The following is a 72089-nucleotide window of genomic DNA, read 5'->3' as shown; positions in this document are numbered from 1 at the left end:
CATCCCTTTTTTCCTGCATCAAGAGTATAGAGGATTCTTGGAGAACATGATGCCTCAATCCACCATTTTGTTCACACACAAAAAATCTTCTGGCATGAATTCAGTGATGTTTCCAACTGGAACTAGGTGGTCCCTCAGTGGTAACACTGGTCAAAGATCAGGTATGCCTGATACACAAGCTGGTAACAGAAAAAGCAGCTCAGACTACAGTAGCACATGAATGTTTTATTCAAGTCTTCAGTGGGCACATTTATGCTGTGCAGTGTAACATGTAGATGTGCGAGTCAGCTCTCAGCTGGCAGTGTTTTGCCATGCCTTCTGAGGTGCTAGAAGCAACCTCACTGTGCAGGTTAATTTAGTCTGCTTCTCAGCCACGCAGAGCTCCACGTTACTACAGCTAGGCTGCTTCCAGCTCATTTAGTGCTTGCCCAGGGATCTTGGGGATTTCTACCCATTATGGTATGTAGGGCAAACATACCTTCTGCTGCAACACTCTAATGTGAATGCTGTTTCGCAGTACATGTATGGTCACTCAAAACAGGCTGGCTGAAAGCCTTAAAATATCACAAAGCAATCTTTGAAGCAATCAGAGATGATTTTAGACTGCAGTAATATTCTCAAAGACTCTACAGTAACACTTGTCTTTGTTCAGAATAACAGCCTGCAGTTACTGAATCCTCCGTAAATTACTCCGTACTAGCAGTATTACTGTAATACTTATTTTCACAAGGTATAAACAGTACTTGCTTCTATGTAATGTATCAAGACGGTGGAAACGCAGGTCTCTAATAGATTTCTGTCTTCCAACTATAAGCCTCTCCAGGCAGGTGCACTACAAGGTAAGATTACTTCAGCAAAGCATGGGTGAAATCCAAACCCCAGGTTTGTACTCTAGCCTTTAAAATTGAAAGTTTACCTCAATAAAACCACTGTTTAAGGATTAAGTTGAAACTGAAACTCAGGAAACTGAAGCAAATTCAACTGTGAAAAGTATGCAATTTTTCCCACTGACTCCGACCTGTGTTCAGCTTACATACCACTTCTTGGGAAGGACCCAAGAGAACCCCATAAGGCATTTGCAAGCAATGTTTCAATGTAAGCAACATGCTTGCTAGGTTCAAGTAACACATCTCAAGAACATCTTGAATGGCACGTCAAACCTACTATGCAAACAATTATAAATGGTAACAGTCAACAAACAGATGAAATAAAACTGCTCAGGCAACTTCAGGGAAGAGGCCAGTGCCTCTGTTATAAACAATGGGACAGAAAAGTGGGATAGTGGGACACCTGGGAGGTGCAAAGGCTGCAAGTCCCGATCGTTCTGCTGGCAGAGGATCAGCCAGTATCACCCTGTGTGAGACACTTGGTTTCATCACAATTTTCACATTTTCTGCTTCTCCTAAAGCCCTTGACAGCACATGATTAAACAAGAATCTCTCCATCCATCTTCCACGTGGTTGCAAATAAAACCTGGAAATCTGACTTGATTGTCTCTGAAGTATCGTTAAGATCAGAGACAAATAAATGAAAACACACGCACACAAATTTTAGTTACTCCTTTTAAATACTTCTTGAGCAGTTAGTTTGCATGGTTTCACACAGCTCTGGCTGCATGAAGAGTTTGAAGCTCTAGCAATAACAGACGTTTCTCATCAGTATAATGTACTCTGAGGCACCTTGCGTGTCTCAAGTGATACAAGCCATCTGAAGCATCAGTAAAATTATGTTTTGTTCATCTTCTGATGGAGGAGGAGGAAAAAAAGTTGCTTGCCAAACATTTGAGATGGGTGCAGAATGAATCTCGCAGAAGACTTCTATGTAGACCTAGTCAGAAGGACAAGAAGGATGCTGGATCCAGAATCACTAACCTGGCAAATCTCCAGGTAAAGATTAGCCAATATAATTTGGTTTGGCTGTGAAAATTTTGCTCAGCTCTTAATTATATACCATTTATAAAGGTCTTTGCATAGTTTCAATGTAAATACAGTCAATAAATATTTTTTAGAATAGTATTCTGATGCTGAACCAAAATATGACAAGAAAACATAGTTGTGAAAGGTCACAGAGACTGAAAACCCAGTGGACATACACCTTGATGAATAACCAGATGATCTGGTCTAACTTTTGATTTTTCTCCCAGGGCATTTCTCCCAGGATTTTCCCCCACCTGCTTAATGAAATGGAATTTATGCCTTTCTAGCAAGTCTTACTAAATTGCATTGCCTGTTTCATGTAGGATGAATACAATAGAATGCAGAGATTCAGTTTCTGCTAAACCCAATCATGGGGACTGTTTTCTTGTACATAACCAATAATAAAGAATAAGCAACAGGAATAGATACTGTTAGTATCAATATTAACAAGCTATAATAAGCAGAAAACCAGAAGAACAGTGAGGAATATAGGTGGAATGAACTGAAAGTGATAGTACTTAAGGAAGGTATCTGTGCATTGCAGACAACATCACGACAAAATTAATTAAAGATAATTAATAACATGAGTACAGTCTTGGATACATTATACATTCACCCCATTTTATCATCACAGAATCTTGTTTCTTTGTATCTTACAAAAGAAAAACATTTCAGGATTAGGGAATGTCGTTTAGTTAACAGGCACTGAGAAATAATACTTTTTTTTTTTTTTTTTTTTTAAGAGATTAGCAAGGTGATCTTATGTAACATCTTTGTTTCACTTTGTTTTTTCTTTCCGGTGATAAATTCTTGTTGTATACACCTGCTGTGTACTCTTCATATATATAGTGCCATATTTAATACTGCCTCTCAGAAAGAAGGGAGAAAAATTAAAGCTAACTTGGTTCATTTCCTATTCTTGTGTAACGCAACATTATTCTGCTTCATAGCAATACATAGTGACAAAATCTGTGCTCATCTTATTTATTGAAAACCACTGAAATAGATTTCTGGTGGGCAGAAAATGGCAACAAATGGTAAAGCCGAAAAACAAAAAATAAATTGAAGAGAAAATATTAGACAATGCTAATGAACTCTAAGACACTTTCACCACACAAATCTTATAATAAATGGTACAATTTTACCTTTTTCACAGACTGCTAATCTTATTTCTTTTAACATATGCTGACATACTTAGTCAGCTTCTTGAAGTAAAATTTATTGTATACAGCAGGAGGAATCAATGATCTTAAATTAAAAAAGCACCATTTGATAGTTTTACCTTAATTTTCAGCATATTGTATATACATTCAACTCTTTTTTTTAAAAAAACCAAAGGAGGATGAAGAGGTAGAAGGGAAAAATTCCTCTTTAAATCTCTTCAAGATTTAAAAATCAAATTCTAGTACAGTAATAAACTTGACTATATACAGCATTGTTCATCAGACAGTCAGAAAGCTCCCCAGAAAAACAGACCCCTCTCACAGACAAGAAAAAGGCTAAGAATGGCAGAAAACAGAGATGATCTAAGAGAATAATTTTATTTATCATCCACCAGATGTGTAACGGTATTAATTTTATATACCAGAGGGTCTATTTTCACCGGAACACCTAATCTGACACTGCACAACTACTACATTTGTGCTTTCAGTTAAGCACCTATACATACCCAAACAGCCAGCTGGGAGAAGTTTGCTCATTTAGATGTATACAGCTACTTCATCTACAGGTTTGAAAAGCATGGACTAGACTTCCACAGGAGCACGGGGATATAATAATAATAATAAAAAGTTTAGTGAAATGGTCAGAATCACCTCAGACTCAGCTAACTCACACTATTCTGTAAACTCCAGTGAATCATTACTTGCACTACCACATGTTTAAATACGCTTGCAAATCTGGTCCAAGTAATGCTTGAAGTCAAAACCACATCAAAGCACAGCTAGGTCCCTGAAAGTCTGGTTCCCCTGAAGGTTTTGAGGACATTGCCATTTTCTTCCCGGGGTCAAAATTCTACCTGGATCTCCCGGTCCACTCCTCTGAACATCACAAATGCTTACTAATAATTTTCCTATCATTTTTGACTTGTTCATAAGGTCAACTTTCTGAATGTCACACACTGTCACAGCACCTACCAAATTCTTCTGGGACAGCTTGGAAGCTCTTTCCAAGTATAAAGCATACATTTTTGGTTCTTGTCATCACAGGATTTATCCCAATCTATTGTGAGAGTTATCCCCACAGAAATATCTAACAGATTTCCATTATCATACAAGTTAAAGATGAAATAAGCACCCTGCTTCTACTTCATTTTGGTACTCTTCAATCACAGCTAGCAAAATTGTCACTTCTAATAGTTGAGCCAAAATAAAATTCATAATGTCATCATATTGGATCTGCAATATTTTCACGTTAATTTGCAGGTTTCTCATTCATTCTTATGCCATGCTTTGAGTACGCTTGGATCCAAAACCATTTTCCCGAGATACATTCTAAATATTCACAATCTAAATGCTGCAGAGGAATCTGTAATTTATAGTAAGACAAACTTTTGCTTAGCTTTGTAATTCTCTCCATATTAAATCACCTTTATTAGATACCCTTACTGTGAGTGCTTTACCAGAATGGCCATTGCTTGAAAATATGGCTTCGGTCATATTAAAAGGTAGCAAGTCTCCTACTCCTATTTGCAGTGATCCCTTAACATAGGGGGAACAATACAGATAGATTGGGCAGACTTAAAAGGACAGATTAAAATCAATATGAAGATGTCATCAAGTATAGTAGCACACCAAAGCGAGCGTCAGCTGCAAAAGATGTGACTAGTGGTGAACTACAACTATGAAGAACAAACACTAGCTTCATTTTAATCTGATTGTTTTCAGCATAAACTCTTGCTGTCCTTCACGTGCTTGGAAAAAAATAACAAGTACAACTTCTGCTACTAGATAAGATCTTAGCTTTTGGGTAGCTTTACTTCAAATTATTTCTCTCTATAAAATGAGTAAGCTTTTCTAAATTCAACATTTAGTGACTAAAAGGTCCAAAGTAATCAAGAAGATTGATCTTCTGATGTGCTGCCAACCACGTTCGGAATGGCCTGTGTCTTAACAGCAGGTTTTAAGATTTTATACATATACATGCATACATTATTTTTAAAGATTATATTTATATATATAAGAAGCTTCCATTATTCATAGGACAGAGACTGCTTTGACATACCTCGTTATTTTGTTAGTTAACCATATTAAAATTTTTGTGCAAAATTTAATTGTTTCTAAAAGATTTAGAAGATTGCAAGTCTTGGGCAAAGAGACACAGCTTTTAGTTTTAATAAATGATTGACACACTAAATCACAGTAAGTCAGTAAATATCTAATTTCAAGCAGTTTTGCAGATCTCTGAATGTTAATGTATAAATTCAACATTTTTTGTTGAATTAAGTAACGACATTAGCTTCATGAAAGATGTTTTTAAAAGGTGCGTGCATCTTTTCAGATAGAAAGCCACCAAATTCTGCAGTACTAAATTGATGGAAATGCTCATCTTTTGACTATGTCTTTAGAAGAAAGTTTTCATCAGAATTCCTCTTCCTTCCCCCCTCCCCCAAAAAACCCCAAACCCAAAACAACAACAAAAAACATTAAGTCCTTGTACCGGAGGAAACTCAGTAAAGTCATGTACTCCATTATCCAGCCCCTGGAAGGGCCAAACCCATTCCGTTCTGATAGATGTGACTAACTTTCACATACACACCTTCAGTGCTCTGAAGGTAACAAGCTCGTAGACAACCTGTTCAAGTGCTTCACCATCCTTTACCCTGGAAAAGTTTTTCCTAGTTTAAATAATCCTCACTTCAAAGATTTTCGTATCTATTACCCTAGACACCATGGTACACAGATTTTTCCTTTTCTCTTTGCAGAAACCTCTCGAGTATTAAAAAAACCATGGTTAACCAATGATCAATTTCCCAATGATCATTTTCAGAGACTGTATCTGTCTAAAAGTTATTCAACTGATAAAATGATCTAAAGTTAAGGATGACTAATGAGAGAGACAGCTGACAACATGCTCACTCCACACAGTGTTTAGGACAGGCAGCTTCATCTGCCTCATAGCCTGGTTGTCACTTTATGGAAAAAATGTCACAACTTACAAAGACAATAAAAATAATAATAATTAAAAAAAAATCAGTTGGAGACTTGGAAGCATCTTGCAGAAAGCAGAGAAACACAGCAGACTGCCTCATAATGCTTTTAAGTACTCAGGGTAAGATACTGGAGTGAATTTTCATATCTGTGCTTTTGTTGTAGAGTGCCGGCATCTTATCAGAGCTTAGCATCCAAAAATGAATGATCCTTTGGAGCCCCAGACATAGCCCAGATCTTTGTTGGGAGACAAGCAGGCAGGCAATCAGAAAGTGGCATGCTGGAAACATACTTCCATACTGCTCATGGAAGCATAGGTATTTTTACCTGTCTGATGCAATTCAAAAGTCTGGCTACAAGAGCTCCAGATGGCTGATGGAAGAGAACAACATTCCCATGGGAGATTTGTTCATGCATCTGTAGGAGAGACCTGCAGATCCCACTGGCACCATCCCAAAGTACAACAGATATCCGGACAAGTCCGGCAACCTGCAACCTATCTCGCAGCACAGAGGGAGGTACCAAAAGTGGACACGGTCTGTATGAGCTTGCAAAGTTACGTCAAATGTCTGCTGAGCAATATAACAAACAGGATGTCTCAGAGAAGTCTCAGGTAGGATAATACTGACAACATCAATTTTGGCACAGAGTGAGCAATCATCACTTGCTCTCCCACGCACTACAGTTGCAACAAGTGGCAGCAATGGACATCAGTAAAGTCAAGTGTAAAGCTGGTAGCCAATGGATCAGTACAGTTTTGCATCTAATGGCCGCTGAGGAAACGAAAGTTACCAGGCAAGGCTTAAGGAAAGGAAACCTTAAAAAAAAAAAAAAGGGTAAAACAAGGTGGTACAGTACTTACAAGACAATATCTAATGGCTAATGACTACCTCACTTTTAGAATGGCTGGTATTTTTTGTTTTAAGTTACACGTATTTTTGAATGACAAATTTGAAACAAACTCTTGAGGCAATGAAGTTTTTCAGTTTCCACCTAAAAGCCATTTCTGAATAGACGCACTGCTGGTTGGTGTTGCCCTTCACATGAGTCACGCTGTAGATGTATAAGACCCTAAAAAGAGGCAATGAACATGGCTGCTTAGCAAATGTTTACTGCTACTCAATAGGTATTGTCCCTTAGCAATCTCAGAGCACACACAAGTATTGTTAATGTCAAAAGACAAAAAGTAGCACTGGACACAGATAAGCTGCTACCAGTTTTTCTAATTGATGACTGGATGCAATCAAGAATCCAACTGGCAATCTGAATACGGAGACTTTATTGTTTCTAGTTAAACAATCCCAGTTCATTCAATCTTTCCTCTTTTCTCGTACTCTAATCATACCATCTCTCTCCTTTCAACTCTCTGTCCAGGGACCAGGCTTCCTCTGAGGTACTGTGCCCAACACTGGGTACTCCAACAAATCCCTCCTAGAATTTTTTTACCATAATTAATTAGGAAGCACACAGACTCCAGTAATTACCATTCATTCAGAAGTCATGGGGAGGACTATAATAAAAAAAAAAAAAAACCCAATCCAAAAGAAAACAAGAAAACCAAAAAAACAAAACAGGCATGATTGTTAGCTTTAGTACTAGACCTGCATTAAGCCCTGTCTCAACTTCTTGAAGACACCTAGAGAAGCTACGTTCCTTCGGGCTCTTTGAAAACTCAGCAGTAGATATTAATTTAAGAATTCTGGCAAGTTCACATAATAAAAAAAAAAAAAAACCCAATCCAAAAGAAAACAAGAAAACCAAAAAAACAAAACAGGCATGATTGTTAGCTTTAGTACTAGACCTGCATTAAGCCCTGTCTCAACTTCTTGAAGACACCTAGAGAAGCTACGTTCCTTCGGGCTCTTTGAAAACTCAGCAGTAGATATTAATTTAAGAATTCTGGCAAGTTCACTGTACTTTAAATGATTCCCCCCCCCCTCCCCCCAAACACAAGCGGTAATTAAAAATACCGATTTCCGGTATGACCTATAATCAGGAATTCAGATGTGCAGGCTCTGTCAGAAGTAACAAAACACGCATGCTGTGACAGCTAAGATACCAGCACATGCTGGGCCAGTGGACAGAAGTGATCTCAAGAGGCCAGCATCCCAGTTTATGCAACTTGGCTGGGAATATTTTGCTTAAAGAATAAGCCATTACAAGTTTGAAAGGAGACTGGAAAACATTTTTGCTACATAGTTTCCAGTTTACACGATTTTGAAACACTTTTCCTTTCTAAATTTAGTCTAACCGATTTGAAATTATTATAAAAATAAGGATGCCCAAAAAATAGGAACACAATTCTTTAGGGGCTGCAAAACACACTTAATTTTAGCTTAGTGCCAGACTGCTGCTTTTAGCTGTTTCAGATAGAAAACAAACTAGGGACCAAAGCACTTTTCCACACAATCCTTATTATCATGTTTAGGTCACTGAAATAAGTGAGATAACTCTCACTTGCATGACATTTACTACCTAAAATTCTCAATCCAGCTTCAGCCTGGATTAAAAAGATGCAAGGAATTAAGGAAGAATGAAAACACATGAGCTTTTCGAGACAGATCTACATGTAGTCCCATCTAAACAAAGATGTGATTAGCAAGGTCCAACTATGACATCAATACTATGACCTACAAATACTTACAAAGGGTTAACTACACATATTACAGCTAGTTTCACTTAGGAATTACTCTTTGTCTTGCGGGGGCTATTCTGCTTATGCTGGTATTTATGAGATTGATGTTGTTAAAATAAATTGAAATGGGGCCTTAATCCATGATTTTTGAAAGACGCAACAAAGGAAACCTCTACTAAGCAAAGAAACACATACAATACACTGATTTTCTGAACTTGCAATACATACTTTTGTTCTATGTTTACCATTTTATAGGGAGAGAACACTATTGTTTAACTATTAAACATAATGAAAATGAAATAAATTTTGTCAATTTGAAATTGTGATCTCTCTGGTCATTGAAACACTGTAGTAAGATGACAGACAGGCAACCAACAACATAAAATTAGTTGATCTACAACTTCCTCTTGATTGCCAAGGCTTATTATATATAACTTGTAGACACTACTCCTTCCTGCCCGAGGCTTAAAGCATGCCTTTTTTTTTTTTTAAATGGTATCTAGACAGCTAAAGAATGCAGCTACCGTTAAAAGGAATCTTCAATGACATCAGCATGCTTCAATTAATAGAACTAGCTGGCTAATACTTGCCAGTGCTTGTGCCTATATTTAGATTTATTTTACAGCTGCAGTAAAATTAATGAGTTAACACATATTGAGATTGTTTCTAGGATTCAGACCCAACTACTGAGGAGAAACAGAACCTCTTGACCAAATTCCTTTTCCTGTTAGCTTAAATCTGGCCACATCCCAAAACTTTTTGTGATTTAAATAACTTACACTCAGCCAGTCAAAATGTTCCTGTACCCTACATACAAACTCTTTCACAAGAATTTCAATGGGAGCTTAAAGTACATTACTACTGTCTCTGACAGTGGCATGCATTTTAGAGTAAGCACAATACAAAACTGAAAATCACAATAGAAGACAACCACACTCATTTACTAATGTAACCAAGAACTCTATATAGTCATCTTTTTTTCTTAAGCTTAATGAATTTGCACAAATTAAGATTCATATGATCACTTCACTTCAGTTTAATTACTCTCCCAAGAGAATATCACATGCATAACCAGTGACAGCTATAGTCCCCGATTCACAGTTCAAACACTTACGTAAGATCATCTCTTTACTTCTGTGAGAGAAGAGGAAAGCCCGCATTACAGATAGTAAAATTATATGGTGCAGGGAAGGTGACAAATCTAGGTTTACCAACCCTTGAATTACGCTGAATGGTTTTTAACTTGAACTTCTTCTGGAACACTGCCAAGGATCTAGTATCAAGGGATACTTTAGAGCAACATATTCTGCATGCAAAAGTGCCAAGAGAGTATGCTAGAGAAATTAAATCATTCTGTTCCACTATTCAGCACTCATGGAAGCCTGAGCAGAGGCTGGTAATTAGCTAATTTGCATGGACTCTGTGCAGAACAGTATTTAAAAGAATTCCAGCAGAATAATCTTTAAGGGGCAAGACAGTCTGGCCCAACTGGCTAGCTAGCTTGCATATCTTGTCATCCCTCTGTCTGAGGCAAGACAAGCCATTTTTAGCTGTACAAGGATGGGCGGGTAGATTTCTGAAAATAGCTACATCTGCAGTTTTACAGTTAAATACGTAATTTCCTCACAAAGAGTCTAATCAGACGCCCATTTAAGAAGACTGCAAAAGCTGGATCAAGAGAAGCAATGAATCCAACCCTCATTCCAATTTCCCTGTAGGAAAATAGGCATTGTTCTTGGGTTTATCCAACTATCTTTGTGATTGTGACCAGGAAAAGTACCAGGGCAGTGAAAGCTGTACTCAGGAGGAGAACTTCAGGTGCTATGAAGCAGCACACAGGCTCTATGGATGCTGTGATAGTCCTTGGAAATACCACAGACTTCTCTTTATCTATTAAGGAACACTACCCCCTAGCCCAGTAATTCAGAATTATCAGGTACCAAGTACTGCTTGTTCATGACAATCTCATTTTCAGGGACGATTTACATTTCAACAGCAAACAGCATCTCCTGCAGGCAGAGCTGGAAGAAAGCAATCACCAGTGTGTATGCAGACCTGGGCCTGGGCCTCGGCAGCAGAGCTTCTAGCTTGCAGTGCTGGCGACCAGGCTTCACACCAAATTAGAGGCCTGGTAAAATCTGATCCTCGCTTCTCCATCACTCAACACAGTGCAAGTCTCCCAGACAGTGTTTTAACTACAAAGTCCTGGGTACTGTTGGGGTTTGGTAGGCACTGTGCTGGCTCACCTCAGAACAGATCTGCCCCCCAAAAGTTTTGCATTCAAAAGGATAGCGCATTTTAACACCCCTCCTCCCTTCTCCCCACTACCCACGACCACTTTGCTCGACTTTGCTATCATAACCACCAACTGGAAAAGAAGAAAGCAACCCTGCAACCCAAGGGACCTCTTACAGCTTATTTGTTGCTTTGATATTTTCTTTCAAAAGAAATAGGAGGTTGAAGCCAAAGCATCTCTTCAGTCCATGTTCTTTCAGAATGAGTATTTTGGAGTAATTTCCTACAGGTGGTAAATTATATCTCTACAGATTTTCAGATGGCGCAGGTGAGGGTTTTATTCTGAAATACAACAATTACCTTTCCTGTATATGATGTTTTATCTTCCCAAACTCTAATTCTCCAGTTTCAGGCCATCTCCTTCTGAGGTTTGCAATGGTAGAATCGTAAGTCAAGCATGAGACCTTAGCTACAACGAACCATATTTTACACAGAGAAGGCAAACAGTTGTAACTGCACGTACCTCTGTTTTTATACTACTAATGATCTGCACATGGCTCTTCAATCACTGTGGTATACTATCTGTCTATAAGCTGATCAATTCTGTATATGCAACATGCATTTGAGAAGTAATACTCTTTCTGATGATACAGCTTCATATCCTGCTTACGAAAAACCAGCCCGAAAGCTGTTTTCAAAGTTATACAAATATTACATCTGATCTACTACGCAAACATCTATTTTGGAATCTTGACACCAAGGAACTAACTTTTAATGCTTCCATAACATTTGCAAGTTGGAAAAAAAAAGAAAGAAATGTTCTGCGTCAACAGGACCCTCCTCTTCATGGAAATTAAATGCCAAAAATAAATATGGAATTCCCTTAAGTGGCCCTGCTGTTTTCTTCACTGTTTTCCCATAGACTTCAAAAAAAAGAGACTTCTACACATGGATTTAAAAAAAAAAAAAAAAACTTACATTGCAGAAGGAAAAAAAAAGCTATATATTTCTACCAGTTTTTAAGGTTTCAAATTATCTGCATGAGGTACACTGATAAAGCTAGTACAGCACTTTAAATGAGATGAAGTTTACAGCTATTACCCAGTAACTTTAACTGAGAATAGCTAAAAAGAAAACAGACAAGCTTTGGACACGGAAGCCATATTTTTAGGACTGAAACAGAAATAGCAAAGTTGAAGCTAAATGCAGGTTACATTTGAGGGTTTTTTTGCCCTTGATCTTCTGCTGATCTTTCTGACAACATTTGCAGCCACACCTCACAGTCCTTAGGATGAAGGTGGCGATTCTCTAGAGCAACAATAACAGAGGTACAGAAGAATGTACTGGCTTAAATGCTGGGACTCTTCTATGATAAATCACAATTCGAACTTGACAGAAGCTCATTTTCACTCATTATTATCAAACATCACCAGGTAAGGCAGCTCTCCTCTCCTATCCCCAAGCTCTGTATGTATACACCCCTGGTGCCCTCTCTGCACCTTCCACACACACCCCAAAACATCTCCCTCTTCTGCTTGTTCTCTCCTCTGTTCAGACATCCCCCAGCTCTTCACAGACTCCCTGTTTTGCTGAATTGCTTGAGTTCCTCGCCTGTTATTCAAGCCACTTTGCCTCCTTTCCAAACTCTCACACCCATCTCATTTCTTCTTCTCCTTTATCATCATACTTTCTTCACCCCTTGTCTCCTTTCTCCAAATACAAGTTTGCTCATGTCCTTCAAATTCCGACTCCACCACTTATTCCAATTTCTGCCCCCTCCCCCCCATCTTTGACTGTTCGTGAGCCATGTAAAACTTGTTTATGAGGCAGGGAGGCTCCTCTCACAGGCAATGCCTACCAAGGTTCAGTTCAAACCCTGGTTCAATTTCCAATTTGATTGCAGGTCCTGTGCCACCCCAGGCAACCCCGCTTATGCTGCAGTTCTACAGCAGGAATATAGAGTTAACACTTTCCTACCTCAATATTAGCGCTATGAGGATAAAGAAAGAGAGGAAGAGGCCGTAGCATGCTCACTAATTCAAAATCTTTGGAGAATTTAGGTGTAAAACTCTGAGTATACAAGGAACAGTCTTTTAAAGTCTAAAACTTTGTCAAACTTGGATGGTTTTCTATGCAGGATGGACATCACTGACTCAATATCACTTTGACCACCTTATTGAGTACAAACTGTAAGAGCCAGAGACTGTTCATTCTGCGTACCTTCAAGGCTCTTAACATGGAACAAATTATAAAAGGTAACTTTCTTACTAACTTCAGGGTTTTTTTCCCATGCAGAAGCAAAACACTCATTTTTATTAACTGAAGAACATACAAACACAGCAGGGGGTTTTATGCTACTACATCAAAACACAAATCAAACAATACTTAATTAAAAATGCTTATTTCTTAAGAGTATGTAAAGAACTGGTAACTTTTTAGGTTTTGGTATTCTTCATGATGTAGGCAATATGCAAATCTTGGCCTAAGTGAATTACTTGATCGTAAAAGTGAAAACTCCTGCAGCAAACAAACAGTATTATGGTGGCATAGCAAAGTTGATTTAAAAAAAAAAATAATCAGACGATGGGATGGCTGAAGAGCGTGGGAAAAATGTTTGTGTGTTGGCTGCACCTGCAAAACTCTGCATGCAGACATTCATGCTGAGGGTAAACAAGTAGTCAGCCATGCAGCTATTTACAGAGCGTGCACTTACAAACATCCACTTCCACGTATAAATGCTGGACTTGAAGGCCACAACATTCATGCCTCTAAAGTGAAAAACTGAAATTATGGGCCTCATACTGCAGACTGTCCATGTGAGACATCCGACACTAGGTCCTAGCTCTTATTCCTACATAACTAGAGCCCCTCCTTATTCCTGCCAACCAAGATCTGACATGGCTACACTTTAAGGCAGATGGTCTGATGTTCCTTTTTAAGTTTGTGCTTTATGCATCTGCCTTTCCAGTACCAGTTTTGTGAGGTTACTGTACAGAATAAACTCCCTCTTGCTTCTTGGGGGAAAGGGAAAAGTTTTTAAAAACAACGACAACAAGCATTGAAGGATTTGCTAAGTGTGGCCTAGGCAGAGGGTTCCCCCTGTTCTCTGCTTTTTCTGTCCAAGATCAGTTGTTCCCAACAGGTGTGGTGCCTCCCACTAGCGAACAGTCCACCAGTAGAGGTGGGGAGGTCAGTACCTACAAAAGGCTCCATCATTGCCACAGCTGCTGGCACCACGGGCAAAGAGAAAAGAAAAGGTGACAGGTCAGGAGAAGATAAGGAGGTGGAAACAGACATGTGACTGTTCTTTTTTACAGCAAAATATCAAAAAAACAGCAATATTAAAAAAAGATGCTATGCTCTGCTGCAAGCTTAGTGATTCTTATCTCTGTCAGGCCGATACTTTATATTTGGTTAAGTAAACTATGTATTTGGTCAAGTAAACTCAGCATACCAAAACATTGCCAAACATGGTATGCTAGTAACAGAACCGAGTCAAAAGGTATTGTTTGAAGGGAGAAATTTAGATGGGTGGGAGGGTACTTGCACGTAAAACATCAATAAATTACGCAACCATCTGCATGACTCGGTAGATGTGAAAAATTATTCTCCTGAAGGAATATGCTTAAAAACATATGGAACAATATTCTTTCTCCATGACTTGCCTTCACTCTGCACTTCCTCTGTCCATTTAACAAACACAAAGGTGCTTCAACACTGTTACAGATTACAGAACATTTCATTAAACCTTTCTCTCTCACAGGAAATAACAAGACTGCAGCCTGTAGCTGTTTCACCCAGGCTTCACTTCCCACACTGAGATAACTCCAGCCATCCAAGTACGAAACTCGCTAACCCGCTAAGCCCAGACCTGCAAAAAGACTTTATTGCTTCATAGGACATAATCTCATAACAGATTTTTCCCCTTCTTTTAAGTCAAGTAATACACAAAAGCTTCAGCCCTCCAGGTAGTGGTCAGACACTTATAACTGCATTATAACTAACCTATAACTGTAAAACAGTCATATAGCATACGTTTCTATTGAACATACAGGGACAGACTTAAGGCTTCAAAAGACTTTCACTCCTTTTTAGGCTCATGAGTGAAGTGCATGAATTTTCAAGTGCTCCGCATCCAGTGAGAACAAACAGTCCTGTTAGTATCACTTGTATAGCAATTGGCCATTTCTCAGAGGACATTATCAAAAGCTGTTCCAGCTTTGTTCTTTTCAACAGCACTGCTGCCTAATGGCACCAAACATTTCCTGCAAAATAAAGATAGGCTTACTTAGCTTTTCAAAATAATCAGTTTGAAAAAATGGGGCAGAGAACATGTGGAATGTATTAACTTGTCCTGATTTTCAGGAGGAACTGTCAGTTGGTTTGTATGAGAGTAGGCCATTCTCTCTCTGTGTTAGCTTTGCATTTCAGGAATTCAGAAACTGGCGTGGGGGAAAAAAATAATTCCTTTTCTGCTGAACTCAGACATAAAAGGATCTGAGGTCAGAGGTGCTTTGCCACTTTGCTTTTAAAAAATAAATTCTCTGAAATATGAGTACATTTTGTTAATTTGTGCAAGTCAGAAAAGCAAGTTTACATAGTCTGCTGCTTCCCTCTACACAAAAGATGTTTCTGTTAGAATTACAGTTAAGAAACAAGAGCCAAGTATGGTGACTGAAGCACAGTAGAAGCTCCAGAAAAGACTGTTCTCTGCTTAATAATCTTCTGAGAAAAACAGGCAAAGCAGAGACTTGACATTGTTTACAATCATTACTGTTATTCTGACTGCTCTTCAGTACGCGTGCATGTACGAATGAGCACCTTTCTATAGGCAGTGTTATAGAAGCAACAAGTGGCTTAGTAATAAAACTGAATTCTACTTAAGCATAAAATCTTAAGACTTTTTCCCCCATTTTCCTTATTTTGAACAAGCCTTTCTTTTCTCCCCATTTTCTGCTCAAACCTGAAAAATTGGCCAAATTTAAGTACTGCTTCTTGACTTTTATTTTGGTAAACTTAACTTTACAAGAATCCCTCAAATAATGCGCAGCAAAACCGCAGTTGTGGAACTGAAAAAAAAACGCACCTAGGCAATAATAGGGAACCAGAACTGCTTGCATAGCCTGCTTCCCACTCAGGAACTGCTAAAAAGCTACAACATTTCAGTGGGGTCGAGGCACCTTCAGATCTCCCAATCCCTCCCTTTTCAAAAACCCCATGCAAAAATGCTACGCTTTCGCTACTGATTCTAACACATTCAGTTCCTTGGTCAGTAATCTCTCCACAGTGGAGTGGCATTTTACTCTTTGTAAAAATGCAAGCAATGGTAACAGTTTTCAAATTCTTAAAGGTCAAATTTTAGCTTTAAATTATGCCTCTGTTAAACTTTTGTATTTTTAACTTTTATATTTTTATTTTTTTATATTTTCTCACTTTGCCACTTCTCTCTCTTACGCCTACTATCCTTCGTGGCAGCTCCTAAGTTTCAGAAAACTCAGCAGAGCTGTAACTCACTCGAATTTTGATGCTCATGCATTGCAAATATACTCACAGGGAAACCTGGGCATCACCCTTAAGACAAGGCAATTCAGTGCAGACAGAAAATGCCAGAGTTTAATAAGGTAATATGAGAATACACAAAATATGCAAGTAAAGAGAACAGCAATCAAAGCTAAAACAGATGGCATATGAGATGGTACTGAAATCATCACTTACAGCACTGAGGTAAAACTGCAGGAAAACCACCACACTGCAAAAGCATTACTTCAGCTCATGTTGAGCACAAATCAAAAGCAAATTGCAATCCACTGAGAAAATGTGCTTCAGTATTCTATGAATTTACAAAAATACAAAGACTTCACTTCTCCACTACAACATTATAGCCTTGTTTTCTAGCAAACTGCACTCAGATGTTGCTCCTCCGACATCATTAATCTCCATGGAAACCTTACAATGACTGTTGGCCTGAAATAGGTTCTGTCATCCCAGATCAACTCAAAAGTAGTCCAGCAAAAGATCTTATATCTCACATTTTTTGGCTGTACGTTTTTACCAGTGAGCACAGCTGAAGAGTTACAATTCCTGCGGCCGCTATGAAATAGAGCTTTCATTCCTAAAAATCAGAACATACATAAAGGTGAACGATTTTTCCAGTTGAGGCTAAGATACAGAGATTCAAAGATTACCTACTTCTAGGGTAAGATGTAGACTTCAAAAAAAACCCCAAAAGATGTGTCTGTATTGAATGTTAGAAGATTATTAAAGCTAGGAGTCTAGGCTCCTAAAAATCCGCTTTATCTCTGCACAGCATTATCCCCTTACAAGAAGGAAGCAGGGCAAAGCAAAGAGACCTTTCTAAAGGTATTTATTAAAAATTTACTTTTGGGGCTCATCAGGGAAATGCCCATTTTAAGTGGAGTGCAACCAGATGGATCGTGTTCAGTTTTTCTTTCTTTCTCCATACCAACACAGTCACTCTCTGTGACTAACACCCCAGCACAGGGTCAAGGCAGTTATTCACGGATGTTTTACCTAGCAAACAGATCCTTTGCAAATGAGTTTCGTGCCAAGTTAAACTGACAGACAGACACAGAGATATACTAAATGTCAGGAAAGCCGTTTTCTTGGCAAGAAGCCACGTAAACAAATTGTTTCTACAAGGACAATACACTGCCTGGGTATATACAAATGCATACTATGTTTTTTTTTAGATATATATACACACACACAAAAAAATAATTAGATTTCTTATAGACAAAAATCTGTAAAAAGGAGATTTGAGACTTGCATAGTCACAAGTGTCATGCTGCACTAAAACTTGCTTTCTTGAATGTAATTCAGTCATTGTTATGAATTTCCAGGGAAAATTAACATAAGTTGCCATATAAATTTTTCTGAGACACATGCAAGGAAAAGGCCAGACAGACAGGCAAAAGAAAACAAGGAAAAAAATTTAAAATAGTGTATAAGGATTTGTACTTTTTTCATTCATTTTCAGCAGTCCTAAAAGGAGTTACCTCCACTTACAGCTGCAGTACTTAGAACAAATGCATACTATGTTTTTTTTTAGATATATATACACACACACAAAAAAATAATTAGATTTCTTATAGACAAAAATCTGTAAAAAGGAGATTTGAGACTTGCATAGTCACAAGTGTCATGCTGCACTAAAACTTGCTTTCTTGAATGTAATTCAGTCATTGTTATGAATTTCCAGGGAAAATTAACATAAGTTGCCATATAAATTTTTCTGAGACACATGCAAGGAAAAGGCCAGACAGACAGGCAAAAGAAAACAAGGAAAAAAATTTAAAATAGTGTATAAGGATTTGTACTTTTTTCATTCATTTTCAGCAGTCCTAAAAGGAGTTACCTCCACTTACAGCTGCAAGTACTTCGACATTTCCAGGAAAAAAAAAACCCAAACAAAAAACAACCTTACTTCCTTAGGTCTGACCTTCCCAACTTTAACTCTTACAAGTCATTCCCTGATCACAGTTTGTTTCTTTTCTGGGTAGAAAACTTCTTTTGCAGTGTACGTGTCCACTTTCAAACCCAATGACATCCTGGGGCTCTCTGTATGGCTGGTTTTTTTTTAGATACCATGGTAATATGGTAAAACAGAAACATCTTAATATCGGGTTGTTAACAGGCTCGCTAACTTGAGTAACACTGCTGACTGCTAATAACCTCCAAGGTACACTGTCAAGTCCGGGGTTTTTGGTTTGATTGCTTGTTTTATCTCAGCAGCATGTAGATGTGCACTACGCAGAACTGGCTGAACTTGGTAGATGACATTGATACCTTTAACATCTACGTTGAATTTACGAGTTCATTTGTTAATGAGTAAGCTGCTAAGTGAAACACTAGAGACCCACAGCATCTGTGTAGAGAAGTCCACATCAATTCATAAGGAGATACAAACATGCCCCTGAATGGGAGTTTGCTGTATTTTATAGGAAACCAATCTGAGAGATCACAGGCCTTGACTCTATGTCTTTGAATGGTAGGATATAGTCTTTGCTAGCACTGGTCTCTGGACAAGCCTCAGTTAATCATCAACAAGCCCTCTGCATGCTTCGTAAGTGTCAGGCCCTTTGCATACCTACTCTTTTATGAGAGAAAGGGAAAAGAGGATGGGAGGTGTACATCTGATGAATAAGATGCTGGACTGGGACCTTCAGCCAGCAACTGAGGTGTTCAAAGCCACACACTCTAATTTTGTCCCTTCTCCAACTAACGAGCAGAAATAACAAGGCAGCTGCATGGTGGCATCCTCACTACTGAAGTGCTGGGGAAAGAGGAGTGAATTCATCAAAACCTAAAGACTGAACGATGCCAGTTTTACAAGCATGCATCTTTAGGGGGCACAACAGGCTCTCACCTTTTTCTCACTGTGGAGGAAACACACACACTCCCCTGTCTTTGTGCTTACTCCTGATTACAGGGATAGAGTCAACAGGATGGCAACAAACAGAGCTTGTCTAACATGAGAAGAGAGGAAAGCGAATGCTAGACAGCAAATGTCTCTTGCTCCCTCTGGGAGTTCCTTGTACTTTGGTGTATGCTGTGCCTTACACTTGCTAACAATGTAATGTCACCTGTGCAGTTTTGATTTTTGCCTGGAAAAGAAGAGAAGCAACAAAACACTGGATTTTAACTCTTAAAGAAGTATCCGTCCAATAACACAATGATCATACAAGGCCCAATCAAAGATTCTACCAATGGCGGCCATGAGGTGATACCTAGGGGAGCGTACCTGATGAGACCAAGCATGTAACTACACTTTTCTCAGAATATTCTTCTGCAGTTTGGTGCTCAGAAACTTTGAGCCATAAGCAGTATTTTTGTGTTAAACTGTTTTCTTGATGAGTTTTCATTTCATGAGTTTGTATAATCAACTTATTAAATTCCTAAGAACAAGCTCTAAATAACACAAAACCAAGCTAACAGATATATAATCTAATCTGCTAATTCTGACTAAAATTCCACCTTTGGAACCCAGGCACGGATGTCCAAGGAGAGACAGCAGTGGGATTGCTGCCTACGCCTATCTCTATCTTTTCCTCCAGGCCTCCCTTCGTTTTTGTGATGGCCTCAAAACTATGGAACCACAGTGCAACATGAGAATACAAAACCTTTCAACCAGAAGAATGACTCAGTAAATTAGGTTAGAACTAGAGCAATAAATTGCTGCTTGTGGGTTTTTTCCCCCCTAATTCTGCAAGTCTGGCCCACCTCCTTTTCTGTGGCTCCTACCTCTGAGAGTAAGAAGTTATGAAGCCTTAATAACCCTGCTGCTAGCATGAAGGAGAAATTGCTTGGTTCCTTCTCCCAAAGAGGCTTTTATGAAACGTTTAGACTTCACCAGCTCAGCAAACAGAATACAAAACTGCCTGTAGCAGAGAACATCAAGGTATGACATACTTGAAAAAACAGAAAGAAAGGGCAAGTAATTTTTTTTGTAGCAACTGATGTTAAATTTCACAAAGGGGGTACTCAACGTGTCCTGGTTGCTTTTGTTACTCATCCTCCCCACAATAAAACGTCTCATTCTGGTCTTATAATAATTAACTGTAACAGACAGAAGCAGCAGGGAGAAAAAAGAAAAGAAAAGGAAAAAAATCCACAAAAGACAACTGAACTTCCTAGCATTTATGAAGGAAATTGAGGACCAAAAGAGGTAACATCTGACAGAAAGGTGACATACCTATCTTTGCGAGGCAAAAGCTCTGGCTGTATCAGCAGCCTGACATTGCTAGGCAACTCACACTGAAGCACCAAGGGTGTACCAAACAAGGAGTTTGTGAACTGCTGTAAAGTCACTGTGTCATTTTATTATACAAGAAGCACCAGACACAGCAACAGCTGAAATGTTTTAAACAAACTCTGTGTTTTTTAAAAATTGCTTATGGAATATGAACTTTCATTCCCAGTATTTCCAGCAAGCTGCTGTGCTAAACAGATCTCATCCACTGTGCAATCTTGTGTACTTAACTAAAATAAAAGAAAGTTCTCTAATGCCTGTTATTTCAAGGACCTCATGTACAGGTTTTTACTTTCAGGATTGCTGCAAAAAACCTATTTGACTCCGAGAAAGGTTCAAACAGGCTTCCAAGCTACACATAAACTATTCAAAGCCAGCAAGGCCATCATAAGGCTTAATTAGAGAACGCAAACACAGTTGATTAAGATGAGCCTTCATGGGTCACAGAATCTCGTTAGAGGTTTAGCACTAGACTTCGATGCTGAACTCTGTTTTGGTTTTAAATAAATACTTATTTATACTTCTTAAAGAGCACTTTAATTTAAAAGTAAGTCCAAATGTAACCTAATCACTTCTGGTATTTTAAAGTTTAGATAATTAGAGACACATTTTCATTTAGGATAGACACACACACACACGCATCCATATGCACCAACCAACCACTGCAGCTCAGTAACAATACAAATGCTGTGTGAACTCCAGGACAGCCTGGATATTGTTGTTCTACCACAGCCAAATACTTCATTATCCACTTGATTTCTGAACAGCATGTATTCTCTTTGGCCCCATATGAATGCCAAAAAAGACTTCTGTTGCTGTTTGTCAGTTGCCATGCTATTGTCAGCTATTTCACCCATTGGGAATACAACATCCACCCACAATTTCTCAAGTTTGTATTAGTAAGCTCTGCCTAGCTCTAGCTGTATTTCCAGGAAAACGGTAACATTTTTCAACTGTTCTAATCACTGATTTAAGCTTTAATAGTAACAAACAGATTCAGTTTAGGCATTATCAGTAACACTTGAATCACGTGCAATGGCAAAGGGGAAAACCAAAACAGAGCAATACTCTGGTATATCCATGGAGAATATGTAGCTGGGAATATGAGATGAGAGAATGCCGAGTTGTTTGGCCTGGAGCTGAACCTATTTTATGGGTGAAAAAGGTAATTCCAGGTAATGCATGTACCAGGTAGTACTCCCTTTTTCCCTCACTGCTGGGTATGCGTAGGCTTTTCTGCACAGTACTGATTGCAGAGAAAAAGACTGAAACATTCTCCATTGCCCACTACGAGATTCACTTGGGTGATCCAGAGCCCTGGTGACACTGGTCCAGCAGATGAGAGCATTGAAGCAGATTGGCTACTCCGTAGTGGCTGTTACGCAGTTTATCACTGAACCTCATCCTAATCCCTCCAGGAAGATTTAACAGATTTATTAGAGACCATAGCAATGGGCTCCCATAACACACAGATATGCATTAAGGAGCAAAGCATTCAGGTGCACCACAAGGAATTGTCTGGAGGAATAGTTACTTTCCTTTGGACTTGAAATCTTGCATTTTCTGGATGAAAAAAAAGTAATTCTAACTGTAGGCCACTGATCCAATATTTCTTATTAGTCTGCAGGCTTTGCACCTCAGCAGTTTCATCTGTTGCCAGTGTTTCATGACACTCATCCATGGCAACAGAGTTCAAAATTCAATCATAAAGATGTCTCCCATTTAGCGAGAGCAAGAACTAGATGGAACATTTGGCTGATCTTTTTGTTGGCTTGGTTTTGTCATGACAATTACTGAGGTTAGTTTGAACCAGGCAAGAGCTAGGCAAGTGCAAAAGCTATGTTACAGTTTTGCTAAGCTGCAATCTGAGAGTGCTTCTGGAATCCTAATAGCTGCCTAGGCAGCCCTGCTGTACAGAAGTGTGTTTCTACCTGCTACTTCATGAAGTTCTTCACAAGCTGGTCATCTACATGTCATGACCCCGACTATCCCCTCACCAACTGAGCAGGCTCTCATTGTGGAAATAATGCTACTAATAGCTATCTCAGAATTTACCAGTCACCAGTTATCCAGTGGCAACAACCTGTGCCCCACATGCTACAGTCGCTCCCCACTGTTCCCCAAGCTGCCTCCTCAATTAATAAAGCTGTCTCTTTTGGGTCTTGGCTATCTTAAGCTATTAGATCAGGTTACAAAGACTTCAGTGACACTACCAGCTCCCTGACCTTCCTTCCAACATCAGCAAGTTGTTCGTGTCTCTGTAATACACATGCTACTCCAGCAGCGATTACACCACAACACAAAAAAGTGTGTGTGTGTGTGTGTGTGTGTATTTTCCTTTGTTCTTCAAGAACAAAATTGTCTCCTGATGAGGTTCATGGTCTGACATCTCCACAGAAACCAGCAAAAGATGGTGGCAGGCTGAGATTTTAAAATATTATAAGCCAATATTGCTGTGAAACATGTAAGACCTAGAAATTACACGCCAAAGTAACAGCCTCTTTGTTCTCTGATACTCTTAATCAGTTTCATTTTACTAATTACAGGATAATATATGTGAAGCCAGTTCATATACCTATATATATATACACACACACACACACACACACAACTGATTCACAGTCAATACAATAGTGGGCCAAAAGTTTAAACTGATATATTGAGAGAGGGAGAGCATCTATTAGCACCATATTTGCAAATTCTACTCAAACTAGAAATTACAGTTACAAGCAAGCCACTTATAAAGCAGTTCTGGACTGGATGGATAAACAGTGGTCTAACTAGACTGATGTGCTGGGAAACTCTTCCTTCTGTGAAGCAATAAAACAAGACGATCAGTATAAAACCTGGTGTTATCTGCTAGATCTCACTATTGGCAAAAACACCCCTCCCATAGTCCACAAAAGTACACTATCAAGACAAACACTTCAGAACAGGATTTGGTTATGTCACTGTTAAATCTTTCATGGGAAATGTTTTGCTATATAACCTTGCGTAGAAAAAGGTAAGTCGTGCCTGGTAGTGTTGGAAGCTCTGGATGAAGCATGCCATTCCCCACTGCACCATGCCAGGACAGTTTTTAACATTCATAAAAGCGTCCTGAATGATTAATAATCATCACAAAGGAGCAGCTGAACAGTGCTGCCACATTTATATCTTCCCAGAATAAACGCTAGCTGATTTTAATTGTTTGTGTTTCATGTCTTCCTTAGATGAGCAACATAAAGTTGGGAAGATTTCACTTCAGAATGAGTAACAGACAAGCTCTAGTAACACAGGACTAGCAACACAGGAGTAGAGCATTAGTATTACAAAAATACGAGGACAATGATCCTCCTGCACATCCATTCCTAAGGTTTCTAAGCATCCTGCCTGCCACGTGGCCAGATTTCACCCACAAGTGATTGCAACTAAAATGTTTATTTAGCAAGGGCATGTTAGTATCATCTGTATTTCCACAACACCTCAGAGCTGCAGTCATAGGCCACACGCTATTTTGTCTGGCATTGTACCAAAACAGAACCAAAAAGTTATCCTGTGTCCCAAACAGCTCATGGGAAAAGTTGCCAGAGATACACATAGCTGAAGTGGAGAGGTATGAGGGGCCTTGGAAATAACAAGATTCTACACAAGAGTCGCAAAACAGTGGTTTGTTTATAGAAAAGAGTCTTTATACGAGGAACTGAAGAAAGATAACAAGGCAGCTTGTCAGATGTTATGGTGGCATCTTTTGCTGCAAGAGGCCACAAAAATTAGAGTATAAAGGTCTTGAGTTGAGAATGGAAAAAATGAACAACGAAGGCTTGGGTCCTGGACTGATCAGGGGTGAGAGTACATTTCTTATTACTGAGAGAAACAGAGCAGAGGTGACAGCCATTGGGAATCATGGTGAAGAGCCTTGAAAGTACAAAAGGGCAGCTGATGTTTGATGTACAAGAAGCCAGGAGAAGGAGAAGCAAACAGGGCAATGACACCATCAAAGGAGCAGGCTAAAAACTGTGGAATCATTTCAAATTGGTATGAGTGAAGTAAGGCTGCATTTATCAAGGCAAGTTTGTTACAGTAACAGGAATGTGACATAGTAAGAATCTGGAGAAACAATTAGATGTGTGCACAGTTAAGAAGCTTTTTCCAACAGATGTTAAGCATCTGTCATGCAATCCCCTCATGCAACAGTCTTCAGTCTGTGACCCAAAGAGATCTGAGTAACACCTAAAATTGTCAGTCAGAGAAGTGTCATGTTGGTGCTCACAGCACCTGAAGTAAATCAGGGGCAAGAGGGAAGCAGCAGAGGAATTTGGGGGAGACCGAAGCGGACAAAGCAGGTACTGAACAGCAAGAGTGCATGAAAGGTGAAAACAGCTTTTAGCTCTGTGTGTGAGTTTAAGAGAAAACTGAAGAGGGAGACTGAATATAACCAAGTGCACCAACAGTAGATGGAGCTGTGAGATAAGAGAAAAAACTAACCTTTAAGGGGACTAGTTAAAATAGCAATTCTGAAGATGAAGGCATAAAACCCTACTTTCATGTTAAGTCATGAAACAATCCACAAGAGATGAGCTTGATAGGAGTATGACAGCCATACCATGTTAGCAGAAGGAGCTGAAATGACCTGTCACTTCTTTTTTCTGCCCTTAGATAAGCAAACATTGCCCATGCCTAATGCAGGTTAAATCCCAGCCAGCTTGCTGTCAACCGAGTGCCAAGATCAGCCAAGCACTAGGCGAACACAAACTCCACCTGATTTAACAACCCTATCGAGGGGTCGTTCACATTCTTCATGCTCTGCAGTCTACACTACATGCTAATACCATTTGAAATTTTTCACAGAAGCACAGATGATAATCTTGTACTATTTTCTGAGTTCTCTTAAAAATGAAGGAATTACTCATGAGAAGTCTGTTGATCTCTGGAAAGGAATATGTAATACTTTGAAGTAAGGGCTAATGAACACTAATGATATATCAAGAGATCTGCAGAGACAACTGGTATCACTATCACCATAAGGAAGTCTATAAATGGACTGCACCAACACAGGCTCTACTTCATACCCAGATTTAAAACAAAGCTGGACAACTCTAACAACTCCAGATGGAACTATGAATTTTACTTGAAACTTTTCTGTAAACAGGAAAAAAAAAAAAAAACAAAACAAAACACCCTGGTCCTGCATAAAATGGATTCCTGTATTAGGCAACATACAGTGAGCCTGTCAAGCGCAAGAACAGCTTTATTTGTCAGGGATCTAACAACTGTTCCTAGGACAGATTTTGACACCTGATTCTTCTGTGAACATTCTCCAAAAGAAGCAAGTTCATGCTTACATGAAACTAAGGCACAAAAATGGAATTGCTTCTAGCCTTGTTCACTGAAGAAGGATCCCAGTAATGCTCCTGTGAGAAGCAACAAAAGAGAAGTTTTATATAATCTTTAATCCCTATTCCCATGAGGAAACCCCCACCCTCCCCCAACTTTACAAGTAATCTCCAGTCAGCCTTTTTCACAGAAAGAACTGCAACCACCATCGCTGCAAATCTTTTTGAAGGACAGAACACACAAATGATCAATCGGCATTAGCAGAGCTATTTTTCAGAGACCTGGAAGACAGCCTGTGTCCAAAAGCTTGTTTGCTGGTCTCATCAGTTAGCCTGATAAAAGATCTCATCTGCTCCTACAAATCTTGCTTCTCTCAAGGTAAAAAAGAAACAAGTATTTTATATATAAGCACCTGATTGGCAATATTTACTAACAATTCACAAGAGGTGGCACTGAGACCTAACTATATCACATGGTGCTAACTGCAGTCTGGGGCCTACTTAAACAAGCTATCAAATAGACCGTCAAATCTGAATTATGTGCATAGCTACAGGATAATAAATTAAAGTATATGATTAATTTTATCAACAATAACAGACTTGAAGTACAGGGTAAGTTTCAGTTTGTAACTACATAAATGGGTCCCCAATCACACAGCTGGCCTGCTGTACATCAAGCAATTCATTCCTCTTATTTTTGTGAAGCTGAGCTTTAAATCACGTTGTGTCATTTATAAATCACCATACTGAAACCTGCTGATTATACTATGCATGCCAGTACTCAACTAAGTAATTTCCAGACCCAGTGGAAACCACAGAACTGTTCTTGGGCCCTTCAGACTACTGACACACATGCTAATTATTTGCTACTTAATAGTAATGTACAGCTAGATGTAAGTTACAACATGGTAGGGTTGGTTAAGCCCTTTGTTATTTAAAACACTTTCACATGTTATCTTTTTTCAAATCAGCATCACAGCAAAGGCACAAGTGGCACTAACAATCTAGTCCAACACACAAGAAAACTGCCACTGCCAGACACTGTTCCTTGCTGCTACCAGCGTAGAGTCTGAATAACTGAGGGAATCAGACAAGACAGAATCCAATCTCACTTCAACCTGAGCATGGATTGCCGCCCCAGCTACCAACCACACTGACAAGCAGTAAATAAATCGCTTTTCACCATTGCTGTAACAGGGACAACAGACATACACAGACCCTTGCTTCACTTCTACTTGTCTACCTAAAACTGAAGCCACAAAAAAACCCAAATCCACGATGAGCAAATGCACAGCTGCTGCTGAGATGTCCTGCTTCCCACCGCAGAGCCTCTGCATCTCTCTATACTCAGTGAACCTTGCTCCTGAAGACTTGATCAATAAAGAGACAGCAACAAAGGGGTCAGACACTCAGCTAACAAGCAATTCAAATGTGAACGGCACTGCTAGTACATGACCAGGAAAAGCAACCCAGAAAGGGAGGGAATAGCAAACATTTTCTATTTGTTTCTAAAAACTCAAACATTCAATTGCTGTAAGAGAACACAATAAAAAATAATGGAGCAATGTTTAGATCTAACAACTGCCAAAGCCAACAATACAAAAATCTTTCTGTTCCCCAGTGTAGCTAGTCAGCTGTACAGTATGCTAAAAGTTGAAATATTTTATTGTTGCTGAAGCAAAAAAATTTGTGAGTGGAAGCACTGCAGCAGAATTCCAGGCAGAGCAGTAATTTCTGCCATAATACAAGGACTGCTAGACCATTTGGAAGATTAATAAGGCGGCCAGCATTCACCACAACACCGCTGGACGAGGATACGGGAAGGAGGGAGAGGGAAACGGCAGTGCTGTTTTCTTTTCTTGAAGAAAAGTGGTCTCAGTTTTTATGACAGCAAAGTACTTCTGGCTAGATCAAGTTGATCAAATCTGCCTAATTTTGGCACCTAGTAGAAGCCATGTTCTTAGAGAAATTCCTAAGAACTCTGTAGCAAGCAAGTAGGGAAAGTGGGGGGGTTTGTCCATCCAAGTTCAAACACCTGCATTAGGCAGATGTGAGCTTCTTCTGAAGGCCCTCCAAGACATATACATGAATTACACAAGGAACACAGGAATTACACAAGGAACACTGGTACTTATTTTAGGGAGACTGCTTCACCAGGTGCAATCTAAGCTGACCAGTACAATTTCCCAGCGGCAAAGACATTTTATAAGGTTCCCACCACCTTTTGTGAGTAACTAAGTAAATTGGCAGTTTGCTGCTATCCTACTTGCATGGTCGCATCTGTGCAGCTGTTTGTGAGACTCTAAAATTATTTTAGGAAGAAAAAAAACCCAACCAAACCCTACCTCTTTCTTTCTTTCTTTTTTCTTATTTTCTATACTCAGTTCACTGATGAGGGTTAAGGTTTGGGTTGACAAACAGATATATGAGCACAGCTGAGGGAATAGTAAATTACAGTTGAATAAGGAGAAAAAGCAAATTGAGTTGGGACAGGGAACTGCTAAAAAAGCTTTATACCCAGGGCTATACAACATGGGCCAGCATCCTCACATTTCTATTTCATGCAGGCCAGACACACTCATCATTTTCTTCAGCACTGCCTTATGTGTGCTTTAATTGCAGCATGCTAACAGCAGTTGGCATTTTACAAAATGCTGGAACTAGGGATTAATGTTTTAAAGGATTTAAAAGGCTGTGATTTCAAGCTGCTTTACAATTGTAAGGAACATTGACTTTACAGAGGGTCATAACAGGAGCAGTAAAAGTCATGTCCAAATGGATGTGGGGAAAGAAAGAGATGATGAGATTTTAAGAATCAGCATACAATAATGTGCCACATCTAGAGCAATACATGGAAAATGGAGAACTAAAAACTCTTAACTATTTGCTGGACTTGGCCCTTGCTACTTCTCTTTTGACTCAGGCGTCTTTCTGTTAGTTCTGGTGTACATACGTATTGCAGCCAATGACCTGTCCACCGTTATATCCCTAGCGTGAAATCCTAGATTCACATTTGTCAATGGGGATACTTGCACCGACGCCAATAAACTATAGCAGAGGTTCTACAACTGGGGTATAAGAAATTACTTCTAAAGGGTACAGAGAGATGGCTCTTCCTGAATAGAGGAAAAGCTCTGCTTTTAGCTTGGTCTCCTGTCACACTGATTTTAGCTGCAGCTGCAGGGTATCTGCCTGTATGCAGCCTTCTCACCTGAACACAGTAAGCACCTGTATGTACGCAGTTGTTACTGTGAGTTCCAGCAAAGTCACTTGCCCAACCGTCTGCTACCAGTATTATCTGAGCAAACCCAGTTTGAAGATCACCGCTTCACTGAAGGAATTTAAATTGCATAAACCCACAGCAGTTAGAGATGCTTATGTCTTTCTCCTACAGCTACTTTGTGCAGAGACTGGCACAACACTAATCCTGTGGGCCCAAGGCCGCACCCCTCTATTCCACGGAAGATCCTTGGATTCTGGGGATGTTCTTGCATATGTCTTTGGCATCAAAATCCCTCACATCCCTCTTTGCAAAGCCTCAAGTTTTAAATCTATATGCCTACTCAAAGTATCCAGCAGCAAGTTTGTTCTGTAGCCTTAAGTATTAGGAGCTCATGGGAACTCATTCTGCCTTGAAAGACAAGAGTTGTATCCAGCAACAAGTTTGTTCTGTAGCCTTAAGTATTAGGAGCTCATGGGAACTCATTCTGCCTTGAAATGACAAGAGTTACACATCACTCCTCTTTCCTGCAGCACTGTACTCAATCTTTTATATTATTTTCTCCCTTCACTTCAGAACATTTAAAATGTAAAATAAGGAAGATCTCCAAAATCACAAGGCCATTTTAAGAAAAATATCAACACATACCCATACCCCAATTACAAAGATTTGCAGAATGGTCAAACAGAAGCTCACAGTCGCCACAGAAAGTAAGCAAGCACCTTCTGTAAGACAGGCTGTGGCAGGAACAGAGAGAAGAAGTTAAGAAGCTACCTTGATCACAGCAGTAACTGCCTCATTCAGCTTGATGAAACCCATTGTTAGTTACTAGAGGCATCACAGATTCCTTCGCCAATGACTCAGGAGTGATACAAAACTGCCACTGCCACACTGAAATCCATTGTGCCAAAACAATCAGCCAACATTGGGGGATTAAAGCAGGACTATGCATTCCCTTCTCCACGCCCAGGTGCCAGTAGTGAGGTCCTCAGAACTTCTCCATGCTTCCCAAGCACAGCGGGGTTCAAGGGACGTCCTTCCCAGAGCACCAGGCAAAGAGAGGTGGTAAAGCAGCAAAACAGGTGGGGATTTCTTGCAAATGGACCCAAATTTTGTGCTCAGAGGTAGAAAAATATACACATGGAATAGAAATTAAGTGCTAAGCCCTAGCTAGTCTGCAACCAGTGAAAATAAAACAATTGTAAAAATGTATTTATACTTGCTGATGATCTGGGTGCTCTGAGTAGCACAATTCTGTGAAGGACTGCAAAGAAAAAAATTAAGCAGAAATACCAAGTGATGATTCCCTAAACTTTCACTTTGTGTTCTTAAGAATTAAACCTGAAAACAGAAAAAGGTGGCCCCAGTGTAGCTGCAAAATAATTTATGAAGTTTTTTTAGATGGTGGCAGTTTGACAGTACAAAAAGATTGTGACAACATAATAAAGTCACAGCAAAATAATATAATCTCAATAAAATAAGCAGCATATTTTACATTAATATTTCTGTCTATTGCATTTCCTTTTGCTTCATAACTCAGAATAAAACAGATTTTCTCCTACATATCCTTCTTTCACTGCTGATTTGAATGAAAAAGAGAATACAGCAACTCTCATTATAACTTGCTTGGAGAATAATAAAGTATTCTGGAGAGTTATAAGTATCCATTCTCGGCTCATGGTAATGGAAATAGAGAATCTGTCATGACTTCTATATATACACTACTTAGTGTTATTTCTTATTTTGCTAAGGAAATAAAGGAAGACTTTCTTACAGAAGAAACACTGAAAGAAATGCTATTCCTTCTTATGTGTAAAATAAAGAAGTGACAGAGTAAGTATTCCATTGGAAAAATAAGAATAGTATCTTCAATTTTTCTATTAACTCTTTGCTTTTGGTTTGTCTCCAAGTGATTAAGTTAAATGACTACGTTAATTTCATTTACACAGGACAGATTTGAGTTATTTTTGACCAGAAAAATTTCAGCAATGGTATGTCTTTAAACCTTCAGTTTTAGGTCCACTTTCATATTTACATAATGCTATTTATTTAAACCTTAAACCTTCAGTTTTAGGTCCACTTTCATATTTACATAATATTCATTTCTAGATACTGGCTGGGGGGGGGAGGGGAAAAAAATGGTTTAAAAAAAAAAAAAAAAAAAAAATCAGTGACAAAAGTTGTTTAAAAAAAAAAAAACACACACAATAACCACCACAAATTAGGTTAATATTTATAATGCCTGAATAGAAACTCTTACTAGAACACTGCCTTTGCTCTTGTTAGCGTATGCATTTTACAAATTATGCTGATTTCTTCAGTACAGGACAGCAACTCTGCAACCGCTTGTTCAACAGAGACTCAATTGTACTGAACTCAAATGATCTGAAACATGAACTAATTGTCAAAGCCTCACCTCAATGCAGTCATATCCCGAGTTTTATTCCCCAGTAGCACCTAACTAACGTTTCACGGTAAGGCCATACGCTGACTTCCTTGTCAGCGTACTGACAAGTGAACAAGGTACCTTCCGTAATTAGTAGTCCATATGAGACCTAGTTTCCCAGGGCAAGTGACATGTACCCCAACAATGCCATCTACGATCAGCTATCTAGTATATCATGCTGTGGAGTTACCTGCAAGTAAGCTGTAATACAGATATTCTCAAGTAATTTAAGTTTATTCAGTAAATGCTCACAAAGGTACAGCAACATTCTCTAAACCAAGATTTTAGATTTTAAACTGTCTGCTACATCCCTTAAGGCAATGATATTCTTCTCTAAGCTTTTATTTTACCATCTAATAATGAAGCCTATCACCACCTTATTTCTTCCTTTCTCTAATTCTTCTCTCTTAACCTGAACGAATTCAATTCTGCATGTCGTGCACGATGGCTTAATCCAGTATATCACCTGGACATACACTTAGCTTACATACACAAGTAGGGCCCCTGATTTCAACTGCATAATGTATACTCAGTCTTGAAATCGAATCTGTAGTAATTACATATTAATTACCGTTTCAACCAGAAATAATAGGGGAGCTATTATTTTGATCAGGAGCAGCAAGATGAAGCATATGAGAATTGTACTTTATTTATATGCAATCATTATTCCTTTTGAGACAAGGCTGGGGTACTGACACTGCCTGGGCAGTCGGTCCATGGGGGTCACTTAGAAATGGACCTCAAATGTCATCCCCTGTGTTCTGTGGCAGGACCTCTCTCCCCGAGAAGACCATGCCCTGTCTGTTAACAGTAGTTTTCACCACTGCCATCCCCACGTATGAACAAACATGTTACAGGTCACCTCTGGCAAAACAGCACAAGGAATTATGTAAGGGCTCCTGGAAAAAAATCTCACGCCAAATATGAACAACTGTGATAAAGTTTGTTTTCAATTCCTATGCCTTGATTGGGGACAGGGAAAATCCCTCTGCAGACCTGACAATGTTGCTAAGTCTCAAACAGCAGAGTTTTTGAAAAGAGCAATCCCACTGACAACCACCACTAGAAGACGACAAGACCTTCCTAATGCAACAAAATGTTGATTTCTTAAGGAAATTCCAGAAGATTCCAACAAAGTTATCTATTCTGGACTTCTGGAGAGTCTGGGTGTTTACATTTCTAGATGTATTCATATGAACGAGGCTCTGACAGACTGGAAACCACTGTGGCAGTGATTTATTCACAACAGTATTTCCTGCACTGAAGTCAACTCAAGTTTGCTACTGGCCCAATGGCTGATGGGTCACCAATCCCAGGAGTATTCACACTTGCGCGCATATGGGCACATAATGCTGTCCTATTTATCTTTTCATTTTAAGTCAGCTAGCACAAGATGCATCTGTAACACCACAGTACTCATGGGTCTCACTAATTTTTCTGCTATGTTTCCCATTTTAAAAAGCATTCCTTTTGGAACGTATACACGATAAATGAGCTTTGAATATTTTCACCATCATTTGAATGGTAATTGTTTCAGCACTGGAAGCTTCTTATTCAAGTAAGAGTTCATGAACACGCACAAATATACATGATCTCGCTACGGTCAAACGATCCTGTTTAGAACTGAATAAAAACCTATACAGACATGTAATATACAACTGGAGTAAAAAAGTTCCATTCTTATGAACATTAAGTTAAACATTTCCAGTATCAACAATAAAAACTAAACTATGATGACATTTTCAGTTTGATGTATTTAGAGATATGAATAGATTATAATACTAAAGAAACACAGAAGTGTAATTTATAAAGGAAATACACAGACTTGCAGAGAGACAAACATATACCTTCATCCAAGTGGTTGGACTATATGATGTAAACACTTGAAATTTGCATTTCATTTAATAAGACAGTTTTGGCAAAGATTCTAATTCTAAATATTAAAAGATGAATTCTCATTCATCACCTAAATGCTCTAATCAATTTCAATGTATGAATTAAATCTTACTTAAGCTTCATGCTAACCCTGTTTCATTTTGTAACGGTCACCAGTAAAATGCCACAAAAAACCTTCACGGATCATTGCTCTTTACTACTGTTTTCCATGAAGTTTTATATAGAAGAAAACATCATAAAAACACTACTGCAGTTGGCATGTAAGATTAAATTTAAAAAAAAAACAAAAAAAGAGAGTAGAATGTCAAGTACTTCTAACTGTCACCTTATAAAAAAAGATCAGTCCAAAGTATCCTGTATTGAAATGATGAGAACACATTGAACAGACAACATAACAAAGCCTTATACAATAATCTCACTTAGGACTTCTAGAAAGACTACTTGGAAGTGGTATAAAGTTGCACTCCAGTACAGAAAGGCCTTGATCTTTTAATCTTGCATATATTTAAGCCTATGATTGTACTCACTTCAATGAGGCTTGTAATGGAAAAATAGTAAGACTAAAAAATAGTTATTTGCAAAAAGGAGAACAAAATCATCTGTCAATCCATTCTATGGGAAAACTGAATAAAAGCAAGATCTAGAAATAGAGGAGCATTCAGGGGAGCTCTTGTATGGAACAAGATTCGAGATTTTTTGCAGAGCTCCAGAAAAGCAATCAATAAGCAAAACCAGGAGTGATAAAAGACAAAAAGTGCAAATGACCTAAAGGACAAATGCAAATCTTTATATTTTCCCCTTATATGATTTTTTTTAATATTTATATGTCTATATACTTTTCAAAGTAAATTTGCTATCATTTTGATGAGAGAAATTCTCCACTTGAACTTGAAATAGCTTGACAGTAACATTTTTGGTTTTTACTTTACTTATAAAAACACAGGCAATAGTCTGCATAGTCACTATATAATTTCCTTGCAACCTAAATCTCCTAAAGCTACAAATAAATTCTTTCCAAAAGAAAGATGCTTTTCTTTAGGCATTCTTAGAATTCCCCATGATCGTTACTGAACAGAGGGACTATTCATTGTGATCTTATCACTTACTCCCACATATTATATATAGTCCAAAGTCTGCTTCAGTGCAGGCAGGTGGAATGCAAGTGATTTCATCTGGACTGCATTTGGCCCTTACAGACCTAGTTACACAGCCGTATGGAATGAGCTTAGAGAAAATGCATGAAATCATTTACAATACAGTTACTTTGTGGTTTAAGAGGATCACAAATGAAGCTGCATCAGATTTCTTTTTTAAAGTCAACCAAATCTCTCCCTGATCTCTTATATTTGCCATACATGAAGAATACAGAAAGAAACCAATGAATTCATATCTGTTACTGTGTAAAAAAGTTTTATCGTGAGAGCTGTAAAACCATAGCTGAACTGTAGAACTACAATCAGCTTTTTAGAACTGTTCTGTGATCTTTTACTAGCCGTGCTAAAACTGCCCAGTGTAAGATAGTTTACACCACTCGTTCACTCTCTCCTTTCCCCTAGACTCCACAAGACTCTAGAACAGTAACAAACTGCATTCCTGGCTTTTGCAGGCTACAGTTTCTTCCAAAGATACCATTTTTCGAAGAATTTTGGTTATGAATCAGACAACGAGTATGATTTTGAAATCAATGTGAATTCTGCCACTGACTTAAGAAGAGCTAGGATTTCATCCAAAGAACGATACCATATGCTATTTAACATTATCTGTAACATAAACTGTGATGTGAAATATAGTCTGACTGTTAAAAGAACCAGAAAATTGTCTAGCAACTTCCTGGTTCATTATAGCAGACAAATTTTGGAAATATGAACTCAAAGCCTCTACCAAAAAAAAAAAATTCATTTAAAAAAAATTAAAAGGCATAAAAGGCTAACAAGTTGTTTCACCATGCAAAACCAGGAACATTCCTATGTATAAGTTTTCACCACTACTGTAGCTGACTGGTTTCAAGTTATCAAAATGATTGACTTGATGAAGACTGGAAATAGGAGCGACAGGAAATTATACAAAGAACAGAATGTCTAAAGACAGAACTTCTTGGCTCAAAGCATCTGATCATGAACAAACTGACCCACATGCAAAGAGGCAGTCAGCACGACTCTTCTAACTACATGGTTGGTAAGATGAAAGATGCATTTAGAGTGTTTTAAAATAGAAGAAAAGGGAATTACCTGCAGAACTAGATTAGGGGGTTTATCAATACAAGAAGTTTGTTGTTGGAAGGAAACAGGCATGACAAGCGCTGTACATCAAAAGGAGGCGACTATGCTTTTCAGCTGGCAGCATGGAAATATGCCATACTACAAAAACGCCAGAGTAACTGCAACTGGCCTGCAGAGACACCGTGCCCGTGCTGTACACAGAGCAAGGTGTGCACCTCAGCAATATCCAAGCATCCCCTACCAGACATCCAGGGTTTCCTTGCCTGGAAAGTCAGCCGGCTCACTGCAGGCTCCAACTACAGCACCAGACCTCACGTAGGTAGTTTCGATCACCAACGTGTTTAGGTTCAGCTGCAGATTTAAGCCTAGAGCTATCACCAGCTGTACAGATGTAGCCCTATCTGAATTTACAGATTACGTGGGATAGTCTTCACTACACTACAGTAAAAAATGGTGATTTACAATGGAAGTTCTTCACGTAGGTAACTCTCTACTACATATAATTAGGATCTCTGTTCCCATTCACACAAAATTCTCTCTAATTTTGTGTCCAGCCAGACGAACAGTGAGTTTTGAAGGTGGAATGCTTTACCAGATTCTGTTGCAAATACTACTTCATACTTTGCATGCAAAGTTTCCGTTCTTAACATTTATGTAAAGTTTCTTGCAACGTTTCATAACTTTTCTATAGGTATTTGAACCATTCTGCTTATTTTAAGAGGACTGCATTACTCAAGTAATTCTGTAGGTTAAGTTAAAATAGATTAATGATATTTCATTACATTCTACAGGATTTCCAACAGTCTCTGAAAAGTTTTATCACATTTTTTTAAATAGGGAAGAAGAAGAATTTACAGAGAAAAGCCTCTTAAATCCTTTGGTATTTCAAATTACTACCTTTTCTACACTGTAATAGGCACATGTCTGTGGCAAAGAAAGCCAACAATTCCTCTGCCAAAAAGTCAGAATCGGTTATGTGCACAGCCAATTAAAAAGAAAATATGAGCTGTTATCTGACATGTAAGATATCTTCCAATTGCAAGTCAGAATTAAAATGGTGCTTTATATGAATCACTCTGCATTAGGCTAGTTTTGCCTTTATTTGTGCATGTGTACCCATCTTATTTGCAGTTCTATAAAACAAAACTGAATAAACAAATGGTTCACAACTGATTAAAATATGTACCAGTTGCGTTGGATTATTTAATTTATTTTTAAAAGGGAAAATGTCTTACGTATGCCACAACTATGCTCACCATAATTTAACAGTAATGTATCCAGGCAGCCTGTAAGGTGATGAACCTTTGCTTTCCATCATAATTTAACAGTAATGTATCCAGGCAGCCTCTAAGGTGATGAACCTTTGCTTTTCATCCATTTGCAATCCACCGCTGTTCCCTACCAGCAGCTCCATGCCATCTATTAGTATCACCCGTCTCCCCATGCAATCAACAGTCTTCCACCCATCCATAAAAAGCTCTTTGACTTCATGCCACTAGGAGATTACAGTTCAACACTTCTCCCTTAATTAGAAGGGCTGTTAATTTAGGAAAATATCATTGACTTAAAATCGGATGCATTTCAAATAAAACAGTAACAGTCCCCTCATTACAGCTTCAATTTATCAGACTGCTGGGCCATTTTTATGATTTTATAGTAGTATTTTTCAATGTCTTATGCTTTTCATTCATGCTATTGCGTGAGTGAAAGCTAATTCCACTCTCTACCACTCCCATAAATGTTTTCCAGTTAAAAATAAATCAGACGAATAAACAACAAAAATAGAAGTAACAAAGAAAGTGACCAAGTGCACAACTTGACACAGTGGAACCACTCATGGAGGATGTGCTTACAGGTCCTAACTGAGTGAATGCATAAAGGAAACATTAAAAATAACATTAACCACTGTCAAGGTAAAAGTCTTCTGTATTTTACTGGGCATTTTCTTTTCTGCTATCTTTCAGTTACAGCATACTAATACTAGTCCAGCAATGCCTGAAACAGACTTGTAACCTTTAAGATACCTCAGATATTCTGAAGGATGTAAAAAGCATCTGACAGCAAGTATTAGAAAAAAAGACTTCATAAAAGTTAAAATATTTATTCAAAGAAGTTAAATATTCCTTTGCTGTTTCTATTTCTCAAACATTACAGTACTTACCACTGAGTGAAGCCTAACCTAAACTGGATGATTGATTTATCCTAGCTCTATCGGTTTTGCACCATTAAAATACAAATACATATCCTCTTGTAGGGTAGATAAATCAGTTTTTACTAAGATGACTGCTTTCACCCTTGGGCTTGTACTCATTGAATTACATTAGCCAGTAAAAAAATAAATAAAAACATTACAATACTAACTGGCAAAATCATAATCAATATAATTAAACTCTCACCTGAATTTAAATTGTATCAATCAAACCCTACCAGAAACTAAATTTCAAAAATTTGTTCTTATCCAAACAAGTCTGAATTGCACAAAGCAACTGTATAGAAGCATTAATACACATTTATTCTTAAGTAAAGGTTTGCTTGTTTGTTTATCCCAACGCTATTCTCAATCTAACCATCCCTTTATACATCAATTTCTCTGTGAAAAAAAAATGGCACAAGAACAAGCCTGAAAACGTGTTAGTGTTAAATCTGTCAACCTTTAACACTGGGTACAGCTAACACTGCTGCTGGAGGTGGGATTGCCGCATGCGCAGACACGCTCAGCCAGTGTTCAGCCTGCCAACATTAGCGAGGCCCATCAGCGCAAAGCTGCAGGGGGCTGCCTCTTGGCGTGGGTACCCAGACGTGGCTGCTTCTCCAGTGATGCTGACATCCCTCTCAGCACTGCTGCATCACTGCTGGCACCCACCCAAGCAAGGCAGACGGGAGCCACTTCAAACGTAACTCCTGATGCTACGCTTACACAGCTAGCTGCAGGACAGACATAGCATAACCACAGCAGGAACTTAACTCTGACAGGGCTATTCTATCAGTCCTTCTCCCTGTGAGAAACCAATTCCTTCTCCTAAGGACTGAACTGTCTCACCCTGTACTGCAGGGCACAACAAAATCATTATGCCAGAATGACTTGTACAGAGCATAGAGGAAAGGAAAGAAGCAAAAAGAGGGGAAATTAATTACTTTGCCTCCCCAAAGCCAGGTACTTCTGCCCATGCACACAACAGCAACCCACATGCTGTAGCACCTTATCCTCTCTTAGCAAGAAACTCTACCAGTTGATCCAGTGCCTGTCACTGCTTTGGCTGACGCTGACCCTCAGAAACAGAGGGCATTCATTATCAGTCATATTTGCCATCCTGGCACACAACCAGCCCTTACTGCAAACCTGTGAAATGATCTGTTAGCACATGCCATTCTATCACACTAGCCCTCTTCCTCCCACATCTCTCTATTGATTTTTAAGCAAGCCAGTAGTGCTTTAACAAGGCACAGTTTCCGCATTAAAGACAGGCCAAGCAGTGCCTAAAGTCTGCAAGCAAACTGCTAAATTCAGGACAGAGATCCCAGATTTCAAATGCTCCGCGATTAATACAGTGATAAATCACAGCATAATGCAAATAAATACCTGTGTCTGCATCACCACATCATCATCATCATCAGATGACACTAGATCAATCACTGCCTGTTGCTTCATAACACCACCTAACCTAGAAACCAAATTATCCAGTGCTGCCTCTGCAGTTATTTTCCAATTTAAAAAAAAAAACAAACCAAAACCAAAAAACCAAACACACCACACACCACCAAACCCAAAAACAAACAAAAAAAACCCCAGCCAAAATATGCCAAAGATGAGTTACTTGCCTTCTAATTTTGCCAAATTCTTCTTCTAGGAAATGAAATAAGAATTCCCTTGTGCTGTATTGCAAACAGAAATAACACGCTATGAGAGCTAAACGAATGTTATACTGCAGCTGAACAAGACAATAAAAGCATTGTGACAAATGGTTTCAGTGCCCCACCATGTATACTATTTTCCAGTTATGATTAAAAGCAGAGGCAAGTCAAAACGAATGATAATATTGATTCTGCTTGACATACATTTCCTACCAGACAGCAAACTACTGTGAAAGAATGCCTGGTGACAGATTTTATAGTCAAATACAAACCAGCCCCACCCAGCAGACCACCCAGATCATTAAATAAAATTCCATTATACATTCCCTGAACATACTTGCAGATCAGGTTCATTTTGTAAGCAATGTTTTTACAGTTTAAATTCCAGAAAATTAATAAATAATCTTAATCAGAGTCATCAAGTATTGGCCCCAAACTATAAAAGCCTATGCTTGTCTAGAGCAGGAGCTGGGCCTTGTGCTGTTATTAAAGTAAGTGCATGTATAACTAAGAGCTCACTGTCTCTTACATGAACATTCAGTACTCATTAGTGTGCACTATGGGGTAGCGGTACTGCACCCACTACTTGTGCTACTTGCCTTTTTCTTTTTTTGCAACTAACTACCATGTACTGGCAATAGCCTCTTGGTACAATGCAAGCCAGCCACAACTTTCTTCCAATACAGGTCAGGCAGCCCTCCTGACTCTTGATTTAGGTCCAGCCACTCCGATGTTTGCCATATAAATGGAGTAAGCAAAATGACCTTAAAAGTCATCGTCAGTCCAATCTCTCCTCCCAGTAGTAGCAATACTTGAATATGCCAAATGTAGAGAAGGAAATGCATAGGAAAGGGCAATCAAGTCAATTAATTTTTAACTGCTTTTTTGTCTTTGGAAAAACAGAAAAGAATTAGTCTGCAAGCAAACTGCTAAATTCAGGACAGAGATCCCAGATTTCAAATGCTCCGCGATTAATACAGTGATAAATCACAGCATAATGCAAATAAATACCTGTGTCTGCATCACCACATCATCATCATCATCAGATGACACTAGATCAATCACTGCCTGTTGCTTCATAACACCACCTAACCTAGAAACCAAATTATCCAGTGCTGCCTCTGCAGTTATTTTCCAATTTAAAAAAAAAAACAAACCAAAACCAAAAAACCAAACACACCACACACCACCAAACCCAAAAACAAACAAAAAAAACCCCAGCCAAAATATGCCAAAGATGAGTTACTTGCCTTCTAATTTTGCCAAATTCTTCTTCTAGGAAATGAAATAAGAATTCCCTTGTGCTGTATTGCAAACAGAAATAACACGCTATGAGAGCTAAACGAATGTTATACTGCAGCTGAACAAGACAATAAAAGCATTGTGACAAATGGTTTCAGTGCCCCACCATGTATACTATTTTCCAGTTATGATTAAAAGCAGAGGCAAGTCAAAACGAATGATAATATTGATTCTGCTTGACATACATTTCCTACCAGACAGCAAACTACTGTGAAAGAATGCCTGGTGACAGATTTTATAGTCAAATACAAACCAGCCCCACCCAGCAGACCACCCAGATCATTAAATAAAATTCCATTATACATTCCCTGAACATACTTGCAGATCAGGTTCATTTTGTAAGCAATGTTTTTACAGTTTAAATTCCAGAAAATTAATAAATAATCTTAATCAGAGTCATCAAGTATTGGCCCCAAACTATAAAAGCCTATGCTTGTCTAGAGCAGGAGCTGGGCCTTGTGCTGTTATTAAAGTAAGTGCATGTATAACTAAGAGCTCACTGTCTCTTACATGAACATTCAGTACTCATTAGTGTGCACTATGGGGTAGCGGTACTGCACCCACTACTTGTGCTACTTGCCTTTTTCTTTTTTTGCAACTAACTACCATGTACTGGCAATAGCCTCTTGGTACAATGCAAGCCAGCCACAACTTTCTTCCAATACAGGTCAGGCAGCCCTCCTGACTCTTGATTTAGGTCCAGCCACTCCGATGTTTGCCATATAAATGGAGTAAGCAAAATGACCTTAAAAGTCATCGTCAGTCCAATCTCTCCTCCTAGTAGTAGCAATACTTGAATATGCCAAATGTAGAGAAGGAAATGCATAGGAAAGGGCAATCAAGTCAATTAATTTTTAACTGCTTTTTTGTCTTTGGAAAAACAGAAAAGAATTTTAACACACTCATATGTTTATAGAAGAAATGTGAAAGTATCTGCAGGCACAGTCCAATCAATTTTTTTCCCTTATGTAGATATAGCCTAGAGCAATGCACACACTCCCAAACCTCCAGATCCCTAACACAGTAAGGCATGTGAGTTGATACGCGCACAGAATATCCCCGTACAAGAAAATAAACATTTCTTTTTACTAACCTTAAACTATCCTATCTACAAACAGTGCTTTTTAGGGATGGGATGTAGTGAAAAGCTTCTAAAAAAGCATTCAGTTTTATATTTATAAGAATCCATTAATTCTGTAAAGCTCAACTGATAAGCTCCTGTTAATTATAATGCTTTCTGTGCATGCCTTTCATCTGAGGTTCTGGAACTGCTTGGAAAATCTTAATTAGGTCTCAAAACACTACTGTGAAGAAGGCATATTCTCTTTGCACAGAAGACAAGGTGCAGACAGCTTACGTGATTTTTCCAAAGGTCACCAAAAAGCTCTGGTCCTAAATGGCACTCGGCAGACAGCTGCAGAGCTGTTCTCTCCCACACCCTCACCCCTAGTCGCATCTCAACCACCACACCACATCTGTCCCTCACATAAATATCTTGTTTCTTCTTTGATTTTCAGTTATAGATTGAGCTGGAGTCCATGGATACTAAAGAGATTTTTCCATTGAAGGTACACTTCCAGTCTGGGGCAGTTGTGTGAATTTCTCTTCTTTAAGCTGAACTGGTCTACACAGACACAACCGTCCATTAAAGCTAAAGCAAACTCTGGCTGGTATAAATAAATGTTGTGCCTGGAAGGCTGGAATATTTTATAGCATCAAAGGTTTCGAATCTCATTTTCAGCCCTGCCTGATTACTTAACTATAAAACTACAATGGATAAAATTTTATCTGAAGCGGATTAAATCTTTACTGATGTAATGGAAGAGTAGCAAACAATCAATTTACATTTTTCTATGGATATATACCTCTACTGCAGCTTTCAGTTCTGCAATGGAGCATATTGTCTGCCAACCTCCTCTAACTTAAGTCCAAAACTTCCCTTTCTTGCTGCCAATTGTCTGCTTCAACAAATCATGTTCATAAACATTAAAACATGCTTTCATTTGTTTAAAACCAAGACAGTAATTCAATTTGAAAGGATTTTTGATAGCTGTAATACAAAAGTGAGGCAAGGCGATGAGGTGACAAAGTTGTAAAAGAAAAGCTCTATCCCATAAAAAAACAGAAATAAGGCTAAAGACAACCGATTTTTTTAATTGCTACTTAAAATATATTCGACTTCCTACACAGACTTGTATCAGTGTGTCTAACAGGATATTTGATGAATACACACTCTGTACCCGTAACTAGAACCAGATCCACTCAGACACCTCAAAAATCCCCACTTTTCAGGGGTGATCAGCAACACACAGCACATAACCTTCGTGCTCACCAACAGTTTTTCAGAAGAGCAAGTTCTGGTGACAGCAAACCTGAGATGAAAGTGTACTGCTCTCTTGAAAAGTTGACATTTACCACGGAACCTGACTGACAGCTCAGCTTTAGGGGGTGAGGGTGGAGGTAAAAATCAATTTCACAGTATCAGTATATATTCAGCCGGCCTTAAACATTACCTAAAACAAAGCAAATCATGAGTAATGCATGCTTATCAGTGAAGTAAAGCTAGTGAAGCTGGTGTATCCAAAAATATTACTCATTCATTAGGCTGAGGTAAGTTTCATTTTTGAACAGGGAACAGACCACTAACAAATTATTCCCCTTCCTTTCACATTTGGTCACAGCTTAGGCTACTTATTTAATCACTCCCTGACAATACAAGACCACTTTCGTTCATATTAGAAATAATTCTGCTGCTTCACACTACTCATTAATTTGAAATTCTTACATTTAGAACCATCATTTACCATTCAAACAGTACTTGGTGACATGCAGAGACTAAAGAGTTGTCAAACAGAATGACACGCAGTTTTTAAATGTGAACAAAGCAACAAAATCTTTTAGAACAAAACAGCCTTGCAAATAGTACTTGGAAGTTTTAACTGTGGGCATAGCCAGCACTACCAGAAAAAAAAAAGGAAAAAACCTTTAATGAAAAAAACCTTGAACGTAGGCCTGCAAGAAGTGTGATGTGTGGTGCTTCTACTAACAAAAGGTTGGAAGTAGCCCCCTCAGTACATAGTAAAACTGAGACGAAAGCGTTTCTCACACAGGTCCCATTGATGAAAACCCTGATGGGGAAAGTGAAGACCTGGTCCTAAACTAAAACAAATAAAAATGTGGTCACCCCAGTACTTCCACATACCAAGAGCAAGAAAACTGGAGTTGTGACACCACCACCTCACCACCCCGCTGGTACTGAAGAGAAGGGCCACTGCCAGCCCCCCAAAATGATACGCATTCCAAGAGAGTATACTTCCCTTGAAAATAGTTAGAGATATTTCAATTTACTGCTGTGCTTAGAGACAAGCCCAATTTGAAAAAAAAAACCTCAATGCTACTAATATATGAGTGCGTGTTTGGCCCCAAAGGGCACTGCAAGTTGGGGAAAAAAAACCAAACAAACCAACCAGTCTTAATAGCCCTTAGACATGGGAACAGCTCTGGTGAGAGTATATGGACACATAATCCAAAACAAATTAGTTGATACTTGGAAAACACACAGAACACGCAAATTCCCTGAATCCGCTTGCACAGCCAGCCAGAGCCCCTTGTTTATAGCTATTCAGATCGCCAAGGAAGCTGAAGATTGGCTGCGTTAATTTTATATCGTGTTTTTTAATTAAATCTTTCTGGCTACTCAGAACCCAATTTTCTCTTCATAATATAAATCTTTATTGGATGTCTGTAAATAGAACACGGATTCATTTCTATATAAAGAGAGATCTAAATATACTACCCTTCACTAATGGAAAAAAACAGAAAACCTCACGTTAACTAACAACCCATCTAATCTTTCACAAACTTTACACACACATCCATAGAAATCATTAATACAGCTCAAGCTGCTATGAATCAATCCCTCTGGATAACATACAGGCACTAGTAATGGGTATCACTGACATTTGAGTCCAGCTCTCCATAGCTAAAGAAACACTTCGTTAAACCAAATGAAGGAGTATCAGGCTGGAGAACAATGGCTTTTGAATCCCTGGTTTTACTTAAACTAGATTGGCATTTTGCCACAGCTTTTAGCAGAGGCTGAAATCACAAGTAATTCTGGAGAGTGCCAGGGAAAGCAACAGAATTTCCCACTGTGCCTACATGAAGCACAAATGCATGTTTTTGCAGAACAGGGTGTCGGTAGCAGCTTGTAACAGCATCACCTTGAGAGGAACCTCTCCTCCTGCTTTCCAACCATGAAAGAGTCCAGAGGAAAACCGAAAGAACTGACTGGTAAAACAGGACCTGAGGTAAGCGAAGAGGTTTGGGTTTTTTTGTTGCTGTTGTTTTTACAGAGGATTTCAAGCTTCATGGTACCTTCATGGTTTCTCTTCAGTCATAATTATTGCAATAACAGGGGTTTTCCTCAGCTCTTCATAACTAATTCAAGTTGTACATCGGGATTTGCAGATGTATCTCAACAGACAAAGGGTTATGCCTACCCCTGGTCACGTTCGGTAGACAATCCAGTGGGTTGTCTGTACTCAGGTCACTCCTGCCACATGCAAGTTATCACAGTTTCTAATACACTGATCACACTGCAAAAAACATCATGCTTTTAAGCTGTAGTGTAACGATGCTAAAAAAAAAAGTCTGAAATTTTAGAAATTATGCATGTTTTGAGCATCTAATAAAATAACGCATTGTTCAAACTGCATATTGTCTAATGCACACAGATCTTCGTCGGGGAAAAATCGATTTTCTTCAGGTATATAGAAAATGTTTATTACTCAATCTACTCAGCTGCTCATTTTGTTTAATAAAAAATTATTTTAGCAATGAAGTGCAAAAAATATGAAGAAACCATTGGCTTTAGAAGGTAAAACAGCAACAGATAATTCTATTTACCTTTCATAACATATACAATTAATGTTTAAGCTAAAAAGCAGAAAGTTTTGCATATACTGTTTTCAAAAAGTATTCTACACAACACAAAAAGGGAAGGCTGGTTTCGTTTCCAGGCATTGCCTGTTAATAGCTTGAAAACTAAATACCTATTGTGGAATTTTAGCAACTACGTGACTCAATTGTTAAAGTGGCTGCACCGCCATTCAATAATTCGATTGTCTGTACCGAGAGCTGTTAGATACTGAATGGTTCTGAAAATATGGGACTCGTTTAACCAGGAAGTGATATCTTCTCAAAATCTCACGAATTATTTATGAGGTAAGAGTTAAGTTTTAAGAGCTTTTGACAAATCTAATGTCTCGACTTCTAAAGCCTGAGTCATACAAGAGTTAGCTTGTGATTCTGATGCTAAGTCATCTTAGCAGGAATGCAAGATGGATAATGCTTAGTTTTAATTAACGTATAGTATCACTAAAGAAAAAATAATAATAATTAATTTTAAAAAGTAACAAAGTTATTTAACAGGCAGACAAGCAAAAGCCAGAGAGTCTCAGACAGGTAAGTTTTCCTGTGTGGGGCATCACTGCAAGCAGTTAGCTTTTACAGAGCATGAATTGCATGTGTAACACTACATGGACTCCTAGTACGTCTTTGGGTATTCATTAGCAGCTTTGGAGGGTGAACTATTGCCTATCCCCTGTGTCGGCCCAATATGATAGTCCTATGTATGAAACACATTTCAATAATTTTCCACCTTCATGAAAACTAAAACCACCCACCCAAAAAAGAAGAAAAAAGGAAAAGAGAAAGAGGATTAAAATCAGTTTGAAATCTGATGATTCTGCTGCTCATTTAAGACAGGTTCAGGAAATAGGTTATTTTTTAAGATTATCACAGTATGCTTTGGTAAAGTCTGGTAGGTAAACCTCCTCAAAGTGATACGTTGATAACATGCAATGGAAGCTGTTCCCGAGTCTTCCATATACAAAATTTTACAGGGAATCACAGAGAAAGCACGTCTTGCCTCCTGCCAGATCCTGCACATAAGCAAAAGTCTGGAGCTGCTGCTGCTCTTGGTACAACCTCATGCAAAAATGGAAGTTGGCAGCTGCAACCCTGTGAAGCCAGTCGGTTTACCTTTGCTTCAGGCACTGTGCCAGCCTGAGGCAGGAGCCATGCTCTCAGGTCAGGGCTGTGGGAATGTGCAACCATGGAGTAGGAAAAATTGACATTAAGGGTATAAGCTGCTAGACTACACGTGGGCAGCTGAAGGAGGTAGAGAGCACAGAGAGAAGGGTATACCTCAGGTTGGAATAGAAGGGTCCCATTGTAGGATGGGGAAGATAAAGAACATGAGGTTTTGGAAGCACAGCGGGAGAATGAAAGTTAGAGAAAGTAGGGGAGACGTGACTAATTTCAGAAGTCAGATGATGTACACGCAACCTGCAAAGTTGAAGCTGCTGCTGACATGAACAGTACTTGCTCAGGAAGTTACAGCAGGGATCTCCTAATGTAAGGCTATACATAAGCATCACAACAAATAGAGGTTTTGTTAGCTTCTCCCTGAGCTCCACTGCTTCCAGCAGAGGTACTCAGTCTATACAGCCAAGACACTCTAAACGTAAATCAGTTCATGGTACATAAAAGAGGGAGAACGCAGCTTTGAGACTGGGGGAAGGCTACAATACCTAGCTTCTAAAATGAGCAAGGCTAGGGGACAAGCAGTTAGGACCATTAGGACGTCCCAGCAACCAGCAGTAGAGGTTCTCATTCCCCACCTCCATTAACTTCTGTTCTGTACTAGGAAAGGCCTCCTTCTACCGTCTCTGGAAAGCAAGATGTGACCTAAAACCAGAGGAAGGTAATTCACTGGAGCATGGGAGTGTGCAATTGAGAAAACAGAGCAATTCCAGAGCAAAGGGCCCAGATCGAAAAACTACTATTCCCAGCTTTTCACTCTGTTTCAGCATAAGGGAAGATTTACCTGACGAGAGTAGTATTACAATAAGGAGAAAGGAGAGGGCAGGGACCAACGCTACTAAAGCAAGGGTGAACGTGGGCCATTTACCTTACGCTTCCAGCAACATGGGAAATGCCCTGCCACCCTCTCCCTGTCTTAATTTTGCATGGGAGAGCAAGCAATCCAAGTTACATCCCTGTTCCTACCAGCAAGCTGACACACCTTTTGGAAAAGTCCTTATTCTCTCATTATCTGTCCACGTCCCACTAGCATTTTATCATACACTCTCTGATGCGCCTTCTTTCTCTGCCGCTCACCTTTTCACTTCTTCACTCCTCAAAATAGCAATATTAACAATACTACCTTGAAATGGTAATGAATTGAGGAAAGCCAGCAGCCAGCACTAAGTCTGAACTAAATTATCTTCCTCTTCAAATAGTTTCTTCCTCGCTTAATCTTGTCTTACTTTGACCAAGATTATTAATAGTTTTCCACTCAAAACTGAGATTTTATGGAAAACATGCATTTGATTACATTAAATTTTGCTTGACCCCCATTCTCTTCAGTGATTCAGTTTTTTGTGCTGTCATCATCGTTCATACCACCAAATCTCTTTTTCTGAAGAGAAAACAGGTTGTGATCAGCTTTAGTTCCACACATTTCTGGGTGAGGACTCTGCATCTTGTGTTTGTGTGCTTGGCATCTCAAACACTGCGTACAGCCATATGAAAGCTTTTGTCAAGTCTGTCACCACAGCTGTTTTCCAGCCCACCTCATTGAGACACTGCAAAAACTGGTGTGCATAAAAGTAATACAAAGTGTAATAAATTACACTAAAACAGAAAATACCAGCTTCACTAGTCCTCAGGTTATTTCCCAACAATCAAAGTCAAATGTTTAAGGAAACTTGTCAAATTTCTTTTATTTCCAAATGAAATCAAAACACAGATGACTCTCTGCTTATCACACCCAGTGGAATTCTCAAGTGTGATATTATTTAGGTTTTGTAGATGCACTAAACTAAAAGCTGTCACTCAGTTATGTTAGAAGAGTTTTACACTGGATGTACACTTGAACCTGTCACAGACTACTTCAGAGACAAGGTTTTTAGAAAGGCTCCTAAAAGAAGCACCAAACCAAACAAGGATTTTGTCAATGAGTTTACTACACAGTACTTTGTTACTCAAAAATCTTCTTCCTTCCCGTAAGATCCTTTGACAGAAAGCAGATGATTTCATTCACTGTGACTTGCAAAAAAAACTCAATGAGGGCAGCATTCCAGATTGCCTTCCGGGTGCAACATGACATCCCTGTCACCCCCAGAGCAAACACACGCCAATGTTGAAATTCCTACTGGAACATGTGCTCCCTCTTCACTTGGAAAAATCTCACAAACCAAAGAGCCTCAGCTGCTGTGTGATACCACATGCCAAAACACAGATAAAGTCTTTGATGTCATTCAACCTCAAACAGGAGAAACTCTTTCTATCATCATGAGTAGTAGTTTTAAGTAGCAAAATTTCTTAAAATGACACTTAACACGAGCAGCTCTTGAACTGCCCCAAAATCCTCCTCTTCCCTTCTTCCCCCGTTAATGCTGTCTTTTATGAGTATCAGCAATACCCACTCCCACCCCCTCCATGCTCACTACGCTAAGAAAAAACATATAGCACTATAATCTTGTTCTTAGTATCTACAGGCAACGTAGTAGCATAAAATATTGTGTTCTGACAGAAAAGTACGTGCTTACATCTTGAGTTAGCCTGGGCAGTACTAAAGGGACAGAATTTATTACCTACTCCCTTTTGGAGACTCACAATACAAGCAGATTGGTAGAATGCCGTTTTTCCCAAGGATCATCTCATACAGCAAAGATCAAATGAGATTAAAAAGTTGCCTTACAGAGTAAGTATCCGCAAATTTCAAAGCACTAGAAACACAAAGTGGATTAGAACATGACCCTATAAAAAGGAAGTCTGGGTTTTAATCTCTGATATGACAATGCCTGGCTACCTATCCTTGAACAATACGCTTAGCCTTTGTGTTCTACCGTCTGTAAAACAGGGGATAATGCCATCTCATGGGACTGTTTTGAGGATTAATTAATTATTGCTCGCAAAGGACTTCAGCTTCCTCAGCTGTAAGGCGTTATTTTAAGCATTAGTATCATCCATAATGTAGATACTTGTAACTTATGGCCCTTAGCAGTCAATCCTAGCAAATAAAGCCAGACTACGTTATGTATGTAAAACCTGTGGTGCCGTTGCATACAAACATACAAAAGATTGTGCAAATTATTTAAATTAAACCTCAGGCTCTGTGACAAAGGAACCTATTTGACTTTCCCACACAGGTGAAGTCTCCTTATCTAAATGCTGCAATAAATCTAACAGGAATATTCTTGTATTAAGCACTGGACAAAATTCTAAGAGCTTTCAATACTCCTGACGAAGCCCTTGCCCAGAAAATAGAGTGGGTAAAGATCTGCAAATACAAGTAGAGGACTCAACATGTTTTAGCCTCTAGGAGAAAGGGGCTAACACCTCTAACATAACAGGAGAGTCAGTTCTGTGCAGAAGGCACAGGTGGTTGTATAACAAGCTCTTTTCTTTTGGGACTGTCATCTGTCCCCTCCAAAAAAAGGCTTTTGGTAATACATGGGAAAGCAGTGGGGCTGCTCCCACAGCACCTCTAATGAACTTTTGGGACTATATTTTCACATGAAAACGATATGGCCCTTACTCTGATTTAACAAAACAATTACAGTAGCTCAGAATAAAGCCATTATGTCATCTGACAATCTCATCTAGATACTCCCTTCTAGATTATGCCAGTATGGATGTTCAAGGTACCAAGGCAATCCCTACCAGAAGAGACCTTGCTCCCCTTTGAGGTAGGACCGCAGCAGAACATGATCATCATTCAACCCAGACATCCAGGGCTCCACTACACCTCTGCAGTGCACACTGTTTCGCTTCTTCATTCAACTCTTTATGCAACTTGAACATCTGAAGTACTGTTTCTCCACAGCTCAAAATGTGGGGCCAGTAGAAGGAATCCTGCCCAAAGCCATTATAGAGTGAATCCCTCACATGATTCAGGTACTGCTCTGCTTATTTACATGGATGAGTATGATATAGCATGGATTAGAAAATTAATATTCACTCCAAACGCACTGCAGCTAAAAACGTCAGTACAGAATGCTCTATTTAATAAATTCTCCCAGTTCTGATAGTGTCTCTCAAGTTTCAGAAAACCAAATGAGAATGTTAGACTAAAAAACAGCTGATCTTATTATTCAGAATTATATTTCAGGAGAAAGTGAACTACTTTCAGTTCAGCTTTTTTGTTATGAGCATAGTCTGCCTTCAACACAAAAATACAACTAAAAATGCTAGCTGTGATCATCAGCAATTCACTCCTTTCCATGTGCATTTATAGTTAAATGCTGCACCCTATCAATATGCAAACAACTGCTTTCCACTTCAAATCTCAGATATAAAAGAATTAAAAAGACCAGTTAATTTTAAAATTGCTTTTAAGAAACCAGTGATAATTAAAGTTGATAAGGATTCTTATTGATTTCACTCTGCTCTTGCACAGGAATATGATGGTCAGAATACATTGAGACTAAGCTCCTTGCTGAAAAGCAAGGCTGTTGAACTATCTTTGGCAGAGGAGCGAGAGAAGATCGTGTCTCTGCAGCAGGCTGTGGATATAGGCATGGAAAGGACATACACACATGTACCATATTCTCATAGTAATCAGGAGGCTGTATGAGTATCAGCAAATCACCTGTAACTTGGGTTTACTTCAGTCATTTATAACATAGTGATGAATAACCAAGAATGAGGTTGCACTGTTAGACAAGAAGGCTTGCACAAATTTAACGCTAGTATGAGGAAACAAAGGAAAATTTGTTGGCCAACAGATGGGCCTACTCCTTGTATCCCAGTTGGGATGTTATGGTCCAGAGAGGTGGACAACTAGGTGGGTAAACAACTAGGTGGTTGGGCTCAGCAGCTCTGCAGAAAAGATCTGGGGGTCCTGGCAGCAAAGAGCAAGCAGAGCATGAGCCAGCAACATGTCCTAGCAGGAGAGAGCATCAACAGCATCCTGGGCACAGCTAAGAGGTCAAGGGAGGTGATTATCCCCTTCTGCTCAGCACTTGTTAGACCACCTCTGGAATAGCATCCAGTTTTGGGATCCCCAATACAAGAAAGACTTTGACAAACTGCAGCAAGTCCAGCAGAGGCCATGAGACCGCCGGGGCCTAGAGCACTTGCCCTGTGGGGCGAGATTGTAGGACCAGGGCTTGTTTGCCCTGGAGAAAGGATGGCTTTAGGGGACACCCAACAGCTGTTCCACTAGTACCTATGATGGTGTTATCAAGGAGATGGACCAGGCTCTTCACAGTGGTGCAAGGTGGGAGAAGGAGAGACAATAAGCATGAATTGAAAGAAGACAGTCTTCCCATTTCTGTTCCTGGTTCTACTGTGGTACCCTAAATAGGAGGAATAAGACAGGGCAGGCCACAGGAGGGTGAGGAAGATGGGATGGAAATGAAGGGGCTGTGTAGTCTCAACACAGTCTAGCACTCAGAGTGGAGCAGAACTGGGGCCACCCCCAGTTCCTACAGCTGTCTGAGGCTAAGACAAAGGCTTCAGCAGACCCACCACAATAAACTGACAGCTGACTAGGAGGATGGAGTGAAAAGAAAGCTTCCTTCAGTGGCAGAGAAGTGTGTGAGAGACGTAACAATTGTGCTGTCTTCCATTTACGACAGTTCTATATAATAAAAAGAAGGTATTAATTTTGAGGCTTAAAAAAATTTGATCTGCAAAGGTCAATAAGCAATACACAATTACAAACTATATAAAGGCCAACAACTATTGTGTCATTGCTGAAAGTTGGTTGTCGTTCTGTAACCTTTAGAATGACTTTCTGTTCAACAGTGACTAATCACGACCTTTCTCATCAAAAAAGTGAGATCAAATTCTTAATCCATTATGAAGAAGATGACTGAGAGATCTCTTCCCCCTTTATTGTTACAATATTTATGCAGGCCATTGGCAAGTGAATAGTTTCAGACGATATTTGGATGTGTGAGGATAAAGACCAAATGGACATTTTTGCAGATACTGTCATTAGGGAACAAAGGTGTGGTATTATGCACCTTTCATTTAGTTTTCAGTTAAGGATTTATCTGCTTGTTTGGAGAAAAACAAATACAGCCTTTTTCAGCTATTCTAAAATCAAAACAAATGACTACTATTTCCCCTTGTTAATTATACAAACCACAAAGTGTTAATTTACATGATAATATAATGTTGAACAAAATTCAGTTACAGATTATACACTGCATCACTTCAAAATGAGTAATTTTTTTAGCACACTTGACAATTGCAAAAGCAACTACTTGAACTAAAAGAATAACACAAGGAAAAAAATGATTCTGTGTAAACCTTGGACAACAGTACATGTGGTAACTGTAAAAATAAAGGACTACAAATCACCTTAACTGCAGAGTTAGCTTTACAGAGAAAATGAGAGGCTGGAACATGACTTTAACACAGCTGAAATCTCTCTCCCCTACCTCAGGAGCCTAAGAGCTATGTGCCCAAGCTAAGTTATTTGTCTAGCTCTCTCTAATCAATGCAAAATATTAGACATCTCCAGAGGACAAGTCATACCATCCTGGGATATTTGTCTAAAACAAGACAGGTGAATCATTCCCCCAGAGGTGCCTTATTCTCTTCTGCAACTTTAGAAGGAGCCAAAACAATAGCTTTAGGCAGCCAAATCTAGGTGAGAGAAATCCTACTGGCAGAGCTAGACAACGTATCTCATAATACTCTATCTACACTTCTCTGCGCATGTAAAAATTGTCATTTATGTGTCCTTTCTTCTGTACGGCAACTTAATTCTTTCTTTCTCATCCCCATCTAACCCCTAATTTTATGCCTTCTCCTGCAAACATTTTCTCTCCCATTTCTCTCTCATGGCTCCTGTCTCTTTAGGGTTGCTTTGGGCTTTAAGATTGTGGAGACCTCAGGTTAGACTATGCTACTTTAACTGAAAGGAATTTTTAAAACATCTGGAAACATCCACTGCATTGTAAGTTTACTCTATGCAATGAAATAACTTCTGAACTTCCTCTGCATAAAAAAAAAAAGTGTTGTGAAAGTTTTTTAATGCATGTTAATTAACATATTCTATCAAAAATTCACCTCATTCCTCCAATTTAATAAATTATGAAATCATTAGAAATACTGCATTCTACCAGAAGGCCAATACACTACAGAATATAATCAGTGTAGCAATGAGTACTTGAGAATGTTACTCATCACAAAATGCTTGGTATCAGTCACAGCTTTTTTCTAAAGACTCAATATGAAAATGTGGGCAGAGAAATACCGAAGGCTCAGGAGAGCACAGGAACAAGCGTTTTTTAAGCACTTATGACTGTGTTTACCACCGGCTTGATGTACCATTCTTCAATTCAACCAAGAGTACTAGAGATGAAAAGACAATTTCTGAAGTCAAATAGGAAAAACAAAAAAAAAACCCAAACCCAAAAAACAGCAAACCGCGTAAGGCCTTACAACTACTTCAAAAATCACCATGTAAGTTAACTACAGAAATTAACTCGTGGAACATTTTATGATTATAAGTGATCAGAACATTGGCAGCTGTTGTTATCCAGTGAATACCAGGAAAAAGTAATTATATGAGAGCACATTTAGAATAAATATCTTCCCTGATAAGTATGAAAAAAGGGAAGGAACAGATGCACGTCTGATGAAAACTAGAAATTTTATCAAAGTTACTGGCATCTGAAGATGTGGGCCAGCATTTTTGTTTTTACAGGGAAAAAAAAAGTACAGATATTAAAGAACAAATCCCTATTATTCAAATACTTTTTTTATTATTTTAAACCAAGGCGGCTGTAATTTTGCGTTACATCAAGCTATGTGATTTAATCCTAAAAATTCTGTTAAGCAGTTTAGGTGTAAGAAGTGACCTACTTTAGAATGACAGCAATCCAGCGTGAGCATCTGTGGACTTGCAACTACATTAAAAATAAATAAGAGAACAGTACAGTGTTCTTATGCTACTACCTGGCTGGTCACACAGTATTTCCTCCAGTATTCCTGTCATTGAACGTGCACAAAACAGCTGAAGTAACGTGCCTTTTCACAGTACTGAGATTCTCGAGGAAAGTATTTCAAAAATGCCTTCTGCTGGTCCTGCTGCACAGCTGCTGTCCTGACACCAAGGACAGTTTGATTAACGAAAAGCAAACTTGCCTGGGCCTTGCACAGAGCTTCCTCCTCATAAGCAGACACATAAATACATCTCATGTATATGAGGGCATAAGCAGAACCTGGGGAAGGCTGACCTTCAAAAATGTGTTAGTAGTCAGCTGTGCAAAAAGAGCATCTTCTCTAAAGAAAACAAAGACAAAACAAAAAAAAAACCAAAAACCCCCAACAAAACACACCAAAAAACCCCAAAAAGCATAAGTTCAGAACAGAATGAAAGAGAATTTCTGGTTTTTTCCTCTCTATTTTGGGGAAGGTAGCAAAAAGTACTGATTTAAGCAGATCATCTGAATTTGCAGCAGATATTCTAACCTGTACTTTAGATCCATCTGATTTCATTGAGAAAAAAGGCACTATTTTAAGTGAAGCAACAGAACAAGATGATTTTGTTTACTATGTTCTCCAAAACTTCAGATGTGTAGTGTGCTCTAATACCTCACTTCTGCATGTAGGAACACAGCAACAGAACAAGATGATTTTGTTTACTATGTTCTCCAAAACTTCGGATGTGTAGCGTGCTCTCCTAATACCTCACTTCTGCATATAGGAACACAAAGGCAAAACAAGAAACTTTTTTCAGTTCTCAATCAACTTCCTCAACAGTGACAGAACTGAGGTAATCACCGAAATGGAACAGCTGAATGACCCGAACCACAGAAAACACACTGTCTGCCTCTGGAAAAGCCCTATGGTCGCAAGTTGCATGAGCTTCTCAGCAAAGATTGTGCCAGTTCTTCAGTGGTTATTGCCATTACGGAGAAGCTGACTGCATTTACAGTTTCAGCAACAAACATACATTTCTTTTATATTTATATGTTACCAGATTATCATTAGACTTCCATCTTAAACTAGGCTTATTTTTAAAATGTAAGGTGGAATTTAAATTGTAAAAATCACTTAATTTAAAAAAAAAAAAAAATCCCTTCACTTCAGGAAATAAAGCGAGAGAGGTAGAAAACACTGTCCACCACATACTGCATTTTACATTAAAAAACAAAAGCAAAACGCAATCACCCAGTGGAGTAAAAGCAGGGGAAGACGGACAGACTTCAGATACTCGCGTCCCAGGGAGCTCAGATGAACAAACCCTATCCCTGAGATATGCTCTCATCACCAAGGGCGTTCCAAAGAAAACAAATGAATAGCCTGTCCTATGGAAAAGGGCAGGGAAGTCAAGCCTACAATAAAGGACAAAGTGGAACAGGAATTGAAGCACACCTGCAAGAGAAAACAAAAGGAATCTACAAAACATACTCTGCAGTAGTCCTTTGATAAAGCTCTTAACATGTACCTTTTAAAAGCTATTCTGCTTCTTTTAGCTCAGTTAAAAGAACAGACGAAAATTGTTACACATTCCTCCTTCTCCCAAATGCTCTTCATTGACTTATCTCTATTTTCATAAGTACAGGCTCCTTAACACAGCCCCTAGAAGCCACAAAAAAAAACAAAAAAAAAAAAAAAAAAAAGAGACTTATGACAGTTTTCCACACATTGAGCTTATTAAAATTCTGATTCAGCAAAAGCAAACAGAAATAAATTCAGGAAAGCAGTTATTCACACTGCCATTAATGAAACCACTCCCACAAATAACATTGCATGATGTTCAACAAATCAAATTCTCTCCCTGTAAAATCATCAATTGAATAAATAACATTTAAAGACCTATTCTAAAACCTCTGAGTGGAATAAAATACTTTAGGTTTTGCTGTTAGTGAGATTAATTCATAGTTTCTTTTTTTTCCTATTTATTCCATTTTAAAACAAGAACAAACTACTGAGAATATTTATCTAGGAAGAATAACTCCGCTCCCAGAAGAGCTGAAAACTAAATGTTCATCAACTTCAGTTGAAGCAGCTCCACTAATAATATAGAGATGTACCGAGAAAGATCTTTTTGTACTCTTTTCCTATAGCCTACAAATTATCGAAGTGTGGGAATATGGCTGGGCAAATTTGAACAATGCCCTAATAAATATTCATAAAGTATTTGTGCTGCAATAGAATCAGAGTTTCGACGAAGCAAGAGTATACAGCTGCACATACCTGTCATAAACCTTGAAATCTGTTCTCTTTTAAACCCTAAACTGACAGATGTTTAATGTCTACATTACTACATTTAACGAGCCAAAAAGATATTCACTTATCAGCGTGCTATCAAAAAGAAAGGTAATTTTTTAATCAAGGATGAAAAGAGCTGACACATCTAAGAGAAACAACTTAGTACAAAGAAATCTTACGCAAATCTCAAATTATAATTAAAGCAAACAAATAAATATAATGTTAAACTTGATCTTCTTGTCCAATACATATTAAGCTTAAGTCTCAGAGACCTATAAAGTTGTATGAAAAATGGAAAAATGGAAAATGAAAATATGTTTACAAGTAGCATTTTTCCTCCATAAATTTACCAATATTGCTATTATTTCAGCACTTACTTGAGCTGCACAGTATGAACCAGTATCTAAATAATGCAGAATGGACACTACTCGTACTTACAAAACACAATTTTTCCATGAATTGCCTTTGCTAAGTTCCCAAACTAAAATAAGAAAACTGTGCCTCATTAACACTGGCAAACTTCCATGCCCTCCCACTTTCCAAAACTAAAACTACTAATATGGAAAGAAAAAAACCATAATAAAACAAGATTAGTCTTAGTTTTACAGAAAAAAAAAATGTTGCCAGTCGGGGGGGGGGAAGGGGGGGAACTTTAAAGCCTGAATTATATTTCACTTGAACAGTGAAAAATCAAAACAAGCTATTCGTTACAGAAAGCTGTATGGTAGCACCAGGAGTAAGCCGTTTCATAGCCACTAAACACCTCAAAACACCTTCCCGTGCTGGAATATGCCCCTCCCTTCCATACCTACTTTCTCTTCTTTACATAGCTTTAAACTACCCTTACAAACTAGAAAAGTGAAGAAAGTGCTTAGGGACATACAAGCGTATCTGACATTGTCTTAAGCTAAGACAGATCCTATCACCTAACTGCAATGCAGTACAAGTTTGAAGTTTTAGGTTGGGACCAAGAGGTGTGACGTGTTTTAGCCATGCAGAATACACAGCATTACTGGCTCCTTGCACTGAGCCATTTCAGACATCTGCCCAAGCAATCTTCCGGCATCTAGGGAAACCCACCTTTATATATAAAATTTCTTGCATTACCCCCAGATGACACTCCTCCATCCTGGCCTTTTGCTTTCAATTTGCTAGCCAAACCAAAAGGTATCCACAGACAAACTTGGTTCAGTTCAATTGCTTTCACGTTTTCATACCCTAATAGAATAGGAAGGCAAAGAACAGGAAGAAATGAAAGCAGCAAGCTCTTAAAATAGGACACAAAAAACCGCACCACACTAAGACAGCAGGACATCATGTTTCTGATAGCCAATTTAATTAACCTTACCCCCCAATAACTGAAGTCTTCCACTTCCAACCAAACTGCTATTTCAATATAGAGTAATTTTCCTTACAATTAGACACAGCATAAAATAAATGTTGTTTTCATTACTACTTTTTAATAAAGCTGTGAGTGACATGAGCAAAATTTCAGAAACAAGAATATTACCAATCTGAAAACAAGTACGTTAAACAGAACAAAGCCAATAAACTCCATTTTACTGTGCTGTCCCTAGTTCCCCCCAACAATTTCTTTCATTTTACTATTTCATTTTCCTATTTTTTTTAAAACATACTTCTCTCTCCTAGGACTGAGTAACCTTTAAATGGATCTCCAGCACAAGTGAAACGGGAACACGCCTGACTGACTATTCAAGAGAAAAAGTGGAACTATAATTTACAGAGCACTGTCTAATGCACAAAGTAAACAAATTGAGGCAAGAATGAAAAAAACCCCCCGGTATTTATTTTGTGGTCACCTTCTGATAAATATAAAGGGGAAAGTTGAAATCTACTAGTTGGAAGGTGACATACAACTGGACAAGTATTACTGAGGAGAAATCAAAATGTTTCAACAGTTTGGTCTGAAACATTATTGGCTTTCGAGGTTTTGCAGTTTTCCAGAAGCTGAGGAAAACCCTCGCCAGATCACATCTCACTTAGCCAAACTAGCCAACGAGACTACAAAGGGAAACCATGCAGAATGTTCTGACCAGACCACTTTTCCAATGACATGTGACAATTCCTGAAAAATCAAAGTGCTTTATATAAAAAAGTCAATGTCGAGAAGTTTTGCCTCAAGCAGAGTTTTCACGCGCCTAACAACTTTCCATGGAAGCAGACGTGCTCAGTGTCCTCCAGCACCCCCAAAGTGCTTCTAGTAGCCCCATTCAGGCTAGGACAGGCGGATCTTCCAGGTCCCAGAGGGGCTGGATTCAGAAGAAGCCACAGCTGAGAGCTCACCTCAGCTCCTGAGCAACCATGGAGAACTTGATCTTGAAACTACCAAAAATAAACATTGGAATTATTTTCATGACATTCTCCTCGGACTAGTTTTGGTCTAAAAACTGAACAACTACTTATTTTCTCTTTTGTTTTGGGATTTTTTGGGTTTGGGGGTTTTTTGTTCCCCCCGCCCTGAAGATAGGGGGTTTATGTATTCTAGAAGGATACCTCTACATAAGCATGCATATAACTATATATAACCCCCCATCTATAAAATATATATATATTTTATATCTTTCACATAGTATAAAGGTTTATATTTCTCTTTTATAAACATTTTGGATATAAGTGTTATTTATAGTTACACATATTGTATAAATACATATGGGCAGGCATGTATTTTACAGGTAAGATATAGACAGACAGACACAGATAGGTATAAAATTTGTTGTATTTTTTCTTCTCCCTCCTGGACTTAAGCATTTGTAGTCCAGCAGGACAACATACTACTTGTCTAACTTAGAGAGGTAGGGCAGGAAATCAAACCAAGATTTTAATTTTTTTTTTCATTTATTTTTTAGACCCTTTTTCCCCCTATGTACAGCATGTGCTTCATTGTTAAAGAATGTTTTTGAAATAGAGCAACAAGGATAAAAAAATTGCACCAGCATATACTCTGTTTTCTTTTTTTTTTTTTTTTAAAGTGTACTTGTGTCAAGGAAGAGATGGCATTTTTGATTGTATACACACAGCACAGAGATGACTGTACGTCATAGATGCATTTATGGACACTTGTGTCAAGGAAGAGATGGCATTTTTGATTGTATACACACAGCACAGAGATGAATGTCAGTCCAATAGATGCATTTACTTAAAAATAAGTAAATATCAAGAATGTAAGACTTCTAATCTCAGTGACTAGCCTTTACTATGCAAACAGTACTAATCTGAAGCACATTTGTATGGTTACAGATTTTACTTTCCTTAAGCCATAAGCAAAGAAATAGCATAAGAACAGATTTTTAGACAAAGTCTTAGTGACTGCAGAACACTCTAGTCATGTACAAAACAGCAAGGAGGGGAGTTGAACTGTGGTCCAAAGTTTTACCAGATCTCCACCCATCTGCCCTTCTATAGGCAACTACGCTGAGCTGTGTGATACACGTTGCAAGAAGAGTTAGCAATTAACTGAAAAAATATTTGGGTTTATAAATTGACATTTTAAAAAAGAAAAAAGGGGGGGGGGGGGGGGAGAGAGAAAAAAAGATTGAGAGTCCTCCAATGGTTCAGCTTTATTTCCACAGCCAGCATTAAGTTCCTTTTCACTACCACCTGATGGTCTTTTTACCCCTCCACAAAATAAAACCAGGCCTACACAGGAGCTATTAAGGCACAGCTGTGGAAAATATTCCACTGTCACTGAGCTAAACAGCCTCCCCGACTTCATTCTGTGAGTTTGCCTCTGGGTACATTGCATGGTTGGACGTCTGCCCGCCTGCGAGTCCTCCGTTAGAGGCGCATTCTCTCTTTAGAGGGAATATTTCACTCTCTTTAGAGACAATAACCTACCATTTCACTGTACGTTGACTCCCTTTGAACCCAACATATGGCATGTGTGCATATCTGCCTTTGAAAATAAGGCCTGCATAATAAATTGCTGAAAATTATGTTCAAATTAGGGGCCTATCTGCAATCCTAAGCACACAGCTCCTTGTTGCTATTTTGGGATAAATGATCCCCAGTCTTCTTGCTACCCAAATATACAGCTTGCATTTTGGTTCTATCAATTAATTGCCTCATTTGCTGTCACTCTGAACTGACCGTCTAAAATTCCAAAAGATAATTGTGTTTTTCTACTTATGCATCACAAATTGTACTACATATACACCATGCAAACTAGTATACACCATGCAAACTAGTACACACAAACTAAGCAGAGACAAACGGACTCGATCTTAGAGGTCTTTTCCAACCTCAATGATTCTATGATTCTATGAATTTTTAAATGGTCAATGCAAGATTTGTTCAGCATCTGCCGAAGTGCTTTTAGAATAGCCAGTTCCAGATCTTGTTTTGTTTTCTTAATGGAACAATAAAATCTTGCCCCTGCACTCCCGAGCTCTTTAAAAATTTAGTCCCTCACTAAGCCAGGTATTTGACAGAGCTGCCATCCTCCCTTGCCTCTACACTACAGCTCTGCCGAACTCTTTCATCTCTTCCCTGCCTTCCCTCACAAGCACCTTCTCTTTGCCTTTGTTGCTGCTCCCGACTCCCAGGTTACCGTTTCCAAGTGACTCTTCAGCACTAACTTGCCTTTTCTTCAAAAGGGAGCCTGGCAGAGTTAGATGCCTGCAGGCTAATGGGAAAGGGACAGAGATTACCGATTTTTGGTATTCAAGTTATTCATGTCTCAGTTCTTCTGTCACAGAAGTGCAAGGGAGGCCCTCTTTTGCTTTAAAAGAAGCTATCAGTTATGTCACAACCTATGGAAATCCAAATCATTTCATCTTTGCTGGCAGGAATACAACCATAGGAGCGTGAAAGGGAAAGAAAAATCTCTTTTCCAAAGGAAAATTACTTTTCTGTATCATGATACTAATGCTGTTTACCTTAGGATAAAGAATGAACCACAAACTACGCATCACACTGTAAAACTAAATATTGCTCTTTCCAACCATAGAAAGCTGTTTCTTGCCCCAAGTGACTGCAGCCTCTGGACCGTAAGCTGACTGCTGGCCTAAGTGTGACTATTGCTCTTCCTGTAGTTGAGACAGTGTAAGCACAGCAGCATCACACAGGAGTCTCACTCTGTATCACGTCACTAATAACTGTGATATACGACAGCAAAATCTAGGAATTTAACAGTTTCAAATACAATCTAATCTCCCACCATTTTATTTACATAATTCTTTAATAAAATTAATGTAAAAATGCTTTCAAGGGGAAGTCAATACCTTGGGTGGTCATGCAAATATTCACAAATTCAGGCAACAGTTTCACTCTCTCCTACATCGTACTAAAATATCCACAGATGATGGAACACAACCAAGATAAAAAAGTCCATCTGATATTTGGTATCTAGACTAAAATTGCTCTAAAATGTCTTGTATTATTACAGTTATTATAAGTCATTCAACAGCCCCATTCAATGTTAGTTTTTGACATACCACAGCTCTCATTCTACAGCAAATCAAATGCAAACTACTTCTTTTCCCTGAAGATGCCTTGCTCAAGAGGGGATTTTATTCTGTAGTCTGTAGGTGCCCTAGAATTGATATGTATATGTTAATGGAACAGTATATAAAGTCACCTCAAAGGCAATTCGTTTAAAATTGTAAACCCCTACAGATGGGATGTAGGGTGACAAGTTAATTTAAAATTAGATTCCTAGATATAGTGCACACCTGATAATTGAGAGAAGTGGGAGGAGGGAAAAGAAGGTTACTGCTCTATATTTGAAAAGGTGAATCCCTCCTTCATTAGGAGGAGGAGAGGAAGGAAACCCAGAACCGTACTAAAGTGGAGATCGAGCTGCTGATTCCAAGGATTCCCAAACAGCTACAGGGGTTGGAATGGACATATTGGTTGCCTTTTCACTATGGGTGAAATCCATCCAAATTTAGGGAAGCTGTTGGGCAGTTGTTGGGGGAGTAGAGAAGGACCACTGAATGCTAAGTCTCAAACAGCCCGGCTCATGCTCTTCCACTGTCTTCTCCCTCTCCCACGGAGGGACAGCAGCAGAAATCCCCAGAAGCAATGTTGCCTTAATCCCTGTCACTGCTCAGAACTGCCCAAAAACCACCCTATGAGAATGGTCCCTCCATGCCTTCCCACAGCACAGAGGCACTGCGCCATATCTGGTGCACAGTTCCTTGCCAGTCTCAGCTCTGAGCCTGAATTTCCCACCCAGAGCCCATGCAGAAACCTCAGCCCTTCCCAATGTTGCACACCAGCAGCACCTACTACAAAAGCTGAGAATGAAAAGATGGGGTGTGCGCGCTGGGGAAGAACAATCACCCTGTGGAGCATTTCCCCACTGCACTCAAGGAACACAAATATTTTGCCATTCCCACTTCTGCAAGGTCAGAGGGTTTGGCGGTGAGAGTAACACAGCATTGCTGCAGACTATATTTCTATCTGTGGTAATTATCATTTGTGGAATGCCACTACAGTGTGAGACAAAATGTAACACCAAAGGGAAGGAAGAAATATTTAGCTTTAACTTGTCAGCCAAGCATACCGCTTATAGGAGGAACAGATAGGACAGAGACAATGAGCAGAAAATACGGTCACAGTAGCTTCCTATTTTAATAACGGTTCTAATTGCTGACATTCAATTATTCATACACAGCTACACATTCCTTTTGTGCCAGAAGCACTGTAGGGGCTTTGAAGATAAGAGTTGCCATCCTGCACTTAGAAGTACTGTCTTAAAAATTACTTAGGCAAATACTTCTGTATGAAATATCTAGAAACATACACGGCAATGTGAGCATTATGCACGCTAGGTAATAAGCCAAACTCTGTAAGTTAAAGTAACATGCAAGAATGTGCCCCATTCCTAGCTCCTGAGGCTCCAGCATTTTGCCTTGTAATTTACAGGAGCCCCAAGTCCATTTTCATGACTGACATTAGAACTGCAATTGCAGGTAAGCACATACACACGTTCACGCACAACCACCAAGAAAGTAAATATGCAAGCTGGACAGAACATCTCTAGAGATGTTTCATGACTAAAAGAAAGCAGAGGCAGCAGTTTACTTCAATTCTAAAAAAAAAAAAAAATAAAAAAAAGAATAAAAACTATAGATGGAGCTCACAGAAAACAACAAGCAGCTCTGAATCAACACAGCTGAAACAAAATCTAAATCAAATCTTTGCATCTCCCTTTTCCCACTTTCACAAAAGAATCAACCTAAAAGCACAAGGATGTAAAAATGCTCTAGTTTGGCAAAATAAAAAAAAAAAGACCTATTATTAGCTTTGTCACTGTTCCATTTGTCTTCAATGTCTTTTCTAGTAAAACCTAGAAGAATGAAGGGCAATATAATTATTTCTAAGTCTCTATGTAAACAAAAAAAAGACTGTCCCTGTTTATTGTTTAGTACAGAATTAAACACCATATCAATATTAAACTATTTAGGGAGCGAGCTGTGTTTACGTTGACCTTACCTTCCACTGATGAAGAATTTTCCATACACACCAAATAGGAAATAGCTTACAGGACACAAGGTTGATTTTTATAATGTCAGACAAACTCACTCTTCTTTCTAAACTAAATTTGTACAACAAACCTTACGGCGAGCCTCCAAGTGGCTTTTGTCTTCTCCTGCATTATGAGGGGTACTTTAAGTGATGCCAAATTAAGCTTTTTAGAATACATACCTTGAAACTACTGAAATACTATGGAAACAACTTACTCAAACTCCCTTTATGCTAACAACTGACTGACTACAGTTTCTTCTGTTAGCTAGGCTCGCAGTACGTTTTTCTTGCATATTAGCCAAAGATTATTTGGAATAACTTTTCAGCTTTTTCTCTTTGATTACTAAACACCCTTCAGTCCCCCAGCATCTGAAGAGCCTCCGTGAAAAGAGCCCATCCTATTCTTTGCCGCTGCTACAGAAGACAGAGAGGAAACTGAGGCAAGAAGAAACAGCTGACATTCTCCCCCTGGTGTTAGCATCTGTCAGCAAAGAGAAAGGAAGGGCAAAGGAGATGGTAAGAGCATCACAATAATCCCCAGGGCCCTTATCCACACATAAAAGCACACATGCACATCTGTCATGCTGTGGACTTGAGAAAAAGAGATCATTGGTCACAAGCACAGAGTTTTATCACAGGGCACGCCTAGGAACCAAACAACAGACACTCACATTTTTAAGACAATTCCTGCCTCTTGCTACATCACCTGGTCTTCACTTCCAGTGAAGCGGAAGATGCAAGTATCACACGCTGCCCTCTACCCTCAGCACCTCTGTTACCCACACCACTGGTCTTTCTTTTCCCCACATAATGCTCTTTAACACTACCTCTCTAAAAAAGGTCCTCTTGTCTAACAGGGCATCACTGTTATTCTTCCCAAATATCTTTATTTACAATTTTGACATATTTTTGCTTTCAAGTATTCAGCACTATGCCTTCTGGTTCCCCAAATTCTCCTTAATTATTGCCTCCAAAAGCCTGCAGAAGTTGTGCACAGACAAAAGAGACCTAATATACACACACACATATATATTGTGTTTTCCTCATATAACAGCTTTCTTCGTATGATATACATAAAGAGTGTCTTTGCAGACCAGCATTTATTCCTCCTGTCAATGAGGATGCTCGAGTTTCATTTTCAGCCCTTACCTGTCATAATCAAATATACATGGTTTTACCTGTGAGACAGAAACTGGACGGACATGAGACTACTCGGAGATTAAAAAGCTCTGAATTTTAGGTTTGATGTGTTGTTTTGAGTTCTTTTTAAGAGAGATTAATCATTAGCAGAAAAAAAAAAAAGTGATATTTCCCTCCACTGTTTGTACAAAATGGTACATGCCACTGTTTAGACTGTACATTAAAACCATTTGTATGTTTAATATCAGCAAAAAAATAAAAATCAGGAGTCGTAAGATACATGGGTTTCCCTTTTACACCATTGAGCTGCCACTGGCAAACAAACCCTGTTTCATTGCTACTTTTCTGGGTGCGGTATATAGGTTTTTTTGTCTTCAGAAACAAAACCAGAATCAAACAAAGGTGATGCTTTGCACTTTTGAAGGAATTATGCGTTTTGCTGTCCTTTAATCTAGCTCTGAACAGTGACTACTGTGGTCCAACATATCTACCCCATCAACTCCAACAAATGTTTACCTACATGCTGCTCTACCCTGTTACTCAGCAATTCTGCAACAATGCTTTAATTCACCGAACCCCTGGGAGCTGTTTTTAACATTTCCCATAATTCTGCAGACAGAATGCAAATTCATACCCTTGAAATACACTATGGGAAAGCACTGTACTGAGAAAGGGCTGAACAACCATTTATGTAGCAGCACTGGATTGCATGTGGTCAGTAAAAACAAGAGAGAATCCATTTGTGATGAAAAGCATATTATCCATGACAAGGCCAGGAACTAGTTCTACTAGCACTAGCCTAATGGTAACCTAGAATTATCTTTTAATTAGTTTTAATTTCTGCAGCCAGTACGCCTAAGATAGGCACAGCTGGTGAAATCCTGGCATCCCAAACTAGAAGAGCAACGTTCCCGTTCATGTTAGAAGATCAAGATTTTCATCTGTTGCCACAGTAGCAAATAAATACGGTATTCGCTTCTTCACTCTGAATATGGTCTCAGTAACAGCAGTATAGGGGAAAAAAGAAGTGGCCGTATCATTTGCTTAGTTTGACAGCATGCAGAAACTTCTAGCTTGCTTAGCTTTTGTATTAGGACTCACTAGAGAAGCCACAGGGAAGGAACTTCTCTTTGTCCTTCTGCACACGCATGGAAAGCAACAAAATCTCATTCTCCACATGCCTCCGCCTAACAAAAGGGCCTGATACAGCTTCCTCAATTTTTAGCGTTTTCTGTTACAGGGCAGATCCAGGGTTCTGTTAAACAAGAGCTGACTATAAATATTTCTTATCATACAAACCACGTGGAGAAAATAACAGCAAGACTAGCTGCAACCATACTAAATTCAGAATAAGATGCTGATATACGTTTCTTCATGTCTTCTAAGAAATGGAAATACTAATTTGGCATGTTAAAATTCACACAAACCCTTGACCCATTACTCTTCTGCCAACGACCATGTTCTACCATATTTTTTTCTTTTCATATTAGCTTGCTGATCAATGAATAAAACTTGCCACTTTTTGAAATTGCTCAGTGCAACGATTACAGTGAGAACACCAGCTCTCGCCTGCCTAAAAAACTAACTGTTCAGCCAATAAGAATCATTACTGTGATTGACACATCATCGCACCAGAATACTCTTACAATGCTCTGTTTTCCTAGCTTTCTTTTAATCTTAATGCAACTGGGATGCAAACGGGAAAGCTGAGAGCAAGAATACTTCAAACAGGGCGGTTCCTGCAACAAGAAATACCAGGAATGCAAAAAGTACATCACGGTACTAGCAGAGATCCTAACTTCACTGTGCTGGCTGCTCTGCTGACAGATGCAGGGGCACATGTCTTTGAAGAGTTCTTAAGTGGTGGAAAAATGGCGTAAGAAAGTGATATGAGCAATCCAAAATCAGTCACTGAACAAAACCGACCTATTCCTGCATCACAGATCAGTGCTGTCTCCACTGGACCTGTCAGTTGATAGATTTACAGGGGACTACAAGATGAGAGCAAAAGCACATCAGTACAAGAGACAAACATGCTTATAGGGACACATATATATGAGATACTTAAGCACCAAAACAAAGTATTACTTGTAAAACAACAACCAAAACACTGATGCTATCAAAAGCTGTGCAGGCTATACCGTCTGGCACAGGAGCTGCAAGACTTTCTGAAAATACCCCATCATATCAACAGTTTTGCCAACCAAATCAAATAAACTGAAGTGAAGCATGAGAGAAGGGTCAAAAAAACACCAAAACACACCACCACCACCACCCCCAAACAGCAACAAAACCACAACAACAAAAGTCTGTATGGTTTCTCTCTTAAAGCCCATTAATGCAACTAGGAAAACCGATCCCACTGATTTTAGCAGGCTACATAGCAAACTCATTAATAACAAATCTTCTTTATATTGCACATCAGGGGAGATTCAACCGATATAGTTATATTGTTTATATATAAACGTTATAGTGCCTGTGAAGCATCCCAGCTGGAAAGCTGTCCAGGGATTAAAACAATTAAAGACTATTCAGGCTCTGCCTCTTAAATCTGATTCTACTCCAATAAAACCATTGGATTTTTTTCTTTCAACTGTGAGAAGGATTTGGCCTTAAATTACAATAGTCTGATAGCTAAATTTACAGAGCTAGCAATACCCTGAAAATACAGAACCTCGGAGAGAAAAGAGAGCTCATGAAAAAATAAACCTTATGGGAATAGCAATTAAGATATTTTAGCTTCCAAACTTAAAATAAATGGAAAATATGCCATATGAACCTCTGCAGATATTAAATCATTTTATTTTTATTATATTGAGACCCATAATTGCACCTGGAAGGAAGGAAAAACTGGATCACTTTGTCCCCATTGGTCTAAAAGCACAAGTACCATCAAGAGACATACCTGACTCACTGGCAGAGTGAGCAGTGATGAGGCCTGCATTAGAAAGCTTCACATGAAAAAAATAATTAGGACAGTCAGAAAAATTTCAGAGGATTTAATTGTTCACATAGCTATGAAATAAAATCCACACCATTTTGAAAGTTTAATGAAACGATACTAGAGTAAGGAGTGCTGTGTCTAGCCAATTGTAAATATTGCCATGTATTTCACTACGGATGCTAAATAAACCTACTTTTGGACCCTAACTTTATCTTCCATTGCGCATCTGAGATTTAAAACTTAGGATTTGTTTTGGAAAATTTGTTTTGGACTATACAGCACAGTTTGTAGGTAGGCTACAGAAAACAGAATCCTTTATTGAAGCACGTGTATGTGCATTTTGCCAGGTAAGTTTGGCAAATTTGCCTTTATCCCTTCCGCACAGGATTATGTGTATTTGCATAGAAATAATCATCTAGGTAAAAACAGGACGCGCTTGACCGACGTTAGTAATGTCCCCTCAGAGAACTGAGGTGTTTATGCTGAAGAAGAGTAATTTGCCTATGGAGAGAACTTAAGTATAAACAGCAAGCAGAGACTAAGGGTCTCTACACTTAGTATTAAGCATGTATCGCAATTGAAAGTGAAAAAATAAAGAAACACCAAAACAGAAACATACTTACAGGAGGACATAATCAAGACTCAAGTTTATGCCTACCAACAGCTTGCTCCCATCCGGCTCTTTATTTACACTGTGGTCAATTGCACCAGAACGCAGTTAATACAGAAATGTTTGCACGAGAAAGGCCTTGCTAGTACTGCTTTTTGAAAATTTCTTATAAAGGAATGTTTTTATAACAGACATTTTATGAATGTAGTCTTGCTATAACCCTAATGGCTGCATGAAGCAAAACAATACCTTCAGTAAAGCAGAAGCCAGCAGCTTTCCTAAATCAGCAGCTCGTAAAATCAGCATATGCAAATTTCTAACAACCCTCTATTTCAATTTCCATCCATGTCAATATTCCCCATTTACAGCTCATCTAAAAAGATTAATAAACCGTCTGCATATCTGTTGAAGTAAAGCTTACAGAAAACACTTCACTTAAAAAAGAGTATTTTAAACTAAAACATGTATAATTCAAAATGTTTTACACTGAAAAAAAAAAAATGAGATGAGTAAATCTGAGCGATTTATTTCATTGCCTTTTCTATCTTTTCAAAGTATGTTACAAAACACGCATACCTGATACAGCCAGACCTTTAAGTGGAACTGACAGGGTGCAGCAAACATTTTGTTTACCAGAGACATTTATAATTCAATTTGGAGACATTTGCAAATGTTACCTTTCAGACTGCCCTCTTAATGGGTTCTTTAACAACTCAGTAGATGCACAGTAACTGTGAGTATATTAGGATAATCAGTCTCAGGAGTAAATTATACCATCTAGCCTTTTACCAATGTTTTAACCTCAAAATTACAAAAAGAGCGAGCCATTTCAAGCAACACAGACCTTCTGGTTCAAAGGAAGTCTGTCTGGTGGATATGTTACGTAAATGAGAAAAATCCGGTATCAAATAATTTCCAAGTAATTATACTGAAGATTTATCCTGAAGATTTGTGCTAATGTTTGGAAAACTTCTGGATGGTTTAGTTACTTGAATCTCTGGAGCGCAGTGCAGATGTGCAATATCCCTCAAAGGAAACAAGGGAAATTTTATTTGACAGGTAAAAAGCAAAATTAAAATTTAGTTTGCTTTAAAAATCTAGGGGTTTTTTGGGGGTGGGTTAATAACTTCTAATATTTTTTTTAACAGTTTTTTTTTTAAATTACTTCAGCACATTCTGTTTACCAAAAGGATCAAAGTCTATTAGACTATACTGTCAAATTCCAAATAAAACATATAGCATTTCCAAACGTCAAAACATGGTGTCTTTTGCAACCCTGGGCTCCTTAAAAAAAAGATACTGACTTCACAGTGAAGTGGAACAAAATGCTTTTAAAAAGGCTTCTTAAAACAAACAAACAAACAAACAACAAAACAAAACAACCCACCAAAACAAAACCAAAAAACCACCCAACATTTCAAGATCCTCAAATCACTATGTGAATTCAGGTGCAAACTTCAAAAGCTGGAGAGAAGGAAGATTTCGTTTTTCACCTTTCTGTAAAGTGTCAAAATGTAATATTAATTCTTCCCGTTTTAAGAAAATCTAAAGAGGACTACCAAGCTATTAAACCTTCCAGTGGATCATGTGGTATGTGAGTTATTAGCATAATTGGGGGCACACTTTATTCTGACCTTTGCAAAACTTTCATTTCCCAAATGTGATAGATACAAAGTGCTTTTATAATACCAATAATAATTATTTCCTATGGGAAACTGCCAATTATAAGTTGGTGAAAAACGCTATACCGGATGTACATTGAGAAAATGAACACACTTACCAACAGTCAGACTAATTAAAGCCATTCTTCAAATATTAATAAAGCTTTTCATTTCCATGAAATATAACCTGTACATTTTAGTTCAATCGCATCCTTGTCGGGTCATTCATTCAACAATAATAAATGTTTGATTAGTGTTTAAATACAGCATTTATGCTGAACGTTCACCTTTCCCTGGCAGTAAACCAACACACGTAGGAAGCTGTTTTAACATTTAACCACTTGACTCAAGTTCATATTGTTTACATCAAGTCACATCAAGTGCCAGCAAAAATACTCAGATACAGAAACAAAGCCCTTGTGTTCTGGACACAAGTCTTTATTAAAAAAAAAAAAAAGGCACAGCAAAGAACACATATAAGGATAAGCAATAAACTGTCAAACAGCATGTGTTTTGGTTTTATAATATTGACTTCAGTATATTCTGCTGAGGTCACAAGTACAACAGGTAGCAGATTCAATAGCATCATTTCCTGCTCTTCTGTCACCTGCTGTCTTCTATAACCTGCTGCCAAGGTTCAGTAGCTAATGTGCACCACCAAGAAAAGAAGGGACAGAGAGGGTACAGCCAGACAAGATTCCTGAATACGCTACCTTGACAGAGGACAAGACAAGCACCTTCCCACTAACACACCCTCAACTACCCAGTGTGCCCAGCTCCACATGTGTGCGTTAGACATGCCAGAGTAGGAGTGTGTTTTAGCAACACCAGCCTCAGGCATCTCGTTTGCAAAGCATCTTTTACAGCAGTGAAACCATACCACACAGAAACAGGGAAGCCTTCCAAAAAATGCAGTCTTGGGAGATACGGCGAATTCAATCTCTTCACAGGTAGCCCTGGCTTTTTAAAGCTCTCCCTGGATCCCACTGGATGAACAGATAGAGTTGGTAGGCTGCAGAATCATACTAGAGAGTAGGAG

Source organism: Aptenodytes forsteri, unplaced genomic scaffold, assembly GCF_000699145.1.
Source record: "Aptenodytes forsteri isolate BGI_AS27 unplaced genomic scaffold, ASM69914v1 Scaffold5, whole genome shotgun sequence".
Classification (NCBI taxonomy): domain Eukaryota; kingdom Metazoa; phylum Chordata; class Aves; order Sphenisciformes; family Spheniscidae; genus Aptenodytes; species Aptenodytes forsteri.
Note: the sequence above shows the minus strand (reverse complement) of the source record.